Genomic DNA, 71,223 nt, shown 5'->3' with positions numbered 1-71,223 from the left:
TAGATACAGGGCCGTCACATAATTCATGTATTAACCCCACAGAAGCATTTTTCTAATATGGCAGCCAAACACCTCAATAGGATCTTAAATATCTTAAAATGTTCATAGTGATGTAGGATACTCAACCAAATGAGCCAGGTGTGTCAGATACACACTACCAGTCAAAAGTTTGTACACACCTACTCATTCAAGGGTTTTACTTTATTTTTTACTATTTTCTACATTGTAGAATAGTGAAGACATCAAAACTATGAAAGAACACATGGAATCATGTAGTAACCAAAGAAGTGTTTAACAAATCAAAATATATTTAAGATGAGATTCTTCAAAGTAGTCACCCTTTGACTTGATGACAGCTTTAAACACTCTTGGCATTCTCTCAACCAGCTTCATGAAGTAGTCACCTTAAATGCATTTCAATTAACAGGTGTGCCATGTTAAAAGTTAATTTGTGGAATTTCTTTCCATCTTAATCCATTTGAGCCAATCAGTTGTGTTGTGACGAGGTTGGGGTGGTATAAAGAAGATAGCCCTATTTGGTAAAATACCAAGTCCACCAAGGCAAGAACAGCTCAAATAAGCAAAGAGAAATGACAGTCCATCATTACTCTAAGACATGAAGGTCTGTCAATTTGGAAAATGTGAAGAACTTTGAAAGTTTCTTCAGGGGCAAGTGCAAAAACCATCAAGCACTATGTTGAAACTGGCTCTCATGAGGACCGCCTGTAAGGGATTTCCTCCTCCTCTTCCCGAAGAGGAGAGGCGAAAAGGACCAGAGGACCAATATGCGGCGTGGTAAGTGTCCATGGTTCTTTTAATACGTAAATGTACACATGAATAACAACATGAACAACTGAATACAAAAACCGTGAAAACCCAAAACAGTCCTATCTGGTGCAAACACAGAGACAGGAACAATCACCCACAAACACACAGTGAAACCCAGGCTACCTAAGTATGATTCTCAATCAGAGACAACTAATGACACCTGCCTCTGATTGAGAACCATACTAGGCCAAAACATAGAAATACCCAAATCATAGAAAAACAAACAGACTGCCCACCCCAACTCACGCCCTGACCATACTAAATAATGACAAAACAAAGGAAATAAAAGGTCAGAACGTGACACTGCCACAGGAAATAATCAGCCAGACTTACCTCTGCTGCAGAGGATAAGTTCATTAGAGTTAACTGCACCTCAGATTGCAGCCCAAATAAATGCTTCACAGACATCTCAACATCAACTGTTCAGAGGAGACTGCATGAATCAGACCTTCATGGTCGAACTGCTGCAAATAAACCACTACCAAAGGACACCAATAAGAAGAAGAGACTTGTTTGGGTGAAGAAACACTAGCAATTGACATTAGACCAGTGGAAATCTGTCCTTTGATCAAATTTACAGTTTTTGGTTCTAACTGCCGTGTCTTAGTGAGACTCTGCGTTTGTGGGTCCCACTGTAAAGCATGGAGGAGAAGGTGTGATGATGTTTTGCTGGTGACTGTCAGTGATTTATTTAGAATTCAAGGTACACTTAACCAGCATGGCTGCCACAGCATTCTGCAGCGATAACGCCATCCCATCTGGTTTGCACTTAGTCCCACTATCATTTGTTTTTCAACAGGACATTGACCCAACACACCTCCAGGCTGTGTAATGGCTATTTGACCAAGAAGGAGAGTGATGGAGTACTGCATCAAATGACCTGGCCTCCACAATCACCCGACCACAACCCAATTGAGATAGTTTGGAATGAGTTGGCCTGCAAAGTTATGGAAAAGTAGCCAACAAGTGCTCAGCATTCCAGGTGAAGTTGGTTGAAAGAATGCCAAGTGTGCAAAGCTGTCAACAAGGCAAAGGGTGGCTACTTTGAAGAATCTAAAATATATTTTGATTTGTTAACTACATGATTCCATATGTGTTATTCCATAGTTTGTCTTAACTATTATTCTACAATGTAGAAAATAAAGAAAAACTCTTGAATTAGTAAGTGTGTCCAAACTTTTGAATGGTACTGTACAAAGATGTTAAATTATTCACAGAACTTTGGTTAGAATGTGCCCAAAAAGCTGTCAGAATCATCAAGGGGCTGCATAACCTCATGACACAGAGAGGTGCTTACTGTGAGACAGCTTTTGGTACTTTGACAAATTTCCAAAATGTTCCCCTTTGACAATGTCTTAACCAATTTCAGGTTGTTATACATTGGTGTTGATATTAAAACAGTAGTTAGTTTGACATATTAATACCGTTTACAATTAAAGTTGTTATACAGCTGTACATTGGTGTCGATGAAACATATGTTTTGTATTCTACCTGGTGATAATAGGCTGCATTTGACTTGACCATAAAAACCTAAACCAAAAGATGAACAAATACTGTGGTTTTAGTTGTGCACATGTGGTAGCCTAATTTAATCTCCATGTGAAGTTATGGAAGGCTGCTAATGTCTTTAAAAAAAGGTCAATTTTGTTCTAGCCCAGCTCGTTCACAGGCAACGAACCGTCTTATGATATAATCACTGACGCTTTCCTCTGATTGCACCTTTGTTTTGACAACTATTTATTGTGTAGCTAACATACATTATGCATTGATTTCGCATAAAGGTGGCAAAGGCATCTGATCCCAAGACAAGTTATAAATTCCTTTAATACTACAAGCCAGTAATATATTTTCAAAGAACATCTGGATACATTGCAAATGTAAATAATCTACCAAATAGACAAATTACTTTACTTAATGTCCTTGTGCTTACACCTATTCTTTGACTGGGGAGTCAGGTCTGTTAGATGTGCTTAGTGTGTCAGGTGTGTGAGGGGGTTCAGGTATTGGGGGACTTTCAGATGTAGGACCTTTGTTTGGTGTGTCAGATGACTCAGGTGTTTCCTACAGGCCCGCCTCCTCTTCCTGTTGATCAGGTTCTTCCTCACACTCCCCTTTTACCATTGTGAGTGATGCTGCTGTGTGAGCTCTGTTCCGCACGAAGACTGTCCTTTTCTTCAGTCTCAGTGTTGCTGCTCTTCATTACTGGCCTGGCCTTGTCCCTATAGGATTGGCATCAAATTATATGCATATTTTAAAAATGTCCAATGCAGTCGTTTTTATCTGAATATCAAATAATTTATGGGTAACAATATTATATTTTTCAATATTTCGTTCTCTCAAAAATAAACATAAATAGCTTCTGAGCAAAATGCAATTTCTAAAGCAAGATTTTTTGCTAGGACTGTCTGGGCGTAGTCTGAGTGCGGATGGGTAAAACTAAAAACTATCTGTTATTGGCAGAGAGGTTTGGAACTCTTTCTTATTGATCTATTTACAAATTGATCACCTGGTGGTGCCACCAGGCCTGCAAAAACTCCATCCCACCAAAACAGGCAAAAATTTCAGGCAGTCTTTTCAAACAGCTCTTACACTAAAAGGGCATTATCATAATTTCACAATTGTACAGTATTATTCCAATCTCATAGTGTGGAACTACATATAAAACATAGGAACATCACATTTTTGACTGCACTGGGGCTTTAATATACATTTCAATAATGTGTTATGTTTTGAGTAAGATCTGCCAATCGCCTGTATGTGATGCACAGAACTCACCTTTTAGTCACTAACTCTTCGTGGATATCGTGCAATGCTCTCCATGAGCTTGATTGTCTTGAGCCAGTCCTCATGCCAGTCCTTAATGCTGTAGTGAGGCTGGCACTGGGTCAGACGAAGAAGGATCAACTGGTTATCTTTGGTGATACGGAGCAACTCCTGCTGTTGCATCTCTCTGCAGAGACTACCATTCCAAGGGAAAAAAAGTTTTCTATTGTGTGTAGGCGATTGAGTTGAGGTACAGTAGGATGCTAAGTTTATGAACATGGACATTTTCGGGACCTGGTGAAGCCTCCCTGAATTTAAGCATACTACTGCCTCTACCAAAAGGTCTAGACCATTGTGGCACATTTAATGTGCTTGCCCTGTGCAAGCTGAGTGGGTCCACACCTGACAACTTTTACTTGACTACATTCCCAAAGAAAATAATGTACTTTTTACTCCATACATTTTGCCTGACACCCACATGTACTCATTACATTTTGAATGCTTAGCAGGACAGAAAAATGCACTTATCACCAATTCACACACTTATCAAGAGAACATCCCTAGTCATCCCTACTGCCTCTGATTCTCGGACACACTGAAAACACACATGCTTCGTTTATGAATGATGTTGGGTTATTGGAGGGTACCCCTAGCTTTCCATACATAAAAAAAAGAAAATGGTGCCATCTGGGTTGCTTAAAGGACAATTCCACCCCAAAACAATATTTTGGTATTTGTTTCATTTCATTAGTCCATTGTTGACATATTTCCTAAATATGTTACTTTCAAAATACAGATATCATCCCCGTATGATGCATTTTGACTAGCAAAACTTTTTTTGACTATGTCAACAATAAACTAATGAAACAAATACCAAAATCATTTTTGGGTGGAGTTTTCCTTTAACATAAGGAATTTGAAATTATTTATACTTTTACTTCCGATACTTAAGTATATTTAAAACCAAATATCTTTAGATTTTTACTCAAGTAGTATTTTACTGGGTGACTTTCACTTTTACAGTAATTTTCTATTACGGCATCTTTACTTTTCTCAAGTATGACAATTGGTTATCTTTTCCACCACTGTTTATCTGTTACCAATTAATATTGGTGTCAGCAGTGGGATTTAAAGCCACACCCCTGAAGAGACTGGAGGTAAACACTATACCTTTTGTCTTCATAGTCGTTCCTGTTGTCGATGCGACCAGTAGTCCTCATGATGTGAGATATTTTCTCAAGCAGCATATTGTTTTCCCTCTGAATTTTGGACATGCTTTGCTCCTGAAACTTATTGAGGAAATATTAAGAAAGACAAAAACAAGTAAAGCCAACCAAAACAGCAATAACAAAAATACAAGGTAACAACTGCTAAGGTTGCAATATGCAACTCAGAATGTTCAAGGAAAGCCTGTGACAGACACATTGGTAAGCTTTCTCAAAAGACACATTTGCCAGCTCAAAAGTTCAGAAAAAGGACTCTTTGCTGGATACATGGTGAAATGACACGACTTAGATATCCTTTATCACCTTTTGTTTCTTCATTTTGAGGGCAAGGTGACTATAGGTTTTAGGTGCAGTTGTGTCGATGGTGGGTTTCGCTGATTTGACCTTGACAAAAAAACGACAGTAAAGGTCAACAACACTGGACATTTTTACTCAGCTTGTTTTGTTGGAAGCACAAAAAAGGACAATTGATGACTCAGGAATATGACAATACTTTGAAAAACAACAGCTAATAACAATGTTAAATTAATAGACAATATGTTAAGGATATCTCCAACATTGTTGATAGCCTTTGATTTTAGCATCAAAGCAGCTTTCGCTTACCTTTCTCAGATGCATTTCATAGGAGGCCTTGTCCCACTTCTGCTGCAGGTATTTGTTTCCATTGAGAAGCAGTGGCTGGTACAACAGGTGTTGCATGGCTGCAGTACTTGCACTATTGGTCCCAGTCTACCTCCAGTCAACCTAAGAATTGTCCTACACTGTTACCCCTGCCCTGTGGCCTTCTCTATCTACTGCATATGGAGCTCGCTTGGAGAGATGCAGTCTGTTTTTAGTCTGTTTCCTACAACTTCTGTTAGCTAGTAGAACCACTGTCAACTGCCAAGTACTGTCAACTTACTGTAATCTACCTCCAGCACAGCACTGCCAGATGCCCCACACACAGCCTTCTCTGCTTTGCTGAAGTCTAGCCACTGCATACACAGCTCAGACAGACTGCAGTCTGTTTTCAGTCCTACCCAGGTTGCCATGACAGCAACGGCATAGAGTGGAGATGAATGAATGTCTTCAAACACTCTTATTGCTTAACAAGTTCCACAAAGGGAGGGCGAGGCATTAGCGGATGAGATAAATGGTGTGGCGAGAACCTGTTGAGAGTGAGAATATAAACGTCTTCTTGAGCCTTGAGAAGTGATTCTCCACAAAAATATATATATTTGTTTATCTTAATTTCAAATCTTCTATTAAATGGTTATGATATAATACAGAAAGTATAAAAATCCTACTCTGTCTGTGGGCAGAAATGCATCGTGGTCTATCTATATTTCTCCCTAATATAGAGATGGTCCTTTTTAGTGTTATGACCTTGGATTCAGACCCGACGAACAGCCAACATATCTATCGTTTGAAATACTTGAAGTGTGCTTGATTTTGCTTGTCAGGTACAATGGAACCAATGGAATAGTGCAAAAACTGCATTAATACTCAAGTATTTCAAATATTGGAGATATATTATTCAACCAATTTCTGCTTGGCTTTTCTGTGTCGTGCAAGTATGCAGCAAGTGGACTGCCAGCAAGGCCAAGATATTACCAGTTTAATGTCATAACATCTTTCAACACCAAAATTAGAATTTTCAGAATGTTCACTTTGAAGTTATTGTTACGGACCCATTTTTACACTCACTTTTATAAATAAAATAAAAACTGCATCGTTTTCATGTAGTTTTCTACTGAAGAGCAACAATTAATACCCTTAGTAACAGTTACCTGGAAACTAACATTGCACCAACACTCCCCAGTACACAAAGCCAATTTACAAAAGCCTCCCAGGGAGATATTGATGTCATAAATCACAGATCAAATCTTGATTTTAAACTTAACTTTACTGCTTTAGGCTTCTAATTAAGGGGCAATATCTGGCCAAAACACATGGCATTATTATAAAATAAAAGAATTGTGGTGAAGTGGTGCATTTATGGAAGCACTTTCTATGAAGGCCATATGCATAATGCCAGCAATTATGAAGCACTATGTTGCTGTATATTAAAAGTGATTATGATTTGTATGCAGAATTATAAGTCTTTACGTGCGTCTATATAGCTCTGCTTTTACTGCATTACTACTCTATCAAAGTGCATTATGAATACAGGCTTTATAGAAAGTTTTACCAAAATGGTAAATGGGCTGATGCTCTGATTTCTGAATGTAGACATTGCTAAAACGTTTCATTAAGGCTCAGAAATGAGCTGTCATGAATGGACTTTTACAGCACAGCACCTTCACCTGCCTGTCAAAAGTGGAACTTGGGTTTGTACTGTTCATTAGATGATCTGTCAAACCAGAGCCAAATATGAATACATTTATTTATTTGACAAATGTAAAATAGAGAGTTGTCTCAGCCGAATACAACAATACACACATTCAAATCATGAAGTCAGACTTATTTCCATTGGCCCTGTTTAAAACAACTTCAGTTCACTGGCATGGCATAAAAGTTATTTTAAAATATCATGAAAGTGAAAATATACTTGAGCATTAGAAATATAAAAGTCAACCACAAGTGTGTATCAGATGTATCATTTAAATAGTGGATGTATAACATAAAATACTAGTGATATGACATTGTCATGTCAGAAGTTTCACCAGGTCACTTAGTAGATGCTCAGTGAACATATCAAAAAGATGAGGGATATCCATTGAGATTCTCCTCCACAGCGAAACATTTGGGCATGCCAAGGAAAATGTTTGAAAGCATTTTACAACAGGAAGCGAAAATTTACATTTCTTATTAGAAGTCTAGGACACCCACCAGGGCCAATTAATTATCCCCCCATCACAGCATTACACTGCTGAAGGAGCCCTCATTAATGAATTATACACAGTAAAATGTTTCCCATCTAATTTGTTGCTTAGTTGTGTAAAGGGAGACATGCGTTTCTGCACACAACAGAGTGGGTTCTGTCTGTTTCTTCCCAACCTGGGACACAAACTCCAGTAACCTCTGCACAATAAGACAACATATTCCAGAGGCGCTGTCAATACCACTGACCATGAAAAGCCAATTCACAACCTTGTATAATACAGGTGGGCAGTTATCTGTTTGTGGGTCTCCCTCTGTCCTTCCCCCTCCTTATTTCTTTAAAGACCGATTATACACAGCAGAGTTCTATGTGCTCTTTGATGAAGATATTTCCATCAGCAGCACAAATCACACAGCAGTTGTTTGTTTTCTGGGCCCCGACACAGAGATTCTTCTGCATAGCAACTTAACACAGCAGTTAAATATGATTACACCCAGACAGCCATCTACAGTATCAGGTATACAGGTCCTTAAGACAAGCAGCTAGAATCTGATTGTCATGTCAGCCTGGTTACTTATTGAAAACTTGTGTTTTTCTTACACAAATTGAGTCTTTGTATAACAGGTTAGATAAAGTAATTAGTTTGATTATTTTGCATGTTTTCATGTCCATGTCCTGAGAATGATGGGAAATGCCTTCAAAACCAGCCACTAGTGGTAACAGTGAGCTCTATTACCATCATGTAGACTTCGGTTTTGTTAAAAAACACTGGATTGGGGTTGCAGATATGGGATTACACCTGACTCCAGATCTGAATGTCCAATGTTCAATCTTAGTTGTAGACACACATTTTTTCTTTTTTGGTTTTAACTGTTCTCAAACCTTAACCATTCAGAATGAATGTAGAAACGTAATGTTTTAACCCTATCCAAAACCTTAACCATTAACATCAAAATGTTAATTTTGGAGAAGTCAAGCCATGGTTTTTAAAAAAACACTTCAAAATTGGACGTTCGGAGAAATGAAAACGCAGCAAAAAAATAAACGTCCCTTTTTCAGGACCCTGTCTTTCAAAGATTCTTCGTTAAAATCCAAATAACTTCACAGATCTTCATTGTAAAGGGTTTAAACACAGTTTCCCATGCTTGCTCAATGAACCATTAACAATTAATGAACATGCACCTGTGGAACAGTCGTTAAGACACTAACAGCTTACAGACCGTAGGCAAGCTTACAATTGGCTCATTCATCCCCCTCCTTTCCCCTGAAGCTATTCCCCAGGACGTTGCTGTAAATGAGAATGTGTTCTCAGTCAACTTACCTGGTAAAATAACGGGTAAATAAAAAAATTAAGGTCACAGTTATGAAAACTTAGGACACTAAAGAGGCCTTTCTACTGACTCTAAAAAACACCAAAAGAAAGATGCCCAGGGTCCCTGCTCATCTGCGTGAACATGCCTTAGGCATGCTGCAAGGAGGCATGAGGACTGCAGATGTGGCCTGGGCAATAACTTGCCATGTCCGTACTGTGAGATGCCTAAGACAGTACTACAGCGAGACAAAATGGACAGCTGATTGTCCTCACAGTGGTAGACCACGTGTAACACCTGCACAGGATCGGTACATCCGAACATCACACCTGCGGGACAGGTACAGGATGGCAACAACAACTGCCCGAGTTACACCAAGAACACACAATCCCTCAGACTGACCGCAATAGGCTGAGAGAGGCTGAACTGAGGGCTTGTAGGCCTGTCCTCACCAGACATCACCGGCAACAACGTCGCCTATGGGCACAAACCCACTGTCGCTGGACCAGACAGGACTGGCAAAAAGTGCTCTTCACAGATGAGTTGTCTCACCAGGGGTGATGGTCAGATTCACGTTCATTGTCAAAGGAATGAGCATTACACCGAGTCCTGTACTCTGGAGCGGGATCAATTTGGAGGTGGAGGGTCCTTCATGGTCTGGGCGGTGTGTCACAGCACAATCGGACTGAGCTTGTTGTCATTGCAGGCAATCTCAACGCTGTGCGTTACAGGGAAGACATCCTCCTCCCTCATGTGGTACCCTTCCTGCAGACTCATCCTGACATGACCCTCCAGCATGACAATGCCACCAGCCATACTGCTCGTTCTGTGCGTGACATCTGGGACCTGTTGGATCGGAGGGTGAGAGTTAGGGCCATTCCCCCCAGAAATGTCTGGGAACTTGCAGGTACCTAGGTGGAAGAGTGGGGTAACATGGTACAGCAAGAACTGGCAAATCTGGTGCAGTCCATGAGGAGGAGACGCACTGCAGTACTTAATGCAGTTGATGGCCACACCAGATACTGACTGTTACTTTTGATTTTGACCATTGATTTTGATTATTCCATTTCTGTTAGTCAAATTTCTGTGGAACTGGTTCAGTTTATGTCTCAGTTGTTGAATCTTGTTATGTTCATACAAATATTTACACATGTTAAGTTTGCTGAAAATAAACGCAGTTGACAGTGAGAGGACATTTCTTTTTTTGCTGAGATATATATATATACACACACACACACACACACACACACACACACACACACACACACAGTATACAGTTGAAGTCGGAAGTTTACATACACCTTAGCCAAATACATTTAAACTCAGTTTCACAATTCCTGAAATTTAATCCTAGCAAATATTCCCTGTCTTATGTCAGTTAGGATCACCACTTTATTTTAAGAATGTGAAATATCAGAATAATAGTAGAGAGATTTATTTATTTCAGCTTGCATTTCTTTCATCACATTCCCAGTGGGTCAGAAGTTTACATACACTCAATTAGTTTTTGGTAGCATTGCCTTTAAAATTGTTAAACTTGGGTCAAACATTATGGGTAGCCTTCCAAAAGCTTCCCACAATATGTTGTGTGAATTCTGGCCTATACCTCCTGACAGAGCTGGTGTAACTGAGTCAAGTTTGTAGGCCTTCTTGCTCGCACACGCTTTTTCAGTTCTGCCCACACATTTTCTATAGAATTGAGGTCAGGGCTTTGTGATGGCCACTCCAATACCTTGCCTTTGTTGTCCTTAATGAAGCAATTTTGCCACAACTTTGGAAGTATGCTTGGGGTCGTTGTCCATTTGGAAGACCCATTTGTGACGAAGTTTTAACTTCCTGACTGATGGTCTTCAGATTTTGCTTCAATATATCCACAATTTTCCTGCCTCATGATGCCATCCATTTTGTGAAGTGCACCAGTCTAACATGATGCTACCACCCCCTGTGCTTCACGGTTGGGATGGTGTTCTTCGGCTTGCAAGCCTCCCCATTTTCCTCCCAACATAATGACGGTCATTATGTCCAAACAGTTCTATTTTTGTTTCATCAGACCAGGGGACATTTCTCCAAAAAGTACGATCTTTGTCCCCATGTGCAGTTGCAAACCGTAGTCTGGCTTTTTAATGGCGGTTTTGGAGCAGTGGCTTCTTCCTTGCTGGGCGGCCTTTCAGGTTATGTCAATATAGGACTCGTTTTACTGTGGATATAGATACTTTTGTACCCGTTTCCTCCAGCATCTTCACCAGGTCCTTTAATGTTGTTCTGGGATTGATATGCACTTTCCGCACCAAAGTACGTTCATCTCTAGAAGACAGAACGCATCTCCTTCCTGAGCGGTATGATGGCGGCGTGGTCCCTTGGTGTTTATACTTGCGTTCTATTGTTTGTACAGATGAACGTGGTAGCTTCAGGCATTTGGAAATTGCTCCCAAGGATGAACCAGGCTTGTGGAGGTCTACAATTTTTCTGAGGTCTTGGCTGATTTTATTTGATTTTCCCATGATGTCAAGCAAAAGTTTGAAGGTAGGCCTTGAAATACATCCACAGGTACACCTCCAATTGACTCAAATGTTGTCAGAAGCTTCTAAAGCCATGACATCATTTTCTGGAATTTTCCAACCTGTTTAAAGGCACAGTCAACTTAGTGTCTGTAAACTTCTGACCCACTGGAATTGTGATACAGTGAATTATAAGTGAAATAATCTGTCTGTAAACAATTGTTGGAAAAATGACTTGTGTCATGTACAAAGTAGATGTCCTAACCGACTTGCGAAAGCTATAGTTTGTTAACAAGACATTTGTGGAGTGGTTGAAAATATATCAAGAAGCTGATTAAACACCATGGTCCTTACACAGGTGCACCTTATGCTGGGGACAAATAAAGGCCACTCTAAAATGTGCAGTTTTGTCACACAACACAATGCTACAGATCTTTCAAGTTTTGAGGGAGCGGGCAATTTGCCATGCGGCTGCTGGAGTGTCTACCGAAGCTGTTGCCAGAGAATAGAATGTTAATTTCTCTACCATAAACCGCTTCCAACGTTGTTTTAGAGAATTTGGCAGTACGTCCAATAAGCCTCACAACCGCAGACCACGTGTAACCACGCCAGCCCAGGACCTCCACATCCAGTTTCTTCACCAGCGGGATCATCTGACACCAGCCACCCAGACAGCTGATGATACTGTGGATTTGCACAACTGAAGAATTTCTGCACAAACTGTCAGAAACCATCTCAGGGAAGCTCATCTGCAAACTCGCCGTCCTCACCATGGTCTTGACCTGACTGCAGTTTGGCGTCGTAACGATGGCCACTGGCACGCTGGAGAAGTTTGCTCTTCACGGATGAATCCCGGTTTCAACTGTACTGACAGCGACCGGTTTGGTGATGTCATCGCTGTAAACAGCGAGTGCCCCATGGTGGCGGTGGGGTTATGGTATGGGCAGGCATAAGCTACAGACAACAAACACAATTGCATTTTATCTTTGGCAATTTGAATGTACAGAGATACCGTGACGAGACCCTGAGGCTGATTGTTGTGCCATTCATCCACCGCCATCACCTCATGTTTCAGCATGATAATGCACGGCCCCATGTTATCGGATCTGTACACAATTCCTAGAAGCTGAAAATGTCCCAGTTCTTCCACGGCCTGCATACTAACCAAACATGTTACACATTGAGCATGTTAGGGATGCTCTGGATTGACATTAACGACAGCGCATTCCAGTTCCCGGCAATATCCAGCAACTTCACGCAACCATTGAAGAGGGTGGGACAACATTCCACAATCGACCGCCTGATTGACTCTGTGAAGGAGATGTGTCGCACTGCATGAGGCAAATGGTGGTCACACCAGATACTGACTGGTGTCCTGATCCATGCCACTACCTTTTTGAAGGTATCTGTGACCAACAGATGCATATCTTATTCCCAGTCATGTGAAATCCATAGATTAGGGCCTAATGAATTTATTTCAATTGACTAGTTTGCTCATATAAACTGTAACTAAGTAAAATCTTAGAAATGGTTGCGTTTATATTTTAGTTCAGTGAATTATATATACACACACAAATTATATTTTTATTAGGAAAAGTGACAATAACATTTACTTCCATTGTGTGTTAAAATATATAAATATATTCCTCTGTCTCAGTTTCTCTTTCCAGCTGAGTAAACTTTTGGTTGATGAACCTCAGGTTTGAGGTCAATTCCATTTAAATTCCAGTCAATTCAGGAAAGTACCTTGAAATTCCAATTATTTTAAATGTTTTTCAATGAGAAACATGTGTAATTTGAATCTGGTTTAGTTTCTGAATTGACTGGCATTGAAATGGAATTAACCACAACCCATGATGACTAATGATAAAATAATACATGCTGTATCTCCAAACAATCACTAGAGGGCAACACTGCCTGGCATGTCTTGCAATGAGAATGGGCTGAGCGTTACGATATGGAATAGCATGAATACAATGAGGGATTCCGTGTACAGCACTTTAAAATTAAAGTGAATGTGATCTCTAAAGCAAACGGGATATTGTTTGAAGAGATTCCATTGTGTATGATGATGTCATGCAAGGAAGCTGAGTTGAGCTGAAAAATCGAAAGGGAAACTATCGGAGATCAATGTTTTGACAGTGTGAGGTAGAACGGGTAGGTTAATTACCTGAGAAAGGTAGGAACAATGTAAAAATATTTTTGCAACGTTTCCAGAGCCAGTCAGTTGCACAACATTGGGATCTATATGGCATAGATTTGAGTTCTTCTACAGCGGTAGCTATACAGTACTGGATTTATTGTTGTTACTATCCAACTTACATGTATGTTTTGCTTTCTCTCACAGTCCTGTCAAATTACCACTGTACAGCTGTTATGGTGATCAGGGTTGACTTTAATTCAGTTAGTTCAGTAAAATGAAGTCTTCACAATAAATGGGCGATTTGAATTAAATGAGTCACTGAATTGACCCCAGCCCTGGTGGTGACTATACAACATACTCTTCATAGAGGGAGAAGATGGAGTTTAGTTCAGTCGAAAAGCAAGAGGTTTGTGTTGTTCAATGGCACCTTATAGAGGTCGACCGATTATGATTTTTCAACGCAGATACCGATTATTGGAGGACCAAAAAAACACGATACCGATGAATCGGCCGATTCAAAAAAATGTATTTATCTATTTGTAAAAATGACAATTACAACAATACTGAATGAACTTTTATTTTAACTTAATGTAATACATCAATAAAATCCATTTAGCCTCAAATAAATAATGACACGTTCAATTTGGTTTATGATAATGCAAAAAGAAAGTATTGGAGAAGAAAGTGAAAGTGCAATATGTGCCATGTAAAACAGCTAACGTTTAAGTTCCTTGCTATTCTTTCAGTGAAATGCAGAACCGTTCCGTATTTTATCTAACGGGTGGCATCCCTAAGTCTAAATATTGCTGTTACATTGCACAACCTTCAATGTTATGTCATAATCATGTAAAATTCTGACAAAAAAATTCTGGCAACGAGCCAGGCGGCCCAAACTGTTGCATATACCCTGACTCTACGTGCAACGCAAGAGAAGTGACACAATTTCACCTGGTTAATATTGCCTGCTAACCTGGATTTCTTTTAGCTAAATATGCAGGTTTAAAAATATGTACTTCTGTGTATTGATTTTAAGAAAGGCATTGATGTTTATGGTTAGGTACATTCGTGCAACAATTGTGATTTTTTTGCAAATGTGCTTTTGTTAAATCATCCCGTTTGGCGAAGTTGGCTGTCTTTGTTAGGAAGATAGTCTTCACACAGTTCGCAACGAGCCAGGCAGCCCAAACTGCTGCATATACCCTGACTCTGTTGCAAGAGAAGTGACGCAATTTACCTAGTTAAAATAAATTCATGTTAGAAGGCAATACTAACTAAATATGCAGGTTTAAAAATATATAATTGTGTATTGATTTTAAGAAAGGCATTGATGTTTAGGTACACGTTTGGAGCAACGAGTCCTTTTTTGTGAATGCGCACCGCATCGATTATATGCAAGGCAGGACACGCTAGATAAACTAGTAATATCATCAACCATGTGTAGTTATAACTAGTGATTATGATTGATTGTTTTTTTATAAGATAAGTTCAAATGCTAGCTAGCAACTTACCTTGGCTTCTTACTACATTCGCGTAACAGGCAGGCTCCTCGTGGAGTGCAATGTAAGGCAGGTGGTTAGAGCGTTGGACAAGTTAACCGTATGGTTGCAAGATTGAATCTCCGAGCTGACAAGGTAAAAATCTGTCATTCTGCCCCTGAACAAGGCAGGTAACCCACCGTTCCTAGCCCGTCATTGAAAATAAGAATGTGTTCTTGTTAAGGGAATTTTTATCAATGATGACTAATTATGTATACATTTCAATCAGGACTGACTAGTCCAAATGCTATTATGTACTGTACATATATGAATTCTCTCTTGCTCCCTTTTCCAATTGTATATAATATAGTCAGGAGTTTAGAACAGTGCCTTGGTACAAATGAATGAACTATCTCTAGACTGTCTAGAATGCTATCTACACTGAGGAATTGACCTTGGCTACAGGCGAGGGGGGAAGGCTCGAGAACTATAGGGCCTCTCTACCGGTGTCATGAAGAGATAGATCATTTAGAAAACGCTGACGTCATTTTCAGTTTATAACCTGTGGAAAAATGTGTATATACCAGTACTCTCTTGAATTAAACGCTGTTACCTGACTTTTAAGACTGGTCTCGATCTATTTCATGCATAAATGATAAACTTACAACTTATTATGAAATAGAGAGAGTGTGAATTTGGTTTTGGCTACAAAACATAGGAATTTAGAATTCCTCTAACAGTTCTTAACTGACTTGCCTAGTTAAATAAAGGTGTAATAAATACACTAGTCAAAAAAATAAAGGGAACAGTAAAATAACACATCCTAGATCTGAATGAATGAAATATTTTTATTAAATACTTTTTTCTTTTCATAGTTGAATGTGCTGACAACAAAAATCACGCAAAAATTATCAATGGAAATCAAATTTATCAACCCATGGAGGTCTGGATTTGGAGTCACACTTGAAATTAAAGTGGAAAACCACGCTACAGGCTGATCCAACTTTGATGTAATGTCCTTAAAACAAGTCCAAATGAGGCTCAGTAGTGTGTGTGGCCTCCACATGCCTGTATGACCTCCCTACAATGCCTGGGCATGCTCCTGATGAGGTGGCGGAGGGATCTCCTCCCAGACCTGGACTAAAGCATCCTCCAACTCCTGGACAGTCTGTGGTGCAACGTGGTGTTGGTGAATGGAGCGAGACATGATGTCCCAGATGTGCTCAATTGGATTCAGGTCTGGGGAACGGGCGGGCCAGGCCATAGCATCAATGCCTTCCTCTTGTAGGAACTGCTGACACACTCCAGCCACATGAGTTATAGCATTGTCTTGCATTAGGAGGAACCCAGGGCCAACCGCACCAGCATATGGTCTCACAAGGGGTCTGAGGATCTCATCTCGGTACCTAATGGCAGTCAGGCTACCTCTGGCGAGCACATGGAGGGCTGTGCGGCTCCCCAAAGAAATGCCACCCCACACCATGACTGACCCACCGCCAAACCGGTCATGCTGGAGGATGTTGCAGGCAGCAGAACGTTCTCCACGGCGTCTCCAGACTATCACGTCTGTCACATGTGTTCAGTGTGAACCTGCTTTCATCTGTGAAGAGCACAGGGTGCCAGTGGCGAATTTACCAATCTTGGTGTTCCCTGGCAAATGCCAAACGTCCTGCACGGTGTTGGGATGTAAGCACAACCCCCACCTGTGGACGTCGGGCCCTCATACCACCCTCATGGAGTCTGTTTCTGACCGTTTGAGCAGACACATGCACATTTGTGGCCTGCTGGAGGTCATTTTGCAGGGCGCTGGCAGTGCTCCTCCTTGCACAAAGGCTGAGGTAGCGGTCCTGCTGCTGGGTTGTTGCCCTCCTACGGCCTCCTCCATGTCTCCTGATGTACTGGCCTGTCTCCTGGTAGCACCTCCATGCTCAGGACACTACGCTGACAGACACAGCAAATCTTCTTGCCACAGCTCACATTGATGTGCCATCCTGGATGAGCTGCACTACCTGAGCCACTTGTGTGGGTTGTAGACTCCATCTCATGCTACCACTAGAGTGAAAGCACCGGCAGCATTCAAAAGTGACCAAAACATCAGCCAGGAAGCATAGGAACTGAGAAGTGGTCTGTAGTCACCACCTGCAGAACCACTCCTTTATTGGGGGTGTCTTGCTAATTGCCTATAATTTCCAGCATGTGCACAACAGCATGTGAAATTTATTGTCAATCAGTGTTGCTTCCTAAGTGGACAGTTTGTTGTCCTAAGTGGACAGTTGATTTCAGTTTGATTTCACAGAAGTGTGATTGACTTGGAGTTACATTGTATTGTTTAAGTGTTCCCTTTATTTTTTTGAGCAGTATATATACACACACACACACACACACACACACACAAACAAAAAAGCAAGAGCTTCTTGTTCTATTGTCGCATAGTTTGTTTGACATTTATAAAATTTACGTGAAAAATAACAAACGGGATGATCCACTCCACTCTTGTCCTGCTGCAGTAGAACAGCACCAGCAGCTCTGGCACTAGAATCTACCTCAAGTTTGAACGGTTGTTCAAAATCTGGAGCAGCAAGTACAGGTGTACTACATAAGAGTGCTTTCCCGGATTCAAAAGCTCTCTTACAATCAGGGGACCACACAAATGATCTAGCCGGACTAAGCAAATTGGTCAATGGAGCAACTACCGCAGAGAAATTTTTACAGAAGCTACGGTAGTAGCCAACCATCCCTAAAAAGCGGCGTAGCTCTCGTCTGGTGGTAGGTGCAGGGAATGCAGTTATAGCCAAGGGCGCACCTGTCCATGGCCAACCTCTTTACCGAGATAGGTAACAGTAGCCTTCCCAAACTCGCACTTTGCCAAGTTCAGGGTTAGAGAAGCAGCTGCCAACCGTTCACATACTACCCTTAGCGAGTCAACATGATCTGACCACTCAGATGAATAAATCACTAGGTCATCAAGGTATGCACTACAATTAGGAACGCCAGCTAATACAGAGTTAACCAGTCGTTGGAAAGTGGCTGGTGCATTTCGCATCCCAAAAGCCATGACTGAGTACTGTAGGAAGTTGTCTGGGGTCACAAAGGCAGAAATCTCAGAAGCACGTGAAGTTAACGGAACCTGCCAGTAACCTTTTAAGAGGTCCAACTTAGTTACATACTTAGCAGCACCAATAGTGACGATACAGTCGTCCAGTCTGGGTAACGGGAACGAATCTGGCATTGTGACAGAATTTACCTTTCGATAATCCGTACATAACCTGGACATACCATCAGGTTTAGGAACCAAAATGCAAGGAGAACTCCAAGGGCTGGAACTTGGCGTAGCCAGGTCATTCTCCAACAAATATTTCACCTCATCCCTCATTATCTTCCTCTTGGAAGCGTTGATACGATATGGGTGTTGCTTGATAGGTGTAGCATTTCCAACATTAATGTCATGTTCCAACACATTTGTGCGAGTAGGAACGTCATTAAAGAGACAGAAAACTGTGGTAGCCTCACAATATCATTAGCCTGTCCATCCGTTAAATGAACCAGACCTGACTGGATAGACAGCAGCATTTCTGAGTTGGGCAATCTAACACACTGCTGTTGAGTGTTGCGCAACTCCAATCCATCATCATCATCAATATGACAGTCCACTATGATAGCAGTAGTAGCAGAGGAGACAGCAGTACCTTCCTCTGTTTTTGAACTGTGTGATGGGTCGGGTGTGATAAGCTTTCAACATGTTAATGTGACACACACGAGATTGGCGTTGTCTATCAGGAGTTTGAAGCACATAGTCAGTTTCACTTATTTTCTTTTCAATCAAATAAGGACCAGAGAAACGAGCTGACAGTGAAGATCCTGGAACAGGTAATAACACCAGTACTTGGTCACCTGGCTGTAGTGGACGAGAAACAGCCTCTTTATCATAGTGTCTTTTCATGCTCCTCTGTGAGGAAGACAGAGCTTCCTTTGCGAGAGCACAAGCTTGGTGTAGGCGCTCACGAAAGCGACTAACGTAGTCCAACACATTCTCGTCTCCTGTACACAACTCTTGGGACAAGAACTGTTCTTTAAGGACTTTCATTGGTCCTCTCACTGTATGACCAAACACTAGTTCAGCCGGGCTGAAACCTAGGGACTCCTGCACAGTTTCACGAGCAGCAAACAAGACTAGAGGAACTCCCTCATCCCAATCTTTCTCAGATTCCAAACAATATTTACGTAGCATAGACTTCAGTGTCTGATGCCATCTTTCAAGCGCACCCTGAGACTCTGGGTGATAGGCGCTTGACACACGGTGCGTAATTGACAAGGATTTTAACACCTGCTTGAAGAGCTTGGATAGGAAATTGGTACCTTGATCGCTTTGTACCACCTTAGGTAACCCGAATGTCGTGAAGAATTTTATTAAGGCTTTACTCACTACCGGGGCTGTAATCCTTCGCAGAGGAATGGCCTCGGGGTATCTTGTAGCCATACACATAATCGTTAACAAAAACTGGTTACCTGATTTTGTCTTCGGCAACGGTCCGACACAGTCAACCACCACATGCTCGAATGGTTCACCTATGACAGGTATGGGACAAAGAGGAGCGGGAGGAATAACCTGATTTGGGTTTCCTGTTATCTGACATGTGTGTCTTGTCCAACAAAACTGAGCCACATCTTGTTTTAAACCCGGCCAAAAGAAATGTCGAAGGATCCGATCATAAGTCTTTGTGATTCCTAAATGACCAGACCACTGGTGATCATGAGCAAGGGATAACACATTTTGTCAAAAGGCTGTAGGAATCACTATTTGGTAAACAGCATTCCAATCTCCACCCGCGTCAACATGGGATTTCCATTTACGCATGAGGAGATTACCATCAATGAAGTAAGCCACGTTCTTCATCTTTACATCTTCCAATGAGACAACACTAGAAAAACATTTAGCAAGCTTGTCATCAACCTTTTGGTTAGCAATCAGCTGCTCACGAGTGACTGGTAACTGTATTGCATCAGCAATAAGTTCAACGTTCTTTGATTCTTTCCTGGGCTGTTTGTCAGAGTTGATCAGCTTCTCAGAGGTATCACACAATCCATCCTCTTGATCATCCTCTTTGAACAGAACAGTGTTTGACAAATCTATCACGTCACCCTCTTGTCGTGCCTGAGCACGAGTGACAGCACAAGCGGGGAACACATGTGGATAACTCTGTGCCAACTCATTCGAGAGAGAGTGGTCACTTTTATCCAATACGGGTACTACGTTTCCTCCGGCAATATCGTTACCCATTATAAAGGTCACACCTTTCACTGGCAACATAGGACGTACCCCCACTCTGAATATTCCACTGATTAACTCAGAGTGTACTTTCACAAAGTGCAATGGCACTGGGACAAAACCCATTTCAATACCCTGCACTAACACACTGGAACCACAGTATGTATCGTCAGATAAGGGCAACACATCAGACAATATAAACGACTGCGCCGCACCAGTATCTCGAAGGATTTTAACCGGTCGCTGAGACGCTTCGTCATTCATTAGGGACACAAACCCCTCGAAAATGAATGGTTCATAACTGCGGTCGGGGACTGAGACTTTCAAACTGCAGTTACCCTGAGGCACCTGTTTTGTTGCAGACCTCACAACCGTACGAATTAGAGCAACTGTTGGTGGCTTGGCACGAAGAGGCATCCCTTGTTTGCGTTTTAGCAGGAAACAATCATTAATCATATGTCCCACTTTATGACAATAGAAACAGGGACGCTCATTCTTCTGGCGTGCTTGATATACTACTGCTGGTCGACTAGGGCTAAAAGTAGGAAACTCAGTGGCTCTACTCTCAGTTTGAGCCGAAAACACACTCTTGTGCGTCAACACAAACTCGTCTGCCAACACAGACGCTTCTGCCAGGGAGGATACATTGTTCGTTTAGGTAAACTACAATGCGTTCGGGTAAGCAATTTTTAAACTCTTCCAACAAGATTAACTCCCGGAGAGAGTTGAAATCAGTTACCTTACTAGCAGCATTCCATTTATCAAACAGATTTCCCTTGTCTCTAGCAAATTCCACATAAGTCTTACTAGAAGACTTCTTATGAGACCTAAATCTCTGTCGGTATGCCTCAGGCACAAGCTCATAGGCACGAATAACAGTAGCTTTGACCACTTCATAATTCAAACTGTCTTCCAGAGGTAGTGCTGACAAAACCTATTGGGCTTTACCAGTTAATTTACACTGAAGTAATAGGCACCATACCTCTTCAGGCCATTTCAATGCTACAGCTATACGCTCAAATACACAAAAATAGGAGTCAACCTCCGACTCTCTGAACAAAGGTACTAAGGCAATCTGCCTACTAATGTCAAACGTGTTTGAGGACACAGCAGGTGAGGACGGCTCACAAACAGGCACAGTAGGACCGGAGGCTAGCCTCGCTGTCTCTGCCTCCAGTTCCATCTGGCGCATTTTAAACGTCATCTGCCGCTGTTCTCGTTCTCTCTCTGCCTCAATTTTACACATCTCCAAATCTAAATGCCGCTGTGCTATACGGACATCCCTCCTGGCATCACCATTTGAAAGTGGGGAGAGTGGATCAAAACGGGACAATGTGGCTGGTGTTTTAGCCTCGCTCTCATTATCAGACACCAATGGGCTTACAGGAGTAGCAACATCCCCTACAGGGGTAGTAGGCTCAGGCAGCGGTAACACAAGCACCTGCTCTTCCAACAATACATCTAACACCAGCTTTTTAACCTCCGACTTAACTACATTCTGTGGAATCGATACTGAATAATGGTCAGCCAAGGTCATTAAATCAAATCTACGACATTTATCAAAAACCTCCCACGAAGGGTTATCCAAAAAGGATTTCAAATCAAAAGTAGCCATCTTAAACTACTTCACAAGAGCCAAAGAAAATAGCAAACACTAATGCTACTTCAGCTATGACGCTCAACACTGAACTATACCACTACAACAATCTACATGAGCGGCATGGGTGTCAGTTATGACAGATCCCGGACGAGCCCCCACTTATGTTACGAATCCCTTTTGGCCCGACAGTCTAGGGGGGATGGTAATGAGACCCGTAACATAACTCATGCAAATTATAATTGTGACAAAGTAAAAGTGTGAACGAAATAACCACGACAACTGAAATTATACCGTCAAACTCAGGGTTTATTGTAAAACACACGGTAATAGGGGGAGCAGGAAAAGGGGCTGAGCTGGACCCAAGGAAAGAAACAATAAGCATCCAAAACACCCCTAACCTAGACTAGCCTATTTTAACAACAGCTACCTAACTAACCAAAAATACAGTGGGTGGTCCGCCCAGTTCTAACTAGTGTTTTTAACAAAGTCTACCTACGGGTAGTGTATGCCCATGGGCGACTTGTCTTGGTTTCCCCTTTTCCCACCAGCAATCAAACACAAACACCATAACCAAAAACAATACTCACAAGAGATGACAAAGTGATTTGGAGGTGCTCAAACAAAAGAGAGGTTAAGACACAAAGAAAGAGTGAAACACAGAGATCTACATACATGGCATTTACAGAGAGATTGAGCTCTAGAGCAAACAACTGATGGGGTTTTTAAACCAAGGGAAAGGAACTGTGATAGGGTAGGAAACAGGAGGAGGTGTGTCTTCTGATTGATGATTGATTGTTGACTGATTGGGGAGTGATGATGTTCACCTGTGAGGGGAGAAGGAGAGAAAAGACACACACACAGGATACACACACAGGATACTTGTATCCGTAACATATATATATATAAATATAAAAATATAAATATATATATATAAAATAATATAAAATATTAAATATATATATAAAAATATAGGACAAATCTGTGTCCAAAAATGCCGATTTACGATTGTTATGAAAACTTGAAATCGGCCCTAATTAATCGGCTATTCCGATTGATCGGTTGACCTCTAATTAGGATCAAGAATCGTTACCCCTACCCGATGTCCGCCGCCTTGGAGTTGGCCATAGGAGCCCAATTCTTCACCAAACTGGACCTCTGCAACGCTTAAAATCTGGTGAGAATCAGTGAGGGAGATGAGTATTTAGTCATGACCTTCAGAATATGGAACTCACCGGCAGTCTTTCAGGCACTGATCAATAACACACTCTAATAACACACTCACACACTCTTAGGGATATGTGAATCGGTTCGTCTTTGTTTACCTCGACGACATCCTGATCTTCTCCAAAAACACTTCAGGAACACATACGGCCCTGTCCCACCTCACTCAAGCAGGTTTTTGCAGGAATCCCGAGGCTGACAGGGCATTCACAGAGATCAAGGGACGTTTCACCTCCGGACCCATCCTCGTTTATCCTGATCCTACTCGCCCCTTTGTGGTAGAGGTGGACATCTCGGATACCGGAGATGGGGCGGTCCTTTCACAGCGAAAAGAGGAGGACAAGAAACTTCACCTATGAGCCTTTCTCTCCAAGCGGTTCTCGACCACCGGTAGGCAACTACGATGTAGGTAACCGGGAGCTCTTGGCAGTTAAGTGGGCCCTTGAGGGGTGGAGACACTGGTTGGAACCACTGCTTCATCTTCTGGTCTCTTCTCTGCACCTGGGTCCAACTTTACCACATCACCGTTAAAGCATCTCTTAATCCCTTCTCTTAACATGTATGGCCCCAAAACATAATCAAGCAGCTGACCAATTACGCAAGACTAGTTCTAAGTTAACTCAGATTAATCGACAACTGGATACATTTATTTATTTCTAAAGTGAAACTATCCTCCGCATTAGAGTATCTCTAAAAGTACAAGTTTAACCAGTATTTCAGTTGTTTTACCATCCCATGAAGAAGTGTGGCAGGCCTGTGAGGAAGGATTCTACAGCAATGATGAAACAGCCCATAGCAATGAGCCTGGGCCGGTGCAGCTTCGCCCCAAAATGGCTGACCACAGCCAGGAACAGCAGGTTACCTGTAAGAAACCACAACACTACAGTTGCCAGGAATCGCAAATGATAAACGCTGTTTAATTATTATTTTTTTAAATGGCATATCAGTTTGGATACTAGTCTGCAACATAGCATCACATAAAACAATGTTAGGGGTTTGACAGTAGAGTCATGGACAAACGCCAGTCAATCAATTAATAGGAACAACTATAAAACTGGACAGTATTGAGAGCAGAGTCTGATTGAACTACAAAAAAATGGATCATACTGTAGTCTGTATCTGGTTTTTACTACATTAATTCTCAAGCAACTCAATGTTATTGTTGATACCCATCTCAAAGAGTCCGATGAGAAAGCTGGACAGGTCAAAGTGTCTCTCTGAGTGATGGCACTCTTCATGTAGGTCCCTGACAGAGCTTTGGTGAAGGAGGCAAGCGACAGGGCCACGATGAACTGCTGACAAACACAAGAGAGAGAACATTAGTGTGTGTTTGTCCATGTGTATGTGCATGCGTGGATGCATGTGCAGACAGAGTGCATGTGTAGCTGAGGTGGCCTGCAATAGTAAAAAGAACGGACACAATCTCCTAGACAAAATCCAGTACAAGTAAGCTACTCAGTAAACATATTCTCTGTGACTCTTTTTTTTTTTTTTATACCTCAGCTAGCATCAAGCTAACATATACACTCACTCAATGTAAATCACGTTCTACTCTCACTCAGTTCGACACAAAGCCAAAACAAAACCTTTCCTAACGTGATAATATCTGGACAAAGTTGTTAAATAGCATGTTATTACATATTGTGTATATATTTGAACGTTTGGAAGTTCTGTTACATACCTGTAATAGTAAAAAGAACAGACATAGTTTACCTGTAACGTTCTGGTCCTTATTCTGCAGAATGATGAGCGCTTGACCAGAACTTGCTGTTTCTCCTGCTACAACAGTGCAACAGTGCCATCTATTGGCCTGATGGACTGCTAACGTGAAAGTATGTAGAAAATACCATTTAGATTCATTAAGACAAATACATAAACAAATTGGGGGGGGGGAATAAATAATAAATCTGTGTCCGTTTTTAGTATTTTCCATTTTACTTTCCCTCAGTCCTTTTCACTTTCCTTGGCAAAAATCAAATCAAACTTATTTATATAGCCCTTCTTACATCAGCTGATATCTCAAAAGTGCTGTACAGAAACCCAGCCTAAAACCCCAAACAGCAAGCAATGCAGGTGTAGAAGCATGGTGGCTATGAAAAACTCCCTAGAAAGGCCAGAACCTAGGAATAAACCTAGAGAAGAACCAGGCTATGAGCGGTGGTCAGTCCTCTTCTGGCTGTGCCAGGTGGAGATTATAACAGAACATGGCCAAGATGTTAAAATGTTCATAAATGACCAGCTTGGGGAAAAAAAAAAAATAATCACAGTAGTTGTCGAGGGTGCAACAAGTCAGCACCTCAGGAGTAAATGTCAGTTGGCTTTTCATAGCCGATCATTGAGAGTATCTCTACCGCTCCTGCTGTATCTAGAGAGTTGAAAACAGCAGGTCTGGGACAGGTAGCACATCCAGTGAACAGGTCAGGGTTCCATAGCCGCAGGCAGAACAGTTCAAACTGGAGCAGAGGCACGGCCAGGTGGACTTGGGACAGCAAGGAGTCATCATGCCAGGTAGTCCTGAGGCATGGTTCTAGGGCTCAGGTCCCCCAAGAGAGAGAAAAAAAGAAGGAAAGAAAGAAAGGAGAGAATTAGAGAGAGCATACTTAAAGTCACACAGGGCACTGGAGAAATACTCCAGATATGACAGACTGACCCTAGCCCCCGACACATAAACTACTGCAGCATAACGGAGAGGTGTAGTCCACGGACGCAAAGAGTGGATCTGATCCTGGGTAAACTCTCTTAGGCTACAAAACACACGTTTAACGGCAACAAAACAAACGGAATAGAGAAGCTTCGGCACTGAGGGTTGAACACATCCTCATTCACGTCTCCATCACAACTTACCATCCTGAGACAAGGCCGAGTATAGCCCACAAAGATCTCCGCCACGGCACAACCCAAGGGGGGACGCCAACCTAGACAGGAAGATCACGTCAGTGACTCAACCCACTCAAGTGACGCACCCCTCCTAGGGACGGCATGGAAGAGGACCAGTAAGCCAGTGACTCGGCCCGTGTAATAGGGTTAGAGGCAGATAATCCCAGTGGAGAGAGGGGAACCGGCTAGGCAGAGACAGCAAGGGCGGTTCGTTGCTCCAGTGCCTTTCCGTTCACCTTCACACTGCTGGGCCAAACTACACTCAATCATTGGACCTACTGAAGAGATGAGTCTTCAATAAAGCTGTTTGCTTAGCAATTCTAGGGACAATTAGGAGGCCTGCGTCTTGTGACCGTAGCGTATGTGTAGGTATGTACATCAGCACCAAATCGAAAAAATAGGTAGGAGCAAGCCGATGTAATGCTTTGAAGGTTAGCAGTAAAACCTTGAAATCAGCCCTTGCCTTAACAGGAAGCCAGTGTAGGTAGGCTAGCACTGGAGTAATATGATCAATTTTTGGGGTTCTAGTCAGGATTCTAGCAGCCGTATTTAGCACTAACTGAAGTTTATTTAGTGCTTTATCCGGGTAGCCGGAAAGTAGAGCATTGCAGTAGTCTAACCTAGAAGTAACAAAAGCATGGATTCATTTTTCTGCATCAATTTTGGACAGAAAATGTCTGATCTTTGCATTGTTACGCAGATGGAAAAAAGCTGTCCTTGAAACAATCTTGATATGTTCATCAAAAGAGAGATCCGGGTCCAGAGTAACGCCGAGGTCCTTCACAGTTTTATTTGAGACGACTGTACAACCATCAAGATTAATTGTCAGATTCAACAGAAGATCTCTTTGTTTCTTGGGACCTTGAACAAATATCTCTGTTTTGTCCAAGTTTAAAAGTAGAACGTTTACAGCCATCCACTTCCTTCTATCTGAAACAAAGGCTTCCAGCAAGGGAAATTTTGGGGCTTCACCATGTTTCCTTGAAATGTACAGCTGTGTGTCCTCTGCATAGCAGTGAAAGTTAACATTATGTTTTCTAATGACATCCCCAAGAGGTAAAATATATAGTGAAAACAATAGTGGTCCTAAATCGGAACCTTGAGGAACACCGAAATTTACAGTTGATTTGTCAGAGGACAAACCATTCACAGAGACAAACGGATATCTTTCCGACAGATAAGATCTAAACCAGGCCAGAACTTGTCCGTGTAGACCAATTTGGGTTTCCAATCTCTCCAAAAGAATGTGGTGATCGATGGTATCAAAAGCAGCACTAAGGTCAAGGAGCACGAGGACAGATGCAGAGCCACGGTCTGACGCCATTACAAGGTCATTTACCACCTTCACAAGTGCAGTCTCAGTGCTATGATGGGGTCTAAAACCAGACTGAAGCATTTCGTATACATTGTTTGTCTTCAGGAAGGCAGTGAGTTGCTGCGCAACAGCTTTTTATAAAAAATGTTGTGAGGAACGAGAGATTAGATATAGGCCGATAGTTTTTAAAATATTTTCTGGGTCAAGGTTTGGCTTTTTCAAGAGAGGCTTTATTACTGCTACTTTTGAGTTTGGTACACATCCGCTGGATAGAGAGCCGTTTATTATGTTCAACATAGGAGGGGCAAGCACAGGAAGCAGTTCTTTCAGTAGTTTAGTTGGAATAGGGTCCAGTATGCAGCTTGAGGGTTTATAGAGGCCATGATTATTTTCATCATTGTGTTAAGAGATACTTGATCCTAGGTCCTGGCAGAGTTGTGCAGACTCAGGACAACTAAGCTTTGGAGGAATACGCAGATTTAAAGAGGAGTCCGTAATTTGCTTTCTAATGATCATGATTTTTTCCTCAGAAAGTTCATGAATTTATTACTGCTGAAGTGAAAGTCATCCTCCCTTGGGGAATGCTGCTTTTTTGTTAGCTTTGCGACAGTATCAAAAATACATTTTGGATTGTTCTTATTTTCCTCAATTGGGTGGAAAAATAGGATGATCGAGCAGCAGTGAGGGCTCTTCGATACTGCACGGTACTGACTTTCCAAGCTAGTCGGAAGACTTCCAGTTTGGTGTGGCGCCATTTCCGTTCCAATTTTCTGGAAGCTTGCTTCAGAGCTCAGGTATTTTCTGTAAACCAGAGAGCTAGTTTCTTATGACAAATGTTTTTAGTTTTTAGGGGTGCAACTGCATCTAGGGTATTGCGCAAGGTTAAACTCTTTAGGGATAGGGGGCAGCATTGGGAAGTTTGGATGAGAAGCGTGCCCAAAGTAAACTGCCTGCTACTCAGGCCCAGAAGCTAGAATATGCATATAATTAGTAGATTTGGATAGAAAACACTCTAAAGTTTCCAAAACTGTTCAAATATTGTCTGGGAGTAAAACTGAAGTCATATGGCAGGTCGACAACCTGAGAAATATCCAACCAGGAAGTGGGAATTCTGAGGTTTGTCGTTTTCAAGTGAATACCTATCGAATATCCAGTGTCTGTGGGGTCAGATTGCACTTCCTAAGGCTTCCACTAGTCTTTAGAACGTTGTTTCAGGCTTCTATTGTGAAAGGGGAGTGAATAAGACCACAAGAAGGTGGTTCAACTGAAAGCCATGAGTTGAGTATCGTGCGTCGCCATGAGCGCAATCTCCGTTCCCTTTCCTTTCTAATGAAAACAGTATTGTCCGGTTGAAACATTATTGAATATTTATGATAAAAACACCCTAAGGATTTATTAGAAACATCGTTTGACATGTTTCTATGACCTCAAATGGAACTTTTTTTGACTTTTCGTCTAGACTTTGTGCCTGCACTTTGTGCATTTGGATTACTGGACTAAACGCGCGAACAAAAAGGAGGTTTTTGGACATAAAGATTAACTTTATCGAACAAAACTAACATTTATTGTCTAACATGGAGACCTGGGAGTGCCATCAGATGAATTTTAACACTATTTCTGACACCTCTCCTTGGCTGGAAAATGGCAAAGTTTATAGGTAACTTTTGAAATATTTTGTAGTGACGTTGCGTTTTTTTGTAAGCTGTTTTTTTCTGGATCAAACGCGCTTTATAAATGGACATTTTGGATATATATGGACAGAATTAATCAAACAAAAGGACCAATTGTGATGTTTATGGGACATATTGGAGTGCCAACAAAAGAAGCTCGTCAAAGGTAATGCATGTGTAGCGCCTGCAGGGTTGAAATATGCTAATTGAAATGCATTCCAGGTGACTACCTCATGAAAAGGTTTGAGAGAACGCCAAGAGTGTGCAAAGCGGTCATCAAGGAAAAGGATGGTAACTTCAAAGAATCTCAAATATATTTTGATTTGTTTGACACTTTTTTGCTTACGACATGATTCCAATTGTGCTATTTCATAGTTTTGATCTCTTCACTATTATTCTAAAATGTAAAAACTTGTAAAATAAAGAAAAACCCATAAATGAGTAGGTGTGTCCAGACTTTTAACTGGTACTGTATATATTGTGATATTGCAAATATGGTACAATCCAAGGTTGCAAAGCTCTTGGAGACTTACCCAGAAAGACTCATAGCTTTAATTGTTGCCAAAGGTGATTTTAACATGTATTGTGAATACTTATGTAAATTAGATATTTCTGTATTTCATTTTCAATACATTTGAGAAAAATACAAAAAACTTTTTTTCACTTTGTCATTATGGGGTATTGTCTGTAGCTGAGTGAGATGACAAAACTATAATTTAACCCATTCAGACAAGGGGGGCCACAGCCCACGGGAAAAAAGCAATGAAGGCTCTACACTACCGGTCAAAAGTTTTAGAACACCTACTCATTCAAGGGTTTTTCTTCATTTTTACTATTTTCTACATTGAAGAAAAATAGTGAAGACATCAAAACGAAAAAAGTGTTAAACAAATCCAAATATATTTTAGATTCTTCAAAGTAGCCACCCTTTGCCTTGATGACAGCTTTGCACTCTGGCATTCTCTCAACCAGCTTCATGAGAATGTCATCTGGAATGCATTTCAATTAACAGGTGTGCCTTCTTAAAAGTGAATTTGTGGAATTTCTTTCATTTTAATGCGTTTGACCCAATGAATTGTGTTGTGACAAGGTAGGGGTTATACAGAAGATAGCCCTATTTGATAAAATACCAAGTCCATATTGTGGCAAGAACAGCTCAAATAAGCAAATAGAAACAACAGTCCATCATTACTTTATGACATGAAGGTCAGTAAGGGGTGGCAGGGTAGCCTAGTGGTTAGAGCGTTGGACTAGTAACCGAAAGTTTGCAAGTTCGAATCCCTGAGCTGACAAGGTACATATGTCGTTCTGCCCCTGAACAGGCAGTTAACCCACTGTTCCTAGGCTGTCATTGAAAATAAGAATTTGTTCTTAACTCACTTGCCTAGTAAAATAAAGGAAAAATAAATAAATATGGAATATTTCAAGTGTAGTTGCAAAAACAATCAAGTGCTATGATGAAACTGGCTCTCATGAGGACCACCACAGCAATGGAAGACCCAGAGTTACCTCTGCTGCAGAGGATAAGTTCATTAGAGTTAACAGCCTCAGATATTGCTTCACATTCACATCTCAACATCAACTGTTCAGAGGAAACTGTGTGAATCAGGCCTTCATGGTTGAATTGCTGCCAAGAAACCACTATTAAAGGACACCAAGAAACATGATAAATTTGTCCTTTGGTCTGGAGTCCAAATTTGAGATTTTTGGTTCCAACTGCCATGTCTTTGTGAGATGAGGTGTGGGTAAACAGATGATCTCTGCATGTGTATTTCCTACCATAAAGCATGGAGGAGGAGGTGTTATGGTGCTTTGCTGTTGACACCGTCTGTGATTTATTCAGAATTCACACTTAACCAGCATGGCTACAACAGCATTCTGCAGCTATACGTCATCCCATCTGGTTTGGGCTTAGTGGGACTATCATTTGTTTTTATAAATTATTATAAAAAAATAAAAACAATTGTTCGTTACTTTTACACCTTTTCGTGGTATCCAATTGGTAATTACAGTCTTGTCTCAGCGCTGCAACTCCCGTATGGACTCAGGAGAGGCGAAGGTCGAGAGCCGTGTGTCCTCAAACACAACCCAGCCAAGTGTAACGGCTGTTGGAAGGAGAGGACCAAGATGCAGCGTGGTAAGTGTCCATGTTAGATTTATTCGACAACTGATAACTGAACACTGAAACACACCATAAACAAAAGCACAACCGAAACAGTTCTGTCTGGTGCAGACACAGAACAGAAAATAATCACCCACAACTCAAGGGTGAAAACAGGCTACCTAAGTATGGTTCTCAATCAGGGACAACAATTGACAGCTGCCTCTGATTGAGAACCATACCAGGCCAAACACAGAAATCCCAAATCATAGAAAAAATAACATAGACTGCCCACCCAAACTCACGCCCTGACCATACTAAAACTAAGACAAAACAAAGGAACTAAGGTCAGAACATGACACCAAGCCACACTGCTTCTTGACACAATGCTTGCTTAACCCGGAAGCCAGCCGCACCAATGTGTCGGAGGAACCACCATACACCTGGCAACCCTGTCAACGTGCATTGCGCCCGGCTCGCCACAGGTGTCGCTAGAGCGCAATGGGACAAGAACGTCCCTGCAGGCCAAACCCTCCCCTAACCCGGACGACGCTGGGCCAATTGTGTGCCGCCTCATGGGACTCCCGGGCGCAGCCGGCTGCGACAGAGCCTGGACTCCAACCAGGATCTCTAACTGCACAGCTTGGACGGCTTGCCTTATACCACTGTACTCAGGAGAATTAATTTGTTTTTCAACAGGACAATGACCCATCACACCTCCAGGCTGTGTAAGGGCTATTTTACCAAGAAGGAGAGTGACGTAGTGCTGCATCAGATGACCTGGCCTCCACAATCCCCTGACCTCAACCAAATTGAGATGTTTTGAGATGAGTAGGACCGCAGAGTAAAGGAAAAACAGCCAACAAGTGCTTAGCATATGTGGGAACTCCTTCAAGACTGTTGGAAAAGCATTCCAGGGGAAGTTGGTTGAGAGAATTCCAAAAGTGTGCAAAGCTGTCATCAAGGCAAAGGGTGGCTATTTGTAGAATCTCAAATATATATGTTTCACACTTTTTTGGTTACTAGATGATTCCATGTGTTATTTCATAGTTTTGATGTCTTCACTATTATTCAACAATGTAGAAAATAGTAAAAATAAAGTGTTCTAATAACAATAAGGCACCTCTGAGGTTTGTGGTATATGGCCAATATACCAGCCCTCCTTGGGCCTTATTGCTTAAATAACCCATCTCTTTTATAACAGGATATTATCATTGACTATATGAAAGTGCATGTATGAATGAGTCTGATTTACCGTTTTCAATGGCAGGTTCACCTTCTGAAGCCGGATGAGGTTCCCAAAGCGTGCTGCGCACCCACCAAGCTCAGTCCCATCTCTGTACTCTTCTACGATGACAACAACAACGTGATCCTAAAGAAGCATCGCAACATGGTGGTCAAGACCTGTGGATGCCTGTGACACCAGTGGTAGCCCATCTATCTATTCTACATCATTTTAATCAACTTAATTGCCATTGTTCCAAAAGATACAAACAGGGTAATTTAACTTGCAACCAGCAGTTGATAGCAATAATCTGTCAATATGCTGATAAATAGTATGTATCTAATATATTGATTTTGAATGTTCATTGACATGTTTCTGCCAAAGCGAGAGCACAGGACTTGGTATCTGAGTGGTGAAGGCGATGAACGACATGTGTGGATTATAACACCAACCTCTTCACAAAACATTTGTTATTTCCTCTCTTACATGGCCCCACATGAATATAGAATCCCTGCGCAATCCTGGAGCGACTGATATGATTTAGGTATTGAAGAAAAGCTATACCAAGGGCAACCTCAATGGTGGGATTTCAACCGACACCTCAACACAGTTAATCAAGCACTTGAGACTACTCGGCCTGACAACACATTTGTTAAATGTCTCGATGGGATCGACACATGGCCATGCCATTGCTCTGCCTAACTTTCATTGATTTCAATCAAGGGTTTACAAATAGCAACTACAGTTCTTTAGGGTCATTTGCCACGTGGAAATTACAGGATAAGGTTGCCGAGTGGTTAAGGCAATGGACTGCTAGTCCATTGTGCGCTGCATGCATGTGCACTGGTTCGAATCCCATCCTCATCATGTAACCAGTAAAATTCTGTACTATTTTATGGCATTGGAAGATTTTGACTTTCAAAAACCATTCCACTGCGAGAGCACAGGACTTGGAATCTGTGTGGTGAAGGCGCTGAACGACATGTGTGGATTATAACACCAAACTCTTCACAAAACATGTGTTTTCCTCTCTTGCGTGGCCCCACATGAATATAGAATCCCTGCGCAATCCTAGAGCGACTGATAAGGTTCAGGTATTGCAGAATAGCTTTAGCAAGGGCAACCTCAATGGTGGGATTTCAACCGACACCTAAACATACTTAATCAAGCACTTGAGACCACTCGGCCTAACAACACATTTGTCAAATGTCTCGATGGGATCGACACATGGCCCTGCCATTGCTCTGCCTAACTTTCATTGATTTCAATCAAGGGTTTACATACAGCAACTACAGTTCTTTCAGGTCATTTGCCACGTGGATTTTATAGGATGAGGTGGCAGAGTGGTTAAGGCGATGGACTGCTAATCCATTGTGCGCTGCATGCATGCGTTTGAATCTCATCCTCATTGTGTAACCCAAAAAACGTGGTACTTTATTATGGCACTGGCTGATTTAGACTTTTACAAACATTGGTAAGAGGGCCGACTGCCAAAGCGAGTGCACAGGACTTGGTATCTGTGTGGTAAAGGCGCTGAACGACATGTCTGGATTATAACACCAACCTCTTCACAAAACAGTTGTTATTTCCTCTCTTACATGGCCCCACATGAATACAGAATCTCTGCGCAATCCTAGAGCGACTGATAAGATTCAGGTATTGAAGAAAAGCTTTACCAAGGGCAACCTCAACTATTGGATGTGATCCGACACCTCAACACACTTAATCAAGAACTTGAGACCACTCGGCCTGAAAACACATCATTTGTCAAATGTCTCGATGGGATCGACACATGGCCCTGCCATTGCTCTGCCTAACTTTCATTGATTTCAATCAAGGGTTACATACAGCAACTACACTTCTTTAGGGTCATTTGCCACATGGATATTACAGGATGAGGTTGCCGAATGGTTAAGGCAATGGACTGCTAATCAATTGTGCGCTGCATGCATGTGTTTGAATCCCATCCTCATCGTGTAACAAAGAAAAATCTGTACCTGATTATGGCACTGGAAGATTTTGACTTTCACAAACACTGGTAAAAGGGCCGACTGCCAAAGCGAGAGCACAGGACTTGGTATCAGAGTGGTGAAGGCGATGAACGACATCTGTGGATTATAACACCAACCTCTTCACAAAACATTTGTGTTTTCCTCTCTTGCATGGCCCCACATGAATATAGAATCCCTGCGCAATCCTAGAGCGACTGATAAGGTTCAGGTATGGAAGAATAGATTTACCAAGGGCAACCTCAATGGTGGGATTTGAACTGACACCTGAACACATTTAGTCAAGCACTTGAGACCACTCGGCCTGACAACACATTTGTCAAATGTCTCGATGGGATCGACACATGGCCCTGCCATTGCTCTGCCAAACTTTCATTGATTTCAATCAAGGGTTTACATACAGCAACTACAGATTTTTAAGGTCATTTGCCACATGGATATTACAAGATGAGGTGGCCGAGTGGTTAAGGTGATGGACTGCTAATCCATTGTGCTCTGCATGCATGGGTTCGAATCCCATCCTCAATGTGTAACAAAGGAAATTCTGTACTTCATTATGGCACTGGAAAATTTTGACTTTCACAAACACTGGTAAGATGGCCGACTGCCAAAGCGAGAGCACGGGACTTGGTCTCTGAGTGGTGAAGGCGATGAACTACATGTGTGGATTATAACACCAACCTCTTCACAAAACATTTGTTATTTCCTCTTACATGGTAAAAACTCAGGCCTCTCATCTTTTTAAGTGGGAGAACTTACACAATTCGTCACTGACTAAATACTTTTTTGCCCCACTGTAAATGTAACCTTTATTTAAACTAGGCAAGTCAGTTAAGAACAAATGCTTATCGACAATGACGGCCTACACCGGACGACACTGGGCCACCCCCATGGGACTCCCGATCACGGCCGGTTGTAATACAGCCTGGATTTGAACCAGGGTGTCTGTAGTGACGCCTCTAGCACTGAGCCTTCCACTCAGGACCCCTACAAATAACAGGGGAGGGTAGCATTTTTGGGGGGTGTGTTCTTTGTGTCTCTGTAACATTCTCAAACAAAATTATCCACAATTCATTCATGATTATCCATAATCATGGTAGCCTCCACATGGATATAGAAGTGATCAGAAATATCTATTCTTACAATAAAATTGACTCCAAAATGGTACAAGACATTATTCACCATTCCGTTCATATTGGGCAAAACATACTGCAAATGCATCCAACAAGCTTGTAAAGACACAAGCTTTTGATGTACTCATTGTGTGCGTGCCAAATGGCAAAAGTATTGCACTATATAGGGATAGGGTGCCATTTGGGACTAAGCTCACTGGGAGCCCTACAGTATGCACAATCTATAAAACCTAACTAATGCATCCTAACCCACAGATACACTATATATAGACAAAAGTATGTGGACACCCCTTCAAAATTGTGGATTTAGTCATTTCAGCCACACCTATTGCTGGCAGGTGTATAAAAACGAGCACAGCCATGCATAGAGCGACATTGAATTGCCTTACTGAAGAACGCAGTGACTTTCAATTTGGCACCGTCATAGGACCCCACCTTTCCAACAAGTCAGTTCATAAAATGTCTGCCCTGCTAGATCTGCCCCGGTCAACTGTAAGTGCTGTTATTGTGACGTGGAAATGTTTAGGAGCAACAACAGCTCAGCCGCGAAGTGGTAGGCCACACAAGCTAACAGAACAGGACCGCCACGTGCTGAAGCGTGTAAAAATTCTGTACTCGGTTGCAACACTCACTACCAAGTTCCAAACTGCCTCTGAAAGCAATATCAGCACAAAAACTGTTCAGGGGCTTCATGAAATGGATTTCCATGACCGAGCAGCCGCACACAAGCCTAAGACCACTATGTGCAATGCCAAGCGTCGACTGTAGTTGTGTAAAGCTTGGAAATGCGTTCTCTGGGGTGATGAAGCACACCTCACCATCCGGCAGTCCGACGGACAAATCGGGGTTTGGCGTATGCCAGGAGAGTGCTACCTGCCCCAATGCAGTGCCAACTGTAAAGTTTGGTTGAGGAGGAATAATGGGCTAGGCCCCCCTTAGTTCCAGTGAAGGAAAATCTTAACGCTACAGCATACAATGACATTCTAGACAATTCTGTTCTTACAACTTTGTGGCAACAGTTTGGGAAAGGGCATTACTTGTCTCAGCATGACAATGCCCCCATGCACAACGCAAAGTCCATACAGAAATAGTTTGTAGCAGTCGGTGTGGAAGAACCCAACTGGCTTGCACAGAGCCCTGACCTCAACTCCATCGAACACCTTTGGGATGAATTAGAACCCAGACTGCGAGCCAGGCCTAATCACCCAACATGTGTCCGACCTCAAAAATGCGCTTGTGGCTGAATGGAAGCAAGTCCCTGCAGCAATGTTCCAACATCTAGTGCAAAGCCTTCCCAGAAGAGTAGAGGCTGTTTTAGCAGCAAATTAATCCATATTAATACCCATGATTTTGGAATGAGATCGACGAGCAGGTGTCCATATATTTTTGCTAATGTAGTGTATATCTGCAAGACATTAAATGCATTCGGTTATCTTCGACCAATAAATGCAGAAATGCATCTAACACACTGACAACATCATAGATTTTAAGTTAAAACATTGTTTTATCTTAAAAAGGCCAAATAAAAAAAACACTGCCCAAACAAATGTACCATTAGTCTCTACTTTGTGTTCACAGTATCATTAGCATTGCTCTAACACTGACTTACTCTGCTTTCCATGCTGCATCCTTCAGGCTTGACCTTTGTGACTTCAATGACCGTGGTAACTTTATTGCATACAGAATAAGCACCAAAGCCTAACTTTAAACTCCAGGAGATCAGGTCATGAATTATCTCAATAGAAGTGTAGACTTTTTATTAGATAAAACAAAATCTCATATCTGCAGATAAAAAAAGAAATAAATAGTTCCCGACAGCTGTATTGTGGTAAACAAAACATCATGCCCCTTGTCCAAAAAAGGGGAACACTTGCTTAGGAAGAAGTCTTAAAGGATTTGACACATACAGCTTACCCTACCCTTACCAAAGTAAGGGGAAGATGTGTCAAATCCGTTTACTTCTAAGCAATTACAATTATATACAAACAAATCTGCCTGAAAAACTGTAGGGTTGGTTGACAGTCAGGAGTTAAATATGGTAACCACTTTTATGGGAGGAGATGCACATTTGTACAGCATATTAATATATGTACTAAGGCAAATTAAAAGTAGAAGAAATTACTTTGTGGGTTCTAACCAAAAAGCTTATCTGTGCACAGAAATAAAGACATGTGGGTGGGGAAGGCAAGTCTCAGTGCAAATGCTTCAGCTTGCGTAGCCGAAGGGGGTTTCGCAGGGCCTCTGCGTTTGGGATGTTGGAGACCTCTCGGTTGGGAGAGCAGAAGAGCACCCTACCACGATGATTGAACATGTAGAAAGACGGGTGGTTCCTCAATGTGTCAAACGTCCTAAAAAATGAGAAGAGGGCAGTGAGTAGTTTGAACTATACTTATGATTATGTTTTCAGTGCGATAGGTCAACAATAGGGCTACTCATATAGGCAAGTCAATTATTATGCTGATTTGCAACACTATACATGCCAACTACAACAACAAGTGAAATCCCTGCAACACTTAACAAAGAGCTGCAGTCGGTTTCAGAATGGGGTGGCCAGAAGGCCAGCATCCTGGAGTCACCTCTTCACTGTTGATGTTGAGACTGGTGTTTTGCAGGTACTATTTAATGATGCTGCCAGTTGAGGACTTGTGAGGTGTCTGTTTCTCAAACTAGACACTGTAATGTACTTGTCCTCTAGCTCAGTTGTGCACCGGGGCCTCCCACTCCTCTTTCTATTCTGGTGAGAGCCAGTTCACGGTGTTCTGTGAATGGAGTAGTACACAGCATTGTACGAGATCTTCATTTTCTTGGCAATTTCTCACATGGAATAGCCATCATTTCTCAGAACAAGAACAGACTGACGAGTTTCAGAAGAAAGGTCTTTGTTTCTGACCATTTTGAGCCTGTAATTGAACCCACAAATGCTGATGCTCCAGATACTCAACTAGTCTAAAGGCTAGTTTTATTGCTTCTTTAATCAGAAAAACAGTTTCAGCTGTACCAACATAATTGCAAAATGTTTTTCTCATGATCAATTAGCCTTTTAAAATGATAAACTTGGATTAGCTAACACAACGTGCCATTGGACCACAGGAGTGATGGTTGCTGATAATGGGCCTCTTGTACGCCTATGTAGATATTCCATCATTTTCTTTTATTATTATTATTTTTTTAATTGGCCGTTTCCAGCTACAATCGTCATTTACAACATTAACAATGTCTAAACTGGATTTCTGATCGATTAGATGTTATTTTAATGTACAAAAATGTTTTGCCTTTCTTTCAAAAACAAGGACATTTCTAAGTGACCCCAAACTTTTCAACTGTAGTGTATCTACAACAGAAGCTAAGATGGCGAGAAGTCTGTCCATGATAAAGTGCTGCTCTGCCTTCTTAATAACACTATCAATAAGGCAGGTCCTACAGGACCTAGTTTTGTCGCACCTGGACTACTGTTCATTTGTGTGGTCAGCTGCCACATAAAGGGAACTCGGAAAATTACAATTGGCACAGAACAGGACAGCTGGCCCTTAAATGTACACGGAGAGCTAACATTAATAATATGCATGTCAATTTCATGGCTCAAAGTAGAGGAGAGATTGACTTCATCACTACTTGTATTTGTGAGAAGTATTGACATGTTGAATGCGTCGAGCTGTCTGTCTAAACTACTGGCACACAGCTCGGACACCCATGCAAACACCCACAAGACATGCCACCAGAGGTCTCTTCACAGTCCCCAAGTCCAGAACAGACTATGGGAGGCACACAGTACTACATAAAGCCATGACTACATGGAACTCTATTCAACATCAAGTAACTTATACAGCAGTAGAATCAGATAAAAAAAACAGATAAAAATACACCACATGCAACAGTGGGGACTGTGAAGAGACACACACATGGATTTTGAGTTGTAGATATGTGGTAGTAGTGGCATGGCCTGAGGGCACACACTTAATGTGTTGTGAAATCTTTTGTGAAATGTATTGTAATGTTTTTAAAATTGTATAACTGTCTCAATTCTGCTGGACCCCAGAAAGAGTAGCTGTTGAGCTAATGGGGATCCATAATAAATATAATTACTGAAATGAAGGCTTACTTGTTTTTCAGCTCTGAGGATGCATCCATATCTTTAAACTCTCCAGAGATGTGGACAATACCATAAATGGTCAGAACAAAAGCTAATAAAGTCTGTAAAACAATCTGAAAAACAAAATTAAAACAATAGATATATTTTTCTTTTGAAATATGTTTAGTCAAAACGGTACAATTAATAGAATGGATCTACATCAAAGAATGGAATAACTTACTTGCTATTTAGTATTAAATCACTTACATCTATCGGTAGGGTTTCATTTTCTTTTTCTGTCAGACGCATGTAGGATCGATCTGGTGGGGGAATAGAACAACATTTATCACACTGGAATCAATGTGGCTACAGCTGAGACAAAATCAAGTGGGTAGCTAGTCTCACTGCATCCATAGCAGATGTTGCAAGCGGCAAGCTAACTTGCGTAACGGTTAGTACTTTGGCTTTTGGAGCATAGCTTCCAACTGGATCCTGGATTTCCTGACGGGACGACACCAGGTGGTGAGGGTAGGAAATGACTCCGTACACTGATCCACAACACAGAGCCACCCCCTCCTCCACGGATGTGCTTAGCCCCCTCCTGTACTCTCTGTTCACCCATGACTGTGGCCATGCACGACTATAACTAAATCAAGTTTGTTGACTACACAAGAGTGGTAGGCCTGAATACTAACAACGAGAGACTACAGGGAGTAGGTCAGAGCCAGGAAAACAACCTTTCTCTTAACAAATCGAAGGAGCTTATCCTGGACTACAGGAGACAGAAGAGAAATCACACCCGATCCTCAGGGCCGCAGTGGATAGGGTCAAAAGTGGAGGTCGGACGATTAATTGGAACGGCCGATTAATTTGGGCCGATTTCAAGTTTTCATAAATTGGAAGTCGGTATTTTTGGGCGCCGATTATTTTTTTTATACCTTTATTTAACTAGGCAAGTCAGTTAAACAACACATTCTTATTTTCAATGACGGCCTAGGAACGAGGCAGAACGACAGATTTTTACCTTGTCAGCTCGGGGATCCAATCTTGCAACCTTACAGTTAACTAGTCCAACGCTCTAACCACCTGCCTCACGAGGAGACTGACTGCCTGTTACGCGAATGCAGTAAGCCAAGGTAAGTTACAAACTTAGCGTTAAACTTATCTCATAAAAAACCATCAACAACTGTCGTTGCTCCAATGTGTACTTAACCATAAATATCAAAGCCTTTCTTAAAATCAATACACAATTATATATTTTTTAAACCTGCACATTTTTCCAAAATAAATCCAGGTTAGTAGGCAATATTAACCAGGTGAAATTGTGTCACTTCTCTTGCGTTCATTGCACGCAGAGTCAGGGTATATGCAACAGTTTGGGCTGCCTGGCTCTTTGCAAACTAATTTGCCAGAATTTGACATAACATTGAAGGTTGTGCAATGTAACAGGACTATTTAGACTCATGGATGCCACCCGTTAGAAAAAAATACAGAACGGAATAAACGTTTTGTTTGAGGTGATAAGTTTCCGGATTTGACCTAAGGCTCGTATTTCTGTGTGTTTATTATAGTTAAGGATATGATTTGATATTTTATAGAGCAGTCTGAGGGGTGGTAGGCAGCAGCAGGCTCGTAATAGTCAAAGGTATATGGTTTAGAGAGAAATAGTCAACGCGTTATAATTTCTGTAATAACTTGCGGCTGAACTTGAAGGGGTTCCTTCGTTATTTTACCGTTCATGTCTTCCATAGAGAATGTTTTGATCTAATTCAAATAAGGTCTGTGTTTCGTGCAGGCTTAAACCGCCTAGGCGTTTTGATACCCGTGTAAATCTCACTAGGATAAATATTTTCATAAATCCACTTTTCAAAAAAAAAAAAAGATCTTTGCTTATATTTAGCCAATATTGATCAGAGTTACCTTGTCCTATGGATATCTACACAGTTATAAAATTGGCAAGGTGTTATAAGCCTACACAAAACAGACCTTATTTTAAGTTAATCTAAAAATATCCTATGGAATAAATGAATGAAGGAACCGCTTTTCAGATTTTGCTAGGTGTCATGGGAATTATGACTCGCACTTTGGTAGTCAATTCTTACCATGTCCATTATTAAAATAGGATTTCCGGCATATAGAAATTACAGTTTGTTTTCAACATTCATCACAGGCAACTTAAACTCTTTTTATTCAAACAGTTGAGTATTTGTCTCCTAAGCAGACTCTCCAGTATCATTGTCACTTCAGAGCTGTGTGTGTGTTTTACAGATGGCAGAGAAAAGCAGAGGACCAGTGTGGGACTATTACATGGAATTGGCACCAGGGAAAGCAAGGTGTCTTGTTTGTGATAAAGACAAGCATGGGGTCAGCAACGGTTAAATCAAGAAATACCACCAACCTGTGGAATCACCTTAAGAACATCCATCCAAAAGCCCATAATATGTATTATATTAAGTTAAAATAAAAGTGGTCATTGTTCATTAAGTATTGTTGCAATTGTCAATATTACAAAAAAAATAATATATATATATATATACATAAAAAAAATTGACCGATTAATCGGTATCGGACCCTGTTTTGTCTTCCAATAATCGGTATCGGCGTTGAAAAATCATAATCGGTTGACCTCTATTCAAAAGCTTTAAGTTCCTCAGAGCGCACATCACTGAGGACCTGAAATTGTCTCGCCACACCGACATCGTGGTGAAGGCACAAAAGTGTCTCTACAACCTCAGGCAGCTAAAAAAAAAAATAGCCATGGCCCCTAATCAGTGGTGTAGTACTCGAGACCGGTCTCGGTTTTGTCTCTGTGTTGGATACATTTATACCCTGTCTTGACTTGGTCTCGGAAAATGACAACTAGTCATTTCTTACTTACCGAGACCAGTGGAGTGAAAACTAATAATTATCAGCTCCCATTCAGCCAGCCCATAAAACCACTTCACCAGGCTAATGTAGTCACACTCCTTCACGACACAATATCTTATTGTCTATTGAAACCTGGGCTTCCTACTTTACTTGTACATTACTGTTCTTTACTTTCGTTGAAAAATATCCTCAAGTTCATCAGAATTTCCTTGACTCGCTGGTAGGGAAGAGTGGGGTACATTGTTTGAAAGTTGCATGCTCACTATTAATAAATGGTGACTGGGGGAAGTCTCAGACCCCTAGCCGGTCTCCCGGTTCTGACTTGAATCAGTCTCAGTTTAGGTGGTCTCGAACACAACACTGCCACTAAGACCCTCACGAACTCTACAGCTGCACCATTAGAGCATTCTGTCAGGCTGCATCACCGCCTGGTACGGCAACTGATCTGCCCTCAACCGCACAGCTCTCCAGAGGGTGGTGCAGGCAGCCCAACACATCACAATGCTGCCTGCCCTCCTGGACATCTACAGAAAATTATGTCAAAGGAAGGCCAAGAAGATCATTAAGGACCTCAGCCCCCCGACTGTCCCGAGCCACTGACTGTTCACTCAGCTATCGCCCAACAGAGACAGGACTGCTGCATCTTCGCTCAGACCGAGAGGCTAAAAAACAGCTTGTATTACCAGGCCATCACTGTTGAACAGCTATCGCTAGCCGTCTACCAGGTGATGCTTACTCACACAAAACACACACACTACATACTCACAAACACATACACAAAGCCAATGCTGTCCCACACCATAGATATTAAACCACTCGTCATTTCCCATTTCACACAGTATTTAAATACTGTATCCCCGACATAGCTCATAATATTTCTACTGTACATTGTATTTTATTTACACTGGATTATTGACATACAGTGCCTAGAAGGCCAGCATCCTGGAAAGCCAGCATCGCCTTCACTGTTGCCTTTGAGACTGGTGTTTTGCAGGTACTATTTAATGAAGCTGCCAGTAGCGGACTTGTGAGGCATGGTTTAAGGATAATTCTTCCTCGCTTGATAAACTGGTTTGGTTTATGTTTAACGAAAGTTAGCTTGCACGCACTCGTAAACAGGCCGCAGCACACTGCATGGTTGATATGACTGTGTATTTTGATCTTGCTCAGTTGTGCACCGGGACCTCCCACTTTGGGGCGGCAGGGTAACCTAGTGGTTAGAGCATTGGACTAGTAACCGAAAGGTTGCAAGTTCGAATCCCCGAGCTGACAAGGTACAAATCTGTTGTTCTGCCCCTGAACAGGCAGTTAACCCACTGTTCCTAGGCCGTCATTGAAAATAAGAATTTGAATTTGTTCTTAACTGACTTGCCTAGTAAAATAAAAGGAAAAATAAAAACTCCTCTTTCTATTCTGGTTAGAGACAGTTATCGCTGTTCTGTGAATGGAGTAGTACACAGCATTGTACAAGATCTTCAGTTTCTTTGCAATTCTCGCATGGAACAGCAATCATTTCTCAGAACAATAATAGACTGACGAGTTTCAGAAGAAAGGTCTTTGTTTCTGGCCATTTTGAGCCTGTAATCGAACCCACAAATGCTGATGCTCCAGATACTCAGTCTAAAGAAGACCAGTTTTATTGCTTCTTTAATCAGAACAGCAGTTTTCAGCTGTGCTAACAATTGCAGAAAGGTTATAAATCAAATCAAATTTTATTTGTCACATACACATGGTTAGCAGATGTTAATGTGAGTGTAGCGAAATGCTTGTGCTTCTCGTTCCGACAATGCAGTAATAACCAACAAGTAATCTAGCTAACAATTCCAATTACCTTATAGAAACAAGTGTAAGGGGATAAAGAATATGTACATAAAGATAATGAATGAGTGATGGTACAGAGCGGCATAGGCAAGATACAGTAGATGGTATCGAGTACAGTATATACATATGAGATGAGTATGTAAACAAAGTGGCATAGTTAAAGTGGCTAGTGATACATGTGTTACATAAAGATGCAGTAGATGATATAGAGTACAGTATATACCTATACATGAGATGAATAATGTAGGGTATGTAAACATTACATTAGGTAGCATTGTTTGAAGTGGCTAGTGATATATTTTACATAATTTCCCATCAATTCCCATTATTAAAGTGGCTGGAGTTGAGTCAGTGTGTTGGCAGCAGCCACTCAATGTCAGCTACGATAGTCATTTACAACATTGACAATGTCTACAATGTCTTTCTGATCAAGCTGGTGTTATTTTAATGGACAAAAAAAAATCCCTTTTTCTTTAAAAAAACAAGGACATTTCTAATTTTCTGGACGGTAGTGCATTTACTTTTTTACATTCAATTCTAGCTGATCTTGTGTAAATTCTCACATAGTACTACATACGTAGATTGCATTGGATTACCCGCAGTTCTTGATTCCCTGTCGTTTTTCCCCTTGCAGTAAAATGTAAGACAATTCAAATGTATTGTTAGGATAACGATTTCGCTACACCCGCTAAATTGTGTACGCGACCAATAAACCTTGATTTGATTCCTTGTTTTCAATTGAGTACGTGTTAATATAAAGTCACGTACAGCTAACAGACCGCGTTGGCAGCAAGACAGTGTTAGCTAGCTAGCTACTGTAACGCCAGTAGCTTTGGGACACATCAACGTGTCTGTGAACTAAAACATGTTCTTTCCCGACGGTACCAGCTAGCTGCATACTGTGCCAATAACATGACATGCTAAATCGCTAGCTAGTAGTTAGCCATCTGGTTTAAGGATAATTCTTCCTCGCTTGATAAACTGGTTTGGTTTATGTTTAACGAAAGTTAGCTTGCACGAGCAAGTTAACAGGCCGCAGCACACTGCATGGTTGATATGACTGTGTATTTTGATCTAAACAGCTTAATAAAAGGACAGATATGTGTACCTTATTGTATCGCACTTACGTTGTGCCGCTGAGAAAGCAGCATGAGCCAGGGCAAATAGACCAACCCCTACGACATCTCTCCAAAAAGACGAAACCATGTTCAAGAGAAGTGATTAATTTTTCTTCTTCGATGGGGTTTAAGGGCGGTTGGCATCCAATGTTAATGTTGCATTACCACCACCAGCTGGACGGGGTATTGAATAAGACACAAAAAAACATTACGGGAAATGGGAAAAACGACATATTACAAAATTAAACACGTCAACTAAGAAAAACCATCCCACCTCTTCAATCACAGTCCACTGCTAAATACATCCCTACACAAGCTCAGGGGCCTGTGATGGCGGAACATTCACCGACAGGATTTCCTGCACTGGCTCGGCTGTGAAATCACAACGCCCAAAAAACGTTCAGCAGCATTCAATTTTCTTCTACTTCTCCTCTGCTGTACAATTTTTTACCATATCAATAAAAATACCAAGTCCACCGTAGTCCACATGTAGCATTTCAATAGTCTTTGTTTTTATTTCACCTTTATTTAACTAGGCAAGTCAGTTAAGAATACATTCTTATTTTCAATGACGGCCTAGGAACAGTGGGTTAACTGCCTTGTTCAGGGGCAGAACAACAGATTTTTACCTTGTCAGCTCAGGGATTCAATCTAGCAACCTTTCGGTTACTAGTCTAACACTCTTAACTACTCAGCTACCTGCCACCCCACTGTCCTTTGTATTCATGTTACCTGATTAAATTGCTGTACAATAAGATGTTGTTGCCGTCTTTAAAAAACATTGTTTTACCTTTATTTTACTAGGCAAGTCAGTTAAGAACAAATTCTTATTTTCAATGATGGCCTAGGAACAGTGGGTTAACTGCCTGTTCAGGTGCAGAACAACAGATTTGTACCTTGTCAGCTCAGGGGTTTTTGAACTTGCAACCTTCGGGTTACTAGTCCAACACTCTAACCACTAGGCTACCCTGCTGCCCCATCTGATGCACATTCAGATGTCATAAATCAGCACTGCAGAGCTCTACCTGTACTATGCCGTGCCTTGATTCTATTACTGTTGATGATATCTAGAAATGTGCACCTACTGTTGCTAGCCCCAATTCTGACTTGCGCTCTGATATCTGCTTCACTGATTTCTGCTTATTACCTAAAATGGATCAATTGAAAGTGTGGGTTCACAGCTCCAATCCAGATGTGTTGGTCATTACTGAGACGTGGTTAAGGAAGAGTGTTTTGAATACTGATGTTAACCCTTCTGGTTATAACCTTTTTCTGCAAGACATATCTTCCAAAGGTGGGGGAGTGGCAATCTTTACCAAGGATCACCTTCAGTGCTCAGTTGTCTCCACAAAGTCTGTCCCCAAACAATTTGATATGCTGGTTTTAAGCATGAAACTTTCAAATAGCTCTTTGTTGACTGTTGCTGGGTGCTATCGTCCTCCATCAGCCCCGGCCTGTACCCTACATGCCCTAAGCTCTCTCCTGGCCCCTTACACTAAGTCTGAATTTGTCCTACTAGGTGACCTAAACTGGGACATGCTTAAACCACGGGACCAAGTCCTAAAGCAATGGGACTCCCTAAATCTTTCTCAGATTATCACCAATCCCACAAGGTATGACTCCAAATACCTAGAAAAGGCTACTCTCCTTAATGTTATCCTTACAAATAATCTTGATAGGTATCAGTCTGGTGTTTTCTGTAATGACCTTAGTGATCACTATTTTACAGCCTGTGTTTGTAAGGCCTGTGAGGGAAACGACCTGTCCTGATTTGTCATAGACGCTTGCTAAAAAACTTTAATGAGCAAGCCTGAAGCAAGCATGAACTGGCCTCTGTAAAATGATATAGCATCAGCTTGATCCCCTCTGTCGAAGAAGCTTGGACCTTCTTTTTTGTTATTTTCAGTGGTATTGTTAACAAACACGCCCCCGTGAGAATGAGAATTAAAAACAGGTTCAGCCCCTGGTTCGACCGTGATCTTGCAGAGTTACTCCACCTCAGGAATTGCATTTGGCGAAAGGCTTGGCACATGCATACTTAGACTGACTGGCTATCGTTCAGGCAAATGAGAAATAAGTGCACTCAGGCTATCCGGAAGGCCAAAGTGAGTTACTTTAAGGAGCAGTTCTTTCTCTGTGGGTCTAACCCCAAGAAGTTCTGGAAAACGGTTAAGGACCTGGAGAATAAACCCTCCTCCTCACAGCAGCCCATGTCCCTTAATGTTGATGATGTGGCTGTTACAGACAAGAAGCACATGGCTGAGGTCTTTAATCACCACTTCATTAAGTCAGGATTCCTATTTGACTCAGCCATGCCTCCTTGCCCATCCAACATTTCCTCATCTCCCACCCCATCTAATGCAACTATCCCCGATGCTTCTCCCTCTTTTTCCCCTGCCCCGCTACAAAGTTTCACCCTGCAGGCAGTCACTGAGTCCGAGGTGCTAAAGGAGCTCCTTAAACTTGACCCCAAACTTTAGACCCTTTCTTCTTTAAGGTTGCTGCCCCTATCAACGCAAAGCCTGTCTCTCCTTTCTGGGGAGGTTCCCATTGATTGGAAGGCAGCCACAGTTCGTCCTTTATTTAAAGGGGGAGATCAAGCTGATCCTAACTGTTATAGGCCTATTTCTAGTTTGCCCTGTTTATCAAAAGTGTTGGAAAAACTTGTCAATAATCAACTGACTGGCTTTCTTGATGTCTATAGTATTCTCTCGGGAATGCAGTCTGGTTTCTACTCAGGTTATGGATGTGTCACTGCAACCTTAAAGGTCCTCAATGCCCTTGATTCTAAGCAATATTGTGCTGCTATTTTTATTGACTTGGCCAAAGCTTTTGATATGGTAGATCATTCCATTCTCGTGTTCCGGCTAAGGAGTATTGGTGTCTCTGAGGGGTCTTTGGCCTGGTTTGCTAACTACCTCTCTCAAAGAGTGCAGTGTATAAAGTCAGAAAATTTGCTGTCTCAACCCTAGGCCCCACGCTTTTCTCAATTGACATCAACAACATAGCTCAGGCAGTAGGAAGCTCTCGCATCCATTTATATGCAGATGATACAGACTTATACTCAGCTGGCCCCTCCCCAAATTGTGTGTTAAATGCTCTACAACAAAGCTTTCTTAGTGTCCAACAAGCTTTCTCTACCTGTCACGTTCTGACCTTAGAGAGCCTTTTTATTTCTCTATTTGGTTAGGTCAGGGTGTGATTTGGGTGGGTATGGTTCCCAATCAGAAGCAGCTGTCTATCGTTGTCTCTGATTGAGGATCATACTTAGGCAGCCTTTTTTCCACCTTTAGTTTGTGGGATCTTGTTTGTGTGTAGTTGCTTTCTGCACTGCATGTAGAGTTACATTAGGTTTTGTTGTTGTTTCAGTGTCATTTAAATAAAAGTTAAATGTACGTCTACGACGCTGCACTTTGGTCCAATCCATCTCTAAACGAAAGTGACACTACCCTTACCTTGTTCTGAACACCTCCAAAACAAAGGTCATGTGTTTTGGTAAGAAGGCCCTTCTTCCCACAGGTGTTATTACTACCTCTGAGGGTTTAGCGCTTGAGGTACTCACCTCATACAAGTACTTGGGAGTATGGCTAGATAGTGCTGTCCTTCTCTCAGCACATATCAAAGCTGCAGGCTAAGTTTAAATCTAGACTTGGTTTCCTCTTGTAATCACTCCTCTTTCATCCCAGTTGCCAAACTATCCCTGATTCAGATGACCATCCTACCCATGCTAGATTACGGAGACTATTTATATATCGGCAGGTAAGGGTGCTCTCGAGCGGCTAGATGTTCTTTACCATTCGGCCATCAGTTTGCCACCAATGCTCCTTATAGGACACATCACTGCACTCTACTCCTCTGTAAACCGGTCATCTCTGTATACCTGTTGCAAGACACACTGGTTGATGCTTATTTATAAAACCCTCTTAAGGCCTCACTCCCTATCTGAGATATCTACTGCAGCCCTCATTCTCCACATACAACACTCGTTCTGCCAGTCACATTCTGTTAAAGGTCCCAAAGCACACACATCCCTGGGTCGCTCCTCTTTTCAGTTCGCTGCAGCTAGTGACAGGAACGAGCTGCAACAGACACTCAAACTGGACAGTTTTATCTCAATCTCTTAATTCAAAGACACTCTTACTGACAGTTGTGGCTGCTTTGTATGATGTATTGTTGTCTCTACCTTCTTGACCTTTGTGCTGTTGACTTTGCCCAATAACACTGTAAAAAATGAACCACGGGCTTAGTAAATATTGCAAAAGAAAATCAATGATTTTTTTCTTAAAATAATAGGTTTTTGGTTTTCCTTACATTTTGGAATATAATACTTAATTTATGTGTTGGAAAAAGACTCATTTGCAAATAAAAATCAAAGATATTATGCTGCTAAATTAGAACAAATATTTCTAAGTAACAACCAACAACTTAAAAATATGATATTCAAAGTATCATTATGTTGGACTGACATGCTAAATCTAGTTCTGAATGTCAATTGTGCTTGGAACATTTCAACAGACTTTGTCTTGATCTTTCTCCTCTGGAATGGCCATGAGGCAAGTAAGGACCCAATTATAACTTGGAATGTAGTTTGGATCTGTCTACACATATTTTCGACGAAATTTCAAAAATATTTGTGGAAAACGTTAGATAATATTATTAAGTTACGAAAAGCCTTTAGCTAGCTATATTGCCAGAGCATGTTATATTTGCACGTTGATAAGCTAGCTAGTTAACGGCCGTGATGTCTATAGTTAGCTAGTGGTGGGCATGCTACTAATTTAGCTAGTAAGTTAGCAGTGCAGAAAACATGGTGCCCATGCAATTTAATGTTTGCCTGCTAGGCAAGCTAGCCAGGCAGAGACAGGAACGAACAATACGTAGCTAGCTATCTAGCTACACCTGTCCTTGCAGAAACCTTGTTGTTCACATATTCACAACATGTTCAAGGAAGCAGTGCAAACCTTGACATTGTGCAGAAGCCATTTAGTCAATCTAACAGCCAAACTAGCTAAATGAAATAACTGGGCTGGCTAGTAAGATAGATAACAAGCAGCTCTTCCAAATCAGCTAGGATTGAGATGTTTCTGCTAGCTATCTAAAGCTGAAGTTGAGTTTTATTTTCCTGACATTGTCATAGATTTTAATACAACTTTTCTTTTTTAGGTAACGTTATAGGTATTCACGTATTCAGATGTTCCTGAGTACTGGACAGACCATATTTTCCAGAATACATTGACACGGTATGTAAATATCTTCAAATGTCTGTTTTTTGATTGTAGCTCACATTAGGGCTTGTAAAGAACTATGATTTCCGCAATGCAGAATCCAGAAATTTAATCAGAATACACGGTACCCCTCGGACAGGATACGCAGGATATTTTTTATTACAGTTTCCCAACATTAGTGTGAATAATAGGTATTAGATATATCCTGTATTTTTAAATAAACCAGATGGATTGAACAAGTTAGGCAACAAAAAGTTAAGACGGAATTTCAGAAAATAAAACAGCAAAAGTATTTCATAGGGCCCTATTAGTGTTTTACACAATGCGTTGTCGCCCAGGCAGGTATTGACAATGTGTGTCTTCCTTATTTTAGAATGAGATAGCATATGGGATGTTAGTAATAATGTTTTAAGCTTATATATACACAAAAATAATTGATTGTATCTTAATTCCGTAGGGATCAGGCAGCACATGCAATGTAAGATGCAATGATCTGCAGTTTTGCTGCATTCAAATAAACAGAACTTTTGAAGCACTATAGATTGAGGCATGGACATAATCGAACACTGCCCTGCCTCCACCCAGATTGCATATGTTCCTTCAAAACATGGGGTTCCCTTAAGATACATTTGTCAAGGCAACTGGCAAGTCAGTAAGGCCAGGAGAGGTCTTTTCTTTCAAAATGTGAAATTTGCAGGGCTTGCAGTTTTTCAACAATTTTTTTTTTTAACACCTTGGAAACCATCTAAAGAAACACGAAACTATCAATCAATCAAATGTATTTCTAAAGCCCTTCTTGCATCAGCTGATGTCACAAAGTGCTTTACAGAAACCCAGCCTAAACCCCCAAACAGCAAGCAATGCAGGTGTAGAAGCATGTCCTCTGTGTATCTGACAAATGCGGATTCAGAACAAATGTATATGGTACGCTTGCATCTCATAGGAGTCAAAAACACAATCCTCATTCTCTGGGCGACTTTAGAACTTATAATACAAAAACATATTGACCATTCAAATACACAAGTCCATGAAGAGGAAACTATAGAAGAACAAGAATTACAAAATGACACTGAGCAAAAAATGTCACCTTTTACTAAACTTGGAAAGTATTTACAATGTGTCAAACAAGTGTATCAATGAGAGAGTAGAGGAACTGCAGTTTATATCGTGCTCTGTCAGGTCCAGTCATAAAATACATTGTTAATTCCTGTTTAAGGAAACATGGCTGTGTAATTGACAATTACATAATCTCAGATTAGGTTCAAGATGTCTGTGAGACAAATCCCATGAGTGTTACGGTTTTCTTCTGTTGAAAGAGAGGAGGACCAAAATGCAGCGTGGTTATTTGTAAACATCTTTAACAAAGATGAAAACACAAACAATATACAAAAACGTGAAAAACCAAAACAGCCCTATTTGGTGCAAACAAACACACAGACAGGAACAATCTCCCACGAAACACTCAAAGAATATGGCTGCCTAAATATGGTTCCCAATCAGAGACAATGATAAACACCTGCCTCTGATTGAGAACCACTCTAGGCAACCATAGACCTAGACTACTTCACTAAACCACAATCTCATAACCTACAAAACCCCCCTAGACAAAACACACCACATAAATACCCATGTCACACCCTGGCCTGACCAAAATAATAAAGAAAACACAAAATACTAAGGCCAGGGCGGATAGACCCCTCGCCACACAGTACAAGAGGAAGCAGTTTTTTAAGAAAACGTTTCTGTGGTGGAGCCGGTAGAATATATACTTGATGCAAAGAAAGGAAGAAGTTTACAGTATGTTCCTATTCTGCAGTCACTGTTACAAGTATTGAGCAACAATGACATTCAGGAGAAAGCTTTAAAAAGGAGTTTTTCTCGATACGAGTATTTTTATGATGGCACACATTTCAAAGAAAATTACTGTTTATCAGGAGATGAATTAACCCTATCTTTACTTCTCTATGTTGATGACTTTGAAGTGTGCAATCCCCTTGGAACATCCCACAAAAATCACAAAATCACAGGAGTCTATTGGGTGTTGGAAAATGTCCCATTACAGTTTAGGTCTACACTCAAGTCTATTTACTTAGCTGTTCTCTGCAAGGCTGCTGATGTTAAAACATATGGATATGGGAAGGTGCTAGAGCCACTTTTAAAAGATCTTGCACAATTAGAGGAGGAAGGACTTTTTATTCCTGTGCTGGGAAAGATACTGAAGGGCACTGTTTTTTGTGTGGCGGCAGATAATCTTGGAACCCACTCTATTGGTGGATTTGTAGAAGGTTTTAGTGCAACGCATGTCTGCAGGTTCTGTTTGGCAGAGCTATCTGTGATCCAGGTAAAAGAAGGTAGAACTGGGGCATTCCAACCCAGAACAAAGCAGCAACATTCTGAACAAATACAGACAGTTTTAGAAAATACAACCAACATTGCTATGGTGTGAAAAAGCAGTGTGCTTTGGCTGAGAAACTGAAACATTTTGATGTACTGTCTGGCTATCCACCAGATGTGCTGTATGATTTTTTTTTTGAGGGAATCGTGCCTCTGGAACTAGCATTGTGCTTAAAGGTTTTAATCAATAATAAATATTTTACTCTGTTGGAACTCAACAATCTTAGCACACAGTTCCCCTGTAAGTGGATAGATAAAACTGACTGCCCAGAACCAATTCCTCTTGACTTGATGAATCCAAGGAAAATAAGTATGGGAGGAAATGCTCATGAAAACTAGTGCCCTACTGCATCTGCTTCCATTCATTATAGGAACTAAAATACCTGTAGGTGAACCACCATGGGAAATTCTTATGGACCTCAAAGATATTGTTGAACTTGTGGTTTTGCCAATTCACTCAGAATAATCAATTTGGTACCTTGACAGCAAGATATCAGAGCACAGGCATAGATTCTTAGAGGTTTTTCCTCTGGATAGTCTTATTCCCAAAACATAATTTCATTGAACACTACCTACCCGCAGCTGATGAAGGCATTTGGACCCCTTATAGCTTTTTGGACTATGCGCTTTGAAGCTAAACAGTTTTTAAGCTGATTGTTCGACAGACCACCAGCTTTCAAAACATTTTGCTGTCTCTTGCAGTGAAGCATCAACTAATGCTTGCGTACCATCTGCATGGCACCAATCTTGTCAAGCCTGCCCTATCTGCCACAAAGCTGTCCACTGTTGCTTTGGAAGTGTTAAAGGATGACATAAAGGAAGCGATACAATTTTCTTTTCCAGATGAGACTTTTGTTCAGATGGCAAACACACTTTCCTGCAATGGTACCAACTACTCCATTGGAATGATCCTAACCTACGGATCGACTGGAGGTCTACCAGACTTTGTTGAAATACTTATAATGAACGTTGTTCATGGTGAACTCGCTTTTATTGCCAAGTGTTCAAAATGCTTGGTATAATGTGCACCTTAGGGGGTTTGAGCTGAAATCCACACAGAAGCTTAAGGTCATTGAGCAAAAGGAATTGGCAGACATCTACCCACTAACAGCATACGCTGTTGGCCAAAAAGTGCATGGTAACCCTGAAGCACCATATTTGCCTGTAATATTAGGTAACAATCTTTTAAAATTGAATAGTTTTAAATTTGGTGTATTTATACATGGGTTTAAAACCAATGCATTGCTCATAGAGCTCATACCGAATGTAATATTTGGTGTAGAATAGAAATGCTTGGTTTTGCATGTTTATTATTATGAGATCTAGTAAGCAGCACTTGATATCGATTTCATGGAATACCAATGTTTGACATACCCATTTTGATAACTTTTATTAATTTTTTCTTGACAGGATCACTTTCGCTACAACAGAACAGAAACGTCAGGCTATGGGTCCTGTTGGAGGGCCCCTGATATCCGTAAGCTAACATTGCCTTTTGGAATCCCTGCTACTGTGGCTGAGCTTGGCACAATTGTGCAAGAGACATTTCAGCTTCAAAAATAATTTGTTCTACAATACATGGAGAGTGCATATGGAGATCAGTTATTTTCTTTGCTTGATACTGAAGACCTAAAGGATAAAGACACCATCAAAGTGCTTGACCTTGACGGCCCACCTCTTATTACTTTAAATGTACAAGAACTCAATAACATCTCCACAGATACATCAGATGAGAGGTGCTGCCTTGGATCACGTGATACTGTGATATTGTCCTCTTCAGAAAGTACCTCTTCCCAACGCTCCAGTCCGTGGCCATCTGAGTTTGAAGTTCCCCGCTTTGCTTATGATACAGAGCTCATTCTTGGGGTAGCTAATGAAGCACACATGAAGGATGGAACACTACTCAACAATCTGCCTGTGAAATCAGACATCCTGGAAAAACTGTCTGAAAGGATCTTCCAGTTTACAGCCTATCTGTCAACGCTACAAATTTGGCAGGTTGCAGAAGCTTTGGTAAAAAAGCACCCATGTGTTAAAGAGCTTGGGTCCTTCTCAGGCCTGTACGGATGGCAAACCAGCCTAAAGTACAAGATGGGCAATTACAGATCGAAACTGAGAGGAATTGGTTGCCTAGAACTGGAAGTGAACTCTGTCAAGAGAAAATCACCAGAGGACAAGCCCGTTGCCAAGAACATAAACAAAACAAAGAAGGCGGAGGTAAATTACCTCCCACCCTGCTGGAGAAACAGATGAGACCCTGTAGAGGGAGCGAGTGGAGCTACTGGGAGAAGTACAAATACGTGACAACCACAACATTGTGAGTGCCAAAATGGCAAAGACCTTCTCATATCGAAGACAAGATGTCATTCAGGCTCTTCCTGTGAAGGACTTAAAAGATAGATAACCAGCCTTGTTTGAACCCATTCAGGTACAAAACACAGCTGAATGAAAATAGTCAATGTAGGTAAATATGTATATTGATTTAAATATTTTGTGTTGTCTTGACCTAATATTCTAATCTACAATTAAATATGTATTAAAGATTAGTCTAAACATTCACACTCTGCACATGCTTTGGGAGGGGTTTCCTAGTAGCATTCTGGCTCTCAGATCATCCTTTGTCCTTATCTGATCAGAAGATGTTTCCTCCCCCGTCTCCTCTCTCTCAGATTAAGGAAGACTTCAGAAGAATTACAACTGTTGCTCTTGAGTCCACCTTTATCCAGAAGCTGGACGAATATACACCAAAACTATTGGACTTGTTTAAGACAAAAGGAGGTGCTGTAAAGGAGGACATGCAGAAAATCCTTGGAAGTTCTGTATGGGGTATGCACAGTAACACTTTCACAATAGTATATAGGTTGTACTGTGTATTTATTTGCCGGTATTAAATGCAATTATTTGTATAACATCATATTACAGTGCAACACCAGCCAGGAAAGAAGAGACAGTGTAATCCGTGACCTGATCATATACCTCTGTGAGAGGGTTGAAGAACTTATCACAGAATACAAGGTAAAGTTTTTTATTTTTGTATCCTTATTTATCTCTAAATGAGATCTTCCCTCTCTCTCCTCTCAAGTTGCACAGTTAATCTAGTAGCCTAGTCTGTTATTTTTTTCATTCCGGATGCTGACGACACCATGATCCGAGAGAACCTTGTTCAGCATGTGATGAAGGTGTTCACTGTGAAGGATCTGGACCAGAATATAGAGCATGGGATCTGGACCAGAATATAGAGCATGGGATCTGCATCGAAGGAGCAGAGGTCCTGGCTGGTATTCGCAGTGTTACACAGTCATGTACCTTGCTTATGGGCCTCATCTATGGCTAAAATCTAAAGTACCCCAAAGAACTGAAGTATACCTTTGAGGTGTTCCAAAAACTATTCTTGGAACTTGATGATCTCAGGACCTCCCCACGCGTCCAAGCTCTAAAGATGAAGTTACTTGTTTTCAGAGATATCTAAAGATACCTATGAGAACTCTCAAAGGGCCACACATACTGTGGTCTAAACCCTACTCAGTAAGCTGAAAAGCTAGTTGCTAGGTGGTATAGGAGCTACAGTTCACATGATGCTCTTTGTCAGGTGAAGTCATAAAAGACATTGTCAATTCCTGTTTAAAAAAACAGCTTTGTTTTAAAACTTAGTCATATGCACTAGTGGATATCTGAGATTATTTGTCAGGTGCAAGCTATATGGATGTAACTTTACCTAAGGAGGCATGGTGGAGTTATTCCCAGAATGCTTATACCTGTCAAAAATATGTCCATATGGGCTTCACTAGTGCATATGGAGTCAGGTTTAAGGGAGAATTTGGCATATATTTTGTAACAATATGTGCAATGTATGTTTTGAAAACCCATGTTTTGGTTAATCTAAAACCGTTTGAATGAGGTTGTATTTGAGCTAAAGTTCATATTGTGTTTTGTGTAAAGTCTATTAAGACAAATCGATAATTTATGTTTCTGTTAAAATATTTATTTGTTGTTAAGGGGCACACAGACCACCAGAATTTTTTTTCCAAACTGTACAAGATGTGAGGTCAAAGTGCTAATCCCAAACTATCACCTAAACTTTATGCAGTTGTGAAGATTTAAAAGTATTTGTAGTCAGGTGCAAGCTATCTGGATGTAACTTTACCTAATGAGGCAAGGTGTAGTTATACTCAGAATGCTTACAGATGACAAAATATGATTGCTTAAAGAGTAGGGTTTAAGGGACAATTTGAGATTGAAGTTTGAAGAAATTATAAAATTATAATATTTATTTTATTCAAAATAAAGATGTGGAAGTTTGAAGTTGAACACTTGTTTCTTTTGCATATTCCCTTATATAGAAATACTACTTTTTTGTAAATTATCCTAAATATGTTGAGGTAACTATTTGCATCAGCTTTTTAAGTATAGTTGTGAGTATATATTTGAGTAGTAGGACCCCAATTTAAATACATTTTACTAACCTGAGTACCATAAGTAACTGAGTAAAATACATTTGTTGATAAAACATAGAATATCAATTACGATACTGAGTAAATTCAGGAAATTAAACGTACAATATTAGTTATGTAACTGATTACATTAAGTATATTAGACTTATAACATTAGTTCTGGGACTTGAAGGATTTAAGCAGGTCAACAACAACAAAAATGTTCTGAACCTGATAAAATTAAGTTGAATGAAAGGAATTTTTGAGATCCAGTTAGTAGATTGCACTTCATATATTTGAGTTTGTAATACACTTAAAGCGAAGTGTATTATACTTAAAATATCCTCCTTGTTGGATTTACTTAAAAACCTGATGCAAATAGTTACCAAAAATGTTTTAAAAGGGGCACAATATTTTTTACAGTGAATGTTTGTATCATGTTTTTGTGCTGCTACCATATTGTGTTGCTACCATGTTGTTGTCATGTTGTGTTGCTACCAAGATGTGTTATGTGTTGCTGCCTTGTTATGTTGTCTTAGGTGTCTCTCTTGTTGTGATGTGTTTTTTGTCCTATATCTATATTGCATTAATTTTTTAAAATCCCAGGCCCTGTCCCCGCAGTAGGCCTTTTGTCTTTTGGTTTGCCGTCATTGTAAATAAGAATTTGTTCTTTTAACTGACTTGCCTAGTTAAATAAAGGTTAAATAAATAAAATCCTCAGTTGATGAGAAACCTTAGTGGCAAAAAAACAATTCTATACATTTTGCTTTCAATTGTTTGGTTTTGATTTCAACATCCATTATTTCACTGTCTTCGAAAACATCCTGTTTACATTTTCAACTTTACTTTTCTTGTTTACAATTTATTTTATTTGAAATTCAATACATATTGTGTGAAATTGGCCCCATACCCCCATACTATATACCTGTTTTCAAAACATTCAGTACTCTCATAACATTTACTTGATGTACTGGCAATCAAGCTTCTTTCCAGGACTGCTGAAAGATGCTCTCTTCCCTTCTTCTCTAGACTCTTTTACCACAGGCCGAAGTTTTTTCCCTAGCAGCAGCATATACATTTTTTTTTTATACATAATACAAAATTGTCAACGACTTACAATTTTTTTCATATAACTAGGCAAGTCAGTAAATAACAAATTCTTATTTACAATGACAGCCTACCATTCTGCCCCTGCCTTGTTCAAGAGGAAGAATGACAGATTTTTTACTTGTCAGCTCGGGGATTCCATCCAGCACACTTTCAGTTACTGGCCCAACGTTCTAACCACTAGGCTACCTGCCGTCCCTACATTGCTACATCAAACATGTATAACAAAACACAGGTATAAAACAAGAAAATACTACATACAAAAAAATATATATAAATAATAAAACAAATTCTAGTGCAATTGTATTCACTCTGAAATAACGCCTTAACAAGATGATTAAAATCAATCCAAAATATTTGTAATTTGGGTTGTAGCATTCTGGAATTTTTGTTTGTGTATAAAGTATTTGGAAACAAGAATTTAAAAAATCACAATCATTTCAGTGGTCTTGTTATCATTGCAATAGTAACATATATCCTTCATATCAAAAACATGGGTAGTGTTCAAAATGGTAAATAAATATTCAGCAAGGTTTTTCCAAAATTCTATCACAAATTAACATTAGTGAGTCAGATTTTCACCTTTTTCACAGAAAATGCAGATATTATCAATAGCCACAAATTTGGACAATATATAATTACATGGATATATTTTATGGAGAATATTTAAGTGCACTTCCTTAAATTTGTTTGGTATACAGATTCGTAAGGCATTAACCAAGCTGTCAGGAATAAGCATGTCCAGAAAAAGTTTTCAATCGTGTTGTTAGACCACTGGGAATGGCTTTGATCACAGAAATAAACTCTGAAAGGTATTAGAAACTCATTCTAAATGGTTCATATTGTAATGACGTGACTAGATCATAAAGGAACAATTATCCAGAGGATTGAGTTTACGAATTAACAGTTTATTAACCCAACTTCACACAGGCTACTGTTTGGCCGTAGCCCACGCCAAATAAATGAAGGATACCCTATAAAACAACCGTGACCTTCTCTTGTGAAGGCCAGATGTAAGAGAGAACAATGGCTAAACCTGGTCTTAACTTCCAATGCTCCATCCCCCTGCCCAACCCCCCTCCACGCCACTCTGCCAACCACCAGGATGCCCGGCAGATAGCAGTTTGATTGGCATGTCAGACCCCACGAACACTGGGTACTGGTAAGTACAACACAACCAACTAATAGCCTAATTTAACACATAAAACAGTTTACAATGTGCCAATTTAGCGGGTAATATTTCAGGAATATAATTACATTTCAGTAAAAATTGAGGACCTCACAATTTATTAAACACATGGTTTGGAATGAAATACCAAATTGATTCAGCATTGACCAAACATATTTTCAACCAACTGATCTTGAAAGTGTTATTTATTGCAACACCTTCAGACCTCCTTCAGCTCTTTTACCTAGCAGCAGCATCAAGTTAACCGACATTTTGACTGTATGACGCCACCAGGAAATAGCTCACAACCGCTGCAATCATTGGCCACTTGTCTGCCTTTCAAACGGGTACACCGGCAAATTGAGGCAATTTAATTGGATCCGTCTGCTGTCGGTTACCCTGCAAGCATCAAAAGGGGCGGGAAGTTTGGTATTGGAGATTTCTCGGCGGATCCAGTAGCAGATTAATAAACACAATTGATCATTGAGTTCAGCGACCTACACGAATTCATTTTACTCAGAGTTAACGTATTGTGAAGAAGGGAAATGCTCGATATATGGCTGAGGGAAAACTGTACAAGTTATGTAGGTTGATGATCGTCTGAACATGGTAATGAAACTTTCAAGCTAGCATAGCAACTTCATCAATAACCATTTGATATAACGGCGTTAGCCAGCTGGCTTGAAATCATAATATTCGAGCTAACTCGCGTAATAGTTAGTAGCGAACTAATACTATTTTGCTATACTACAAGCTAACACGACGTTATACAAAGTACACCGTTTTGTTGGATTGGTGATTTCAATTGTCGACATGTTTTAATTTGGCTAACTGGTCTTTCTAAACAGTTGACTACGCATCACTTTCTTGCTCGAGACCAGTAACGTTAGCTCGCTTGCTAGCTAGTTTAATTAGCAAGTAGCTAGCTAGCGACTAGGCATTGTGCCTGTGTGGCTAGGCTAACTAGCACAGGCCAGGGCTTTGAGTGAGCTGTGATTTGCTAGCCTATTAGAAAAAAACTACGTCGGTTTAGACAAATAACCAATAAATAATCTCCAAGAGCGTCACTTGCTGGAACTTGGGCCAATATAAACTTGGGCCAATATAAACTAACTTTCTACATGTCGATGATGTTTTTCAGAGCCATCAATCAGCATTGGAGTAGCTAACGTTACCTACGTAGAACGTTGCTTTGCATCACCATGTAGGTTCACATGCTGGTGGCCTGGAACGTTGCAGGCGTTTCTGAAGACATCTCGAGCCAGCTAAACGAAAGGACACCAGGATGAGCAAACAAGAGAAGATGGAATTGGACCTCGTAATCCCATCAGCACTAGTTCAGAGCGACGGACACCTGAGACGATCCAACAGCGCCCCAATGATTAATGGCCTAAGGTTTTCAGAAAATGTCTTTCACCTCACTTGTATCACTTTAAATATCAATTTGATCACTGCTCCTCACAGTATTTCTGACTTGAGATGTTGATCTAGTCAAACTGCATGGCTGTGAAATGTAAAGTGTATATATATATTTTTTGAAGTGCCTTCATTTCGCTGGACCTCTGCAGTAGCTAATGGGGGGGGTCTGTAATAATTACACACACCTTCTCTGATGTCAGGAGTGTGGACAATTAAGTAATGCCACAGCAGACCAGTGATGTTAACAAGGCCACCAGTTTCTCAAGATCAGACTGTTGGTAGGATAATGCTGGCATTCAGAGCATAGTAGTAGATTAATGTGTTCCAAATGTCCTTTTTCCAATACTGTGCACTAGTTTTGACTAGAGCCCTATCGCACACTATTGCCTACATAGTGGGCTATTTTGGGACCTGGTGAAAATAAGTGTACTATATTGGGAATAGGTTGCCATTTGAGACTCCAAAGTGGTGGTGTTAATCTTTTTGTCCATTTTTAGTGACAATTCCCAGGTTTTCCACAGAGAGATTCTACGCAGCAGGCGAAACAGCACCACTGTTGTCAACCGCCCTAATATGGTATGGAAATTGGAGTATAATCAAAATAGTATGCATACTGCTCTTATTAAGAAATATCTTATAGACAGACTGGGGGATTCATTTAATTCATCTTGCTCACCTTCACACACACACATGCAGGTCCCTTCATCGCCCATTCGTGTCCCCAGCACAAGGCTTCATCAGATCAAGCGGGTAAGTACCACTGCAGTGCACACACTTGTCATGGAACCAAGCGATGATTTTAGCTGCTTTGCATTTCAGGCCTTCATCCATAGGGTGTGTCAGTGACTGACAGACGTGCCATAGACTGCCTCTCAAATGGCACCCTATTTCCGATATAGTACACAGAGCTCACGGTTTCCCAGAGCAGACCAATTGGTAGTACTCACCAACAACGTTCACTCTTGACTGTCAGCCTGTTTGATCCATAGGTGAGATACTGTAATATCACTCACCAACTGAATGTCTATGCTTCTTGTAGATTGTAGCTTCCATAAATGTAATTGTCTGCGTCACTTCCAATACCCCATTATATTTGAAAAAAAAGATATATACATGTAATGAACATGCATATCTATCTCTCTTTAAAAATATTAATTTTCCTTTATTACCCTCCAACCCTATCACCCCTCCCCAATTGGAGTAAACTAGTGAACAACAACGCTTAGGCCTTTATTTCCAGCTTATTCATACTATATACATTTTATGGACAGTTTGTTTTACAATAGTTCTATTTTATTTGTTTTTATTCCTGTCGACCCTCAACTTCACCCATCTCTTTCTGATGTCCACCCGGTTTGATTTCTATTTGCCATATCTTTCAAACGGCTCTTTCACAAAAGTTCTTAACATGTGTTTTACCGCCTCTGTATGTTTTACATTAGTTATCTTGTTATTAGTTATTGTCTATGCTACTTGTTTTTGGTACTACAGGAGGAAGGTGTGGATGTGATGAACAGAGAGACAGCCCATGAACGGTAAGAGACGTGTATGGATTGGGACAAGTTGGTGCATGATGAAATTCAGTTTATTGGCCTTTGAAAGCATTTTATTTATTAACCGCTCACTCGTCTTGTGATGGTATACTATGTCAATAACCGCGGTTGAGTGTCATTGGATCAACCCTTTTATGAAAAAAGCATATTCATAGATGTCTGTGTTATCATCACAGGGAGGTTCAAGCAGCCATGCAGATGAGTCAGTCCTGGGAGGAGAGTCTGAGTCTGGTGAGAAATGATGATGCTCCCATGGTAACAATAAATCTGATGCTATTTGGTGTAGAGTTTTTCAGTTTGTGTATTTGGTTTGGTGGCCTGCCTCCACATTGCATTTTGTGTCCTTCGGCCAGTGAAAGCCTGTCTCTTTTGTAGGGAGTCTCTCAAGAACAGAATCAGGGGGACAGCTGTGGTGAGGGGACAGTTTGTGTCGGTTACATTGTGCAATATTTATGCTCCAAATGCAGACTCCCCTGAGTTCTTTCATGCAATAGTATAAACACTACTGGGATGTGGTAACGCCCCTATAATACCTGGCTGTGACTTTAATCAGATTTCAGACAGATGTTGACAGATCCAGCCCTTTGCCCCAAATCTGTGCCAATGAATTAAGGCTGAATGATATGTGAATACTTTTTCATTTATTATTAATATTTTTGGCCCATGGCACTTATACCAGAATTGGTGATTATTTATTTTTTAACCTGGTGAACGATATTAAGACATTGGAACTAAGCTTTTCTCACTCTAGAGATAGGGCCACACTAAGTAAGATTATTAATCGAGGCAAGTACAGTATGAGCTGAATAAGTTTTACCACAAAATAAGATGCTCCATTGCAATTGAATCTGGAGAAAATCTGAGCCGCTGCATATACACTGAGTGTTCAAAACATTAGGAACACCGTTGCCCCCTTTTGCCCTCAGAACAGCCTCAATTCGTTGGGGCATGGACTCTAAAAGCCGTTGAAAGTTTTCCACAGGGATGCTGGCCAATGTTGACTCCAATGCTTCCCACAGTTGTCAAGTTAGCTGGATGTCCTTTGGGTGGTGGACCATTCTTGTTACACACGGGACACTGATGAGTGTGAAAAACCCAGCAGTGTTGCACTTCAAAGGCACTTAAAATATTTTTATCTTGCCCTTTCACACTTTGAATAGCACACATACACAATCCATGTCTTAATTGTCTCAAAGGCTGAAAAATTCTCCTTTAACCTGTCTCTTCCATCTACATTGATTGAAGTGGATTTAACAGGTGACATCAATAAAGGATCATAGCTTTCACCTTAGACGACCTTATACCAGGGGTTTTCAAACTGCAGTCCGTGGCCCCAAAGTACTGCAGGGGGTCAGTTTTATAATTGTTTTTATTTTTAATGTTTTGGGTGATTTTTATGGTAAGTATTTTATATTGCTAGCTGCAACAGACTTCCATTGTGGATACCGTTTTTATGTTTCTGCATCCCAGATGAAGGAAGTTGGAGGTAGTTTCACAAGCCAATGCTAACTAGTATTAGTGCAATGACTTGACGTTTACAGGAACAGTTAGCATAAATGGCTTCTTTGAAAAAATCTCAAACTATCCCTTTAATATGGAGGAAATTAGTATTTATATTTTTGTTTAAAAAAAAAGTCACTTCCCCACAGTTCAATGGCAAGAGGAAGTCAAAACAATGAAACTGTCCACCAAATCTTTTTTTAAATGTTGATTACGTAGATAGAAAGAAATCTTAACATGATGGGGGGTCGCCGGTTTGCCTGTGCGGGCGTCCCTGGGCAAGGAACGTTTGAAAACCCCTGCCCTAACCCCTACGTTTACAGGAGCACAGAAGAATCCAACAATTTCCTTGTCTCGGGAGGCTCTGATAAATGTATTTATATTGTACAAAAATCTAAACGCAACCACGCTAACAGATACCCATAGACTTCGAGTCATTGCACTAACAGTAGTTAGCATTGGCTAGTGAAACTACCTCTTAACTTCTTTCATATGGGACACAGACATAAAAAATATATCTTGAGTTAATCTGGCTCTTGGTAAGTAGATAAAGGGTCTCATTGCCATACTCCTGAAGTATCCCTTAAGGGCACTGACTCTGACTGGGTATGGGGTCCATTCCTACAGTAGTCAGCAGGTGGGGCTACTAACTAGTTATCCATGTTCTTAGATACGCAATGATCCGAGAATATAATTAATGATATAGAAATATTGGGGTAACTATAATCAAAAATATGCCACATTATGAACTGATGAATGAAATTGGTCGTTGGCCTGCCTACCTCTTGATGGGGTGGGTGGGAATAGAGAAGAAAGTATGGTTTATGCTTGTCTCGCCTGAATAAATAAATTATATATTAAAATAACGGTTATTCAGTAGTATATTATTAACTACCTCATTGGTATGATTTGTATGCTCACCACCACCACTTTACAATTGAATGAATGGTGGTACAATAGTTAGATTAATGCTGATTACAGTTTTGCTTGTGCTAATCCCCATAGAGTGACAATGACTTTGAGAAATCTGCTTCGTCGTCCCCAAAGCGCATCGACTTTGTGCCTGTGTCCCCAGCACCATCCCCTACAAGAGGGATAGGGAAGAAGGTATGTGCATTGTGCAGCCACTGCAATTTGTATGGATGCCTGGCAGTTAGGACCACAAATGTTTCTCTGGCAGAGAGTCCTGGCTCATAATTATATATTTCCTTCCTCCAATGAGCAGCAGTGCTTCTCCCCTTCATTGCAAATTCTGGTGAGCAGCAATGGCCTATCCCCCAGCCCTATACCTAGCCCAACGCGACGCTTCAGGTGAGTGCTCTAAGGGAAGCTCTGATCACTGACAACTCCCATTCATAGTTCTACAACTGATGATCAGAATGCTTATTTAGTAACTGCTATAAATGTTGCTTTGTTGTCGGTTTTGTCTTTTCTCTAGCCGGCGGAGCCAAAGCCCCATTAACTGCATCAGGCCCAGCATCCTGGGGCCCATCAAACGTAAAGGTGGGTCTGTATTTTTTTTATAGATATACACTGCCGTTCAAAAGTTTGGAGTCACTTAGAAATGACCTTGTTTTTGAAAGAAAAGCTTCTTTTTTTTGTCCATTAAAATAACATCAAATTGATCAGAAATACAGTGTAGACATTGTTCATGTTGTGAATTACTATTGTAGCTAGAAATGGCTGATTTTATGGAATATCTACATAGGTGTACAGAGGACCATTATCAGCAACCATCACTCCTGTGTTCCAATGGCACGTTGTTAGCTAATCCAAGTTTATCATTTTAAAAGGCTAATTGATCATAAGAACACTTTTGCAATTATGATAGCACAGTTGAAAACTGTTGTTCTGATTAAAGAAGCAATAAAACTGGCCTTCAGACTAGTTGAGTATCTGGAGCATTAGCATTTGTGGGTTTGATTACAGGCTCAAAATGGCCAGAAACAAAGCCCTTTCTTCTGAAACTCGTCAGTCTCTTGTTCTGAGAAATGATGGCTATACCATGTGAGAAATTGCAAAGAAACTGAAGATCTCGTTCAACACTGTGTACTACTCCCTTCACAGAACAGCGCAAACTGGCGCTAACCAGAATAGAAACGGTGGGAGGCACCGGTGCACAACTGAGCAAGAGGACAAGTACATGCCAACCCAGGACCTCCGTATCCGGCTTGTTCACCTGTGGGATCACCAAATTGGGTGGGCCCATGCCCTCCCAGGCCCACCCGGTTTAAATTGACCAATTTTCCTTATATGAACTGTAACGCTGTAAAATCGTTAATTGTTTCAGCCAGTCAGAATTAGTTTTTCCCCACAAGGGCTTTATTACAGACATAAATACTCCTCAGTTTCATCAGCTGTCCGGGTAGCTGGTTTTAGACGATACCGCAGGTGAACAAGCTGGATGTGGAGGTACTGGGTTTGCATGGTTACACATGGTCTGCAGTTGAGGCCGGCTGAACCTACTGCCAAGTTCTCTAAAATGACGGAGGTGGCTTACAGTAGATAATGTAACATTATTAAATGCTCTGGCAACAGCTCTGGTGGACAGTCCTGCAGTCAGCATGCCAATTGCATGCACCCTCAACTTGAGACATCTGTGTTGTGACAACTTAACATTTTAGTGGCCTTTTATTGTCCCAAGCACAAGGTGCACCTGTGTAATGATCGTGCCATTTAATCAGCTTGATATGCCACACCTTTCAGGTGTAGGGATTAATTTGGCAAAGGAGAAATGCTCGCCAACAGGCATGTAAACAATTTTGTGCACAAAATTAGTGAAAAATAACTTGTGCGTATGGAACATTTCTGGGATCTTTATATTTCAGCTCATGAAACCAACACTTTACATGTTGCATACATGTTTTGTTTTTTTGTGTGTATACGAGTGTACAAACAAACAAACTGGCGATTGTTGGGACACTAAAAGCTCATCTGAGGGGTAGAATTATTTTTGTAATACTTAATTATTTTTTTTATTGGAAGGACGAAAGATTTTACGACATTGGAACTGAGCTTTGCTCACTCTAGAGATAGAACCACACTAAGTAAGATTATTTGAGGCAAGTATTAGCTGAATACGTTACAACAACAGAATATTCTCTATTTTGCCTCCCGAATGGCGCAGTAGTAAGGCACTGTGGCCGCTGTGCCACTAGAGATCCTGGTTCGTCACCCTCTGAATGGCACACATACACAGTCCATGTCTCAATTATCTTGATGCTTAACAATCCTTCTTTAACCTGTCTCCTCACCTTCATCTACACTGATTTGAAGTGGATTTAACAGTTGACCCCTAAGGGATCATGGCTTACACCTGGATTTACCTGGTCAGTCAGTCATGGAAAGAGCAGGTGTTCATAATGTTTTGTACAGTACAAGTCAAGTTTGGACACCTGCTCATTCAAGGGTTTTTCTTAATTTTTTCTACTTTCTACATTGTAGAATAATAGTGAAGACATCAAAAGTATGAAATAACACATGGAATCATGTGGTAACCCAAAGTGTTAAAACAAATACAAAATATATTTTGATTTTAGATTCTTCAAAGTAGCCACCCTTTGCCTTGACAGCTTTACACTGTCTTGGCATTCTCTCAACCAGCTTCACCTGGGATGCTTTTCCAACAGTCTTGAAGGAGTTCCCACACATGCTGAGCACTTGTTGGCTGCTTTTCCTTCACTCTGTGGTCCAGAGTAGTTGTCTTAAGTCTCCTTTTATGTAGTGTTGTCTCTCTTGTGTGTGTTGTCCTGTATTGTATTTATTTTTAATCCCAGGCCCCCGTCCCCGTAGGAGGGCTTTCGCCTTTTGGTAGGACGTCATTGTAAATAAGAATTTGTTCTTAAATGACTTGCCTAGTTCAATAAAAAATTGGGTTGAGGTCAGGTGATTGTGGAGGCCAGGTCATCTGACGAAGCACTCTATCACTCCTTTGTAAAATAGCCCTTACACCGCCTGGAGGTGTGCTGGGTCATTTTCCTTAAAAACAAATGATTGTCCCACTAAGCGCAAACCAGATCAGATGGTATATCTCTGCAGAATGCTGTTGGTAGCCATGCTGGTTAAGTGTGCCTTGAATTCTAAGTAAATCACTGACATTGTAACCAGCAAAGCACCATAACACCACCTCCTCCATGCTTGGCGGTTGGAACCAAAAATCTCAAATTTGGACTCCAGACCAAAGGACAGATTTCCACCAGTCTAATGCCCAATGCTTGTGTTTCTTGGCCCAAGCAATTCTCTTCTTATTGGTGTCCTTTAGTAGTGGTTTCTTTTGAAGCAATTCAACCATGAAGACATCTGAACAGTTTATGTAGAGATGTCTGTTACTTGAACTCTGAAGCATTTATTTGGGCTGCAATTTCTGAGGCTGGTAACTCTAATGAACGTATCCTCAGCAGCAGATGTAACTCTGGGTCTTCCTTTACTGTGGTGGTCCTTTATGAGAGCCAGTTTCATCAAAGGGTTTGATTTGTTTTTGAGACTGCACTTGGAAGATACTTTCAAAGTTCTTGAAATGTTCCGGATTGACTGACCTTAATGTAATGGACTGTCATTTTTCTTTGCTTATTTGACCAGTTCTTGCCATAATATGGACTTATACCTATTTGGTAACAAACATCTTCTGTATACCACCCCTACCTTGTCACAACACAACTGATTGGCTCAAATGCATTACGAAGGAAAAATTCCACAAATTAAATTAAGGCACACCTGTTAATTGAAATGCATTCCAGGTGACTACCTCATGAAGCTGGTTGAGAGAATGCCAAGAGTGTGCAAATCTTTCAAGGCAAAGGGTGGCTACTTGAATGAGTAGGTGTCCAAGCGTTTGACTAGTATGAGCATAAATATAAACACAACATGTAAATTGTTGGTTTCATGAGCTGAAATAAATGTTCCATGTGCACAAACAGCTTATTTCTCATAAATGTGTTTACATCCCTGTTAATTACCATTTCTCCTTTGCCAAGACCTCACTGGTATGGCTCTCAAGAAGCTGATTAAACAGCATGATCATTACACATTTGCATCTTGTGCTGGGGACTATAAAATACCACTTTAAAATGTGCAGTTTTGTCACAACAATTCCACAGATGTCTGAAGTTTTGAGGGCGCATGCAATTGGCATCCTGACTGCAGGTATGTCCACTTGAACTGTTGCCAGATTATTGAATCCCTCATTCAATAAAGATTCTGAAGAGTATTTCTGGCTCCAATAAAGCCCTTTTGTGGGGAAATACTCATTCTGATTGGCTGGGCCTGGCTGCCAAGTGGGTGGCCTATGCCCTGCAAGGTCCACCTACGGCTGCACCCCTGCCCCATCAGGTGAAATCCATAAATTAGGGACTAATTTATTTCAATTGACTGATTTCCTTAAGAACTGTAATTCAGTGAAGTCTTTGAAGTTGTGTTTTGTGTTTTTGTACACACACTATACTAGAGCTGTTTCACTTGCCCCTTTGAACTTCTGTTTTGGAGGTTTAGGTGAAAGGGAATTTTGTGTTTTATGTCCTATGGATATGTTGGTTCTCTTTTGATGAATGTCTGTGCCCCCCCCTTCTCTAGGGGAGATGATGGAGATGGAGAGCCAGCCAAAGAGGCTCTTTCATGGGACCACCACCATGTTGTCCTCTGATTTGCCTACTCCCCAACAACTGACAGACTTCAACTCCTGGTGAATGTTCCTCAAACTTCATAAAAGCCACTGCATGTTTAGGCCATTTAGTTAAATTTAAACACTTTCAGTTCCCTCCCTGCCATTAGGCTAAACCCTGCACCTTCATATGATGAGCAGAATCACAATGCGACCCACTGTCATTGAATATCTTAACAGTTTGTGTGCTGAAATGCATCTTCTTCACTTGCCAGTCTCTGTCCACCAGACGTGCTAGACGGCAGCCTCAGCAGCGTGGGTTCTTCCACTGGCTCGCCAGCCAAGATGGAGGGAGTCTCAGAGTGTCCTTCCTCCAGCAACTCTCCCTTCACCCCCCTCCACGACCACTCCCCAAAATAAACAAGGGAACATGAGTCTCTAAACAAGGGTGAAGATGAGGCACAAAAGCCACCTTGGCTGTATGAGTTTCCTTTAGACTCACCCTTTTCACTTTTCTTTAGTTAATGTGGGATTCCCTTCCCCTGCTGGTTGCTTTCGCAAGGCTGTTTGCTAGGGGAGGAGAGGTGTGTGTGTGTGTGTGTGTGTGTGTGTGTGTGTGTGTGTTTGCGTTGAAAGGAAACCAAAGCCTTGGATGTGTGCTGTGTGGATGCACCATGCTGTAGTAGGCCCTAGTAGGAGTAGGGGTTGATTGTGGATGCTATGTATACCAGCTGCTAGATATAGATCCTTTACATGGTGCTGCTTAGCACCACAGTGGTCAGAACCACCATGTCGTTTACCCTGCATCACATGACCATGTCAGCCGCAGTATTGGATGGAAAATTACTGCCTGGATATGGAGAAAGACCCCCACTAAGTTTGTTTTCTGAAAAAAATCTCCAGGCCTTTTGTATGTGCACGAAATTGTCTGCAGACATTGTATGAATGAAAGGATTAAACTCGTTTTTCCTGCTTTACATAATTTTGTAAGTATGTACATAATTGTCAATTTATTATTATTATTATTATTATTATAGGTTTGTGATTGGCCCTGTGCCCGTATTAACCGCACAGCTTCAACAGTGAACGGACAATTCCCTCTAAACAGCGGATTAGAAATTCTGTTTCCTTACTCTTCCAGGGGTGTGAATATGTTCGTTCTCTACTCGTCCTTGTACTGTAAGAGAAGAAAATGGTTATCCTCAGTAGTACTTAGATGTAGGGGATCAAGGAACTGTCATTCTGGTTGATGCTCTACCTTTTGTTAGCCCTTAATCTAGTCCTTCACTGGCATGCTGCAACTATAGTTGCCAGTGAGTTGGGTAGTGTCACGTCCACCCATCATCCCTGCAGATTGTACTAGGGGAACAGCACGAGAGGGGGCTGTCAGGATTCGAACACGGGAGACTCCGATCTCTGAATCCTGTGTCTTTGCCTAGACATTGCCATAGACGTGCAGCCAAGTTTTCACTTCAGAACCTTTTTTATGAAA

The 71,223-nt window shown here is 41.0% G+C and overlaps 4 protein-coding genes and 1 long non-coding RNA gene across 16 annotated transcripts in view; 2 read left to right on the top strand and 3 right to left on the bottom strand.

The window, feature by feature from the left end:
- Positions 1-2,626: 2,626 nt before the first annotated feature.
- LOC112245424 (uncharacterized protein CFAP97D2) lies at positions 2,627-5,806 on the bottom strand. 3 transcript variants are annotated; one of them, XM_024413527.1, is made up of 5 exons: positions 5,421-5,806; positions 5,121-5,201; positions 4,762-4,880; positions 3,604-3,708; positions 2,627-3,047 (listed from the first exon to the last, which is right to left on the bottom strand). In XM_024413527.1, the coding sequence occupies exons 1-5, from the start codon at positions 5,514-5,516 to the stop codon at positions 2,930-2,932; spliced, it is 519 nt and encodes a 172-aa protein (XP_024269295.1). In that variant the 5' UTR covers positions 5,517-5,806; the 3' UTR covers positions 2,627-2,929. The 3 variants fall into 3 exon arrangements, with proteins under 3 accessions (XP_024269295.1, XP_024269302.1, XP_024269313.1); XM_024413534.1 differs by having other exon boundaries at positions 4,762-4,874; XM_024413545.1 differs by having other exon boundaries at positions 2,961-3,047; positions 3,604-3,787.
- A 16,874-nt stretch (positions 5,807-22,680) lies between these two features.
- LOC112245404 (solute carrier organic anion transporter family member 1A1-like) lies at positions 22,681-25,174 on the bottom strand. 6 transcript variants are annotated; one of them, XR_006082057.1, is made up of 5 exons: positions 24,847-25,174; positions 24,303-24,428; positions 23,863-23,995; positions 23,009-23,644; positions 22,681-22,736 (listed from the first exon to the last, which is right to left on the bottom strand). XR_006082057.1 is itself a non-coding variant. In XM_024413482.2 (4 exons), exons 1-4 carry the CDS (start codon positions 25,064-25,066, stop codon positions 23,395-23,397), a joined length of 729 nt encoding a protein of 242 aa, XP_024269250.2. In that variant the 5' UTR covers positions 25,067-25,174; the 3' UTR covers positions 22,910-23,394. The 6 variants fall into 6 exon arrangements, 3 of the variants coding, with proteins under 3 accessions (XP_024269250.2, XP_042170806.1, XP_024269259.2); XR_006082061.1 differs by having other exon boundaries at positions 22,695-22,736; positions 23,009-23,083; positions 23,235-23,995; XR_006082053.1 differs by lacking the exon at positions 22,681-22,736 and having other exon boundaries at positions 22,910-23,083; positions 23,235-23,644.
- A 12,031-nt stretch (positions 25,175-37,205) lies between these two features.
- On the bottom strand, positions 37,206-45,711 carry LOC112234723 (ER membrane protein complex subunit 5). Its single transcript, XM_024402994.2, has 5 exons — positions 45,614-45,711; positions 45,349-45,513; positions 39,800-39,852; positions 39,563-39,666; positions 37,206-37,811 (listed from the first exon to the last, which is right to left on the bottom strand). The coding sequence occupies exons 2-5, from the start codon at positions 45,425-45,427 to the stop codon at positions 37,655-37,657; spliced, it is 393 nt and encodes a 130-aa protein (XP_024258762.1). The 5' UTR covers positions 45,428-45,513; positions 45,614-45,711; the 3' UTR covers positions 37,206-37,654.
- Positions 45,712-49,818: 4,107 nt separating this feature from the next.
- LOC112245400 lies at positions 49,819-58,102 on the top strand. 2 transcript variants are annotated; one of them, XR_002952728.2, is made up of 5 exons: positions 49,819-49,896; positions 50,503-50,579; positions 54,369-54,435; positions 55,628-55,784; positions 55,881-58,102. It is a non-coding gene; the product is annotated as an uncharacterized LOC112245400 (long non-coding RNA). The 2 variants fall into 2 exon arrangements; XR_006082047.1 differs by having other exon boundaries at positions 54,369-55,386.
- Positions 58,103-60,068: 1,966 nt separating this feature from the next.
- Positions 60,069-71,223, top strand: part of LOC112234705 (P2R1A-PPP2R2A-interacting phosphatase regulator 1) — a 12,155-nt gene continuing 1,000 nt past the window's right edge. The window contains exons 1-12 of one of the 4 annotated variants that reach the window (XM_024402963.2): positions 60,069-60,272; positions 60,805-61,058; positions 61,580-61,658; positions 61,779-61,832; positions 62,574-62,617; positions 62,812-62,866; positions 65,141-65,242; positions 65,361-65,446; positions 65,574-65,638; positions 66,203-66,334; positions 69,704-69,812; positions 70,007-71,223. The exon at positions 70,007-71,223 is cut by the window's right edge and continues 1,000 nt beyond it. In XM_024402963.2, coding sequence (XP_024258731.1) covers positions 60,949-61,058; positions 61,580-61,658; positions 61,779-61,832; positions 62,574-62,617; positions 62,812-62,866; positions 65,141-65,242; positions 65,361-65,446; positions 65,574-65,638; positions 66,203-66,334; positions 69,704-69,812; positions 70,007-70,151 — 981 coding nt within the window. In that variant the 5' untranslated portion in view covers positions 60,069-60,272; positions 60,805-60,948 and the 3' untranslated portion in view covers positions 70,152-71,223. Of the gene's footprint in view, positions 60,273-60,804; positions 61,059-61,579; positions 61,659-61,778; positions 61,833-62,573; positions 62,618-62,811; positions 62,891-65,140; positions 65,243-65,360; positions 65,447-65,573; positions 65,639-66,202; positions 66,335-69,703; positions 69,813-70,006 lie in introns of all 4 variants that reach the window. The other 3 variants (XM_024402959.2, XM_024402982.2, XM_024402973.2) reach the window with 3 other exon arrangements.

Source organism: Oncorhynchus tshawytscha, linkage group LG03 (assembly GCF_018296145.1).
Source record: "Oncorhynchus tshawytscha isolate Ot180627B linkage group LG03, Otsh_v2.0, whole genome shotgun sequence".
Taxonomy (NCBI): domain Eukaryota; kingdom Metazoa; phylum Chordata; class Actinopteri; order Salmoniformes; family Salmonidae; genus Oncorhynchus; species Oncorhynchus tshawytscha.
The sequence above is the reverse complement of the archived record's forward strand: the minus strand, read 5'-3'. Positions and strand labels throughout refer to the sequence as shown.

What these genes read in the sequence shown, in the direction of transcription:
- LOC112245424 (XM_024413527.1), bottom strand. Translation starts at nt 5,516, where the DNA reads ATGCAACACCTGTTGTACCAGCCACTGCTTCTCAATGGAAACAAATAC. An exon ending in AACGACTATGAAGACAAAAG is followed by an intron (nt 3,709 to 4,761) that starts GTATAGTGTTTA and finishes CGTCTGACCCAG; the next exon opens with TGCCAGCCTCACTACAGCAT. An exon ending in GAAGAGTTAGTGACTAAAAG is followed by an intron (nt 3,048 to 3,603) that starts GTGAGTTCTGTG and finishes CCAATCCTATAG; the next exon opens with GGACAAGGCCAGGCCAGTAA.
- LOC112245404 (XM_024413482.2), bottom strand. Translation starts at nt 25,066, where the DNA reads ATGGAAAATACTAAAAACGGACACAGATTTATTATTTATTCCCCCCCC. An exon ending in CATCGGACTCTTTGAGATGG is followed by an intron (nt 23,996 to 24,302) that starts GTATCAACAATA and finishes GGTTTCTTACAG; the next exon opens with GTAACCTGCTGTTCCTGGCT. An exon ending in CCACACTTCTTCATGGGATG is followed by an intron (nt 23,645 to 23,862) that starts GTAAAACAACTG and finishes GATGTGGTAAAG; the next exon opens with TTGGACCCAGGTGCAGAGAA.
- LOC112234723 (XM_024402994.2), bottom strand. Translation starts at nt 45,427, where the DNA reads ATGGTTTCGTCTTTTTGGAGAGATGTCGTAGGGGTTGGTCTATTTGCC. An exon ending in ATGAAACCCTACCGATAGAT is followed by an intron (nt 39,667 to 39,799) that starts GTAAGTGATTTA and finishes TTTGTTTTTCAG; the next exon opens with ATTGTTTTACAGACTTTATT. An exon ending in TCCTCAGAGCTGAAAAACAA is followed by an intron (nt 37,812 to 39,562) that starts GTAAGCCTTCAT and finishes CTCATTTTTTAG; the next exon opens with GACGTTTGACACATTGAGGA.